This window comes from Arachis hypogaea, chromosome 14 (genome assembly GCF_003086295.3).
Source record: "Arachis hypogaea cultivar Tifrunner chromosome 14, arahy.Tifrunner.gnm2.J5K5, whole genome shotgun sequence".
In the NCBI taxonomy this organism is placed as follows: domain Eukaryota; kingdom Viridiplantae; phylum Streptophyta; class Magnoliopsida; order Fabales; family Fabaceae; genus Arachis; species Arachis hypogaea.
Genome location: NC_092049.1, coordinates 141,525,011 through 141,591,385, shown reverse-complemented (window position 1 = coordinate 141,591,385; position 66,375 = coordinate 141,525,011). Strand labels below are relative to the sequence as shown.

General features: G+C 30.4%; 11 protein-coding genes across 19 annotated transcripts in view; 3 read left to right on the top strand and 8 right to left on the bottom strand.

Moving 5' to 3' along the window:
* Positions 1–5,817: 5,817 nt before the first annotated feature.
* Positions 5,818–7,409, top strand: LOC112798129 (small nuclear ribonucleoprotein SmD1a). Its single transcript, XM_025841312.2, has 4 exons — positions 5,818–6,070; positions 6,169–6,245; positions 6,672–6,863; positions 6,976–7,409. The coding sequence occupies exons 1-4, from the start codon at positions 6,057–6,059 to the stop codon at positions 7,035–7,037; spliced, it is 345 nt and encodes a 114-aa protein (XP_025697097.1). The 5' UTR covers positions 5,818–6,056; the 3' UTR covers positions 7,038–7,409.
* Positions 7,381–8,621, bottom strand: LOC112798128 (triphosphate tunnel metalloenzyme 3-like). The gene is made up of 2 exons (XM_025841311.3): positions 8,017–8,621; positions 7,381–7,903 (listed from the first exon to the last, which is right to left on the bottom strand). The coding sequence occupies exons 1-2, from the start codon at positions 8,234–8,236 to the stop codon at positions 7,515–7,517; spliced, it is 609 nt and encodes a 202-aa protein (XP_025697096.1). The 5' UTR covers positions 8,237–8,621; the 3' UTR covers positions 7,381–7,514.
* A 4,512-nt stretch (positions 8,622–13,133) lies between these two features.
* On the bottom strand, positions 13,134–13,609 carry LOC112794508 (putative glutaredoxin-C14). The gene has a single exon (XM_025836507.3). It carries the CDS (start codon positions 13,562–13,564, stop codon positions 13,163–13,165), a length of 402 nt encoding a protein of 133 aa, XP_025692292.1. The 5' UTR covers positions 13,565–13,609; the 3' UTR covers positions 13,134–13,162.
* A 7,834-nt stretch (positions 13,610–21,443) lies between these two features.
* Positions 21,444–22,907, top strand: LOC140178498 (uncharacterized). Its single transcript, XM_072215618.1, has one exon. The coding sequence runs from the start codon at positions 21,727–21,729 to the stop codon at positions 22,747–22,749; it is 1,023 nt and encodes a 340-aa protein (XP_072071719.1). The 5' UTR covers positions 21,444–21,726; the 3' UTR covers positions 22,750–22,907.
* Positions 22,908–23,134: 227 nt separating this feature from the next.
* LOC112798126 (uncharacterized) lies at positions 23,135–25,793 on the bottom strand. Its single transcript, XM_025841309.3, has 10 exons — positions 25,472–25,793; positions 25,152–25,220; positions 24,909–24,988; positions 24,688–24,787; positions 24,533–24,586; positions 24,228–24,305; positions 24,015–24,112; positions 23,870–23,927; positions 23,629–23,750; positions 23,135–23,504 (listed from the first exon to the last, which is right to left on the bottom strand). The coding sequence occupies exons 1-10, from the start codon at positions 25,670–25,672 to the stop codon at positions 23,351–23,353; spliced, it is 1,014 nt and encodes a 337-aa protein (XP_025697094.1). The 5' UTR covers positions 25,673–25,793; the 3' UTR covers positions 23,135–23,350.
* Positions 25,794–26,514: 721 nt separating this feature from the next.
* Positions 26,515–30,246, bottom strand: LOC112798125 (ACT domain-containing protein ACR4-like). 4 transcript variants are annotated; one of them, XM_025841306.3, is made up of 7 exons: positions 30,010–30,246; positions 29,873–29,918; positions 29,650–29,764; positions 29,493–29,560; positions 27,857–28,489; positions 27,196–27,300; positions 26,515–27,106 (listed from the first exon to the last, which is right to left on the bottom strand). In XM_025841306.3, the coding sequence occupies exons 1-7, from the start codon at positions 30,081–30,083 to the stop codon at positions 26,732–26,734; spliced, it is 1,416 nt and encodes a 471-aa protein (XP_025697091.1). In that variant the 5' UTR covers positions 30,084–30,246; the 3' UTR covers positions 26,515–26,731. The 4 variants fall into 4 exon arrangements, with proteins under 4 accessions (XP_025697091.1, XP_025697093.1, XP_025697092.1 ...); XM_025841308.3 differs by lacking the exon at positions 29,493–29,560 and having other exon boundaries at positions 27,857–28,473; XM_025841307.3 differs by lacking the exon at positions 29,493–29,560 and having other exon boundaries at positions 27,857–28,476; positions 30,010–30,245.
* A 1,221-nt stretch (positions 30,247–31,467) lies between these two features.
* Positions 31,468–35,542, bottom strand: LOC112798123 (glucose-6-phosphate 1-dehydrogenase 2, chloroplastic-like). Of its 3 annotated transcripts, none has more exons than XM_072215616.1 (10): positions 34,835–35,542; positions 34,183–34,694; positions 33,989–34,083; positions 33,751–33,865; positions 33,387–33,592; positions 33,153–33,302; positions 32,955–33,075; positions 32,636–32,865; positions 32,329–32,529; positions 31,468–32,047 (listed from the first exon to the last, which is right to left on the bottom strand). In XM_072215616.1, exons 2-10 carry the CDS (start codon positions 34,420–34,422, stop codon positions 31,792–31,794), a joined length of 1,614 nt encoding a protein of 537 aa, XP_072071717.1. In that variant the 5' UTR covers positions 34,423–34,694; positions 34,835–35,542; the 3' UTR covers positions 31,468–31,791. The 3 variants fall into 3 exon arrangements, with proteins under 3 accessions (XP_072071717.1, XP_025697089.1, XP_025697090.1); XM_025841304.3 differs by having other exon boundaries at positions 34,183–34,412; XM_025841305.3 differs by having other exon boundaries at positions 34,183–34,425; positions 34,835–35,308.
* A 770-nt stretch (positions 35,543–36,312) lies between these two features.
* On the bottom strand, positions 36,313–39,223 carry LOC112798122 (uncharacterized). The gene is made up of 4 exons (XM_025841303.3): positions 38,232–39,223; positions 37,676–37,916; positions 36,969–37,086; positions 36,313–36,848 (listed from the first exon to the last, which is right to left on the bottom strand). The coding sequence occupies exons 1-4, from the start codon at positions 38,900–38,902 to the stop codon at positions 36,757–36,759; spliced, it is 1,122 nt and encodes a 373-aa protein (XP_025697088.1). The 5' UTR covers positions 38,903–39,223; the 3' UTR covers positions 36,313–36,756.
* Positions 39,224–46,978: 7,755 nt separating this feature from the next.
* On the bottom strand, positions 46,979–51,795 carry LOC112798121 (protein LAZY 1-like). Of its 2 annotated transcripts, none has more exons than XM_025841301.3 (5): positions 51,632–51,795; positions 51,433–51,502; positions 49,827–50,707; positions 48,711–48,909; positions 46,979–47,340 (listed from the first exon to the last, which is right to left on the bottom strand). In XM_025841301.3, the coding sequence occupies exons 1-5, from the start codon at positions 51,635–51,637 to the stop codon at positions 47,321–47,323; spliced, it is 1,176 nt and encodes a 391-aa protein (XP_025697086.1). In that variant the 5' UTR covers positions 51,638–51,795; the 3' UTR covers positions 46,979–47,320. The 2 variants fall into 2 exon arrangements, with proteins under 2 accessions (XP_025697086.1, XP_025697087.1); XM_025841302.3 differs by having other exon boundaries at positions 49,827–50,683; positions 51,632–51,788.
* Positions 51,796–61,242: 9,447 nt separating this feature from the next.
* Positions 61,243–62,965, top strand: LOC112798120 (small ribosomal subunit protein eS19z). Its single transcript, XM_025841300.3, has 4 exons — positions 61,243–61,487; positions 62,133–62,223; positions 62,360–62,543; positions 62,660–62,965. The coding sequence occupies exons 1-4, from the start codon at positions 61,404–61,406 to the stop codon at positions 62,730–62,732; spliced, it is 432 nt and encodes a 143-aa protein (XP_025697085.1). The 5' UTR covers positions 61,243–61,403; the 3' UTR covers positions 62,733–62,965.
* Positions 62,966–64,245: 1,280 nt separating this feature from the next.
* LOC112798119 (sphingosine-1-phosphate lyase-like) overlaps positions 64,246–66,375 on the bottom strand; it is a 5,956-nt gene continuing 3,826 nt past the window's right edge. For 2 of the 3 annotated variants that reach the window (XM_025841299.3, XM_025841297.3), the window contains exons 9-15: positions 66,330–66,375; positions 65,882–65,897; positions 65,423–65,530; positions 65,262–65,316; positions 65,027–65,173; positions 64,799–64,877; positions 64,246–64,529 (exon numbers count right to left, since the gene is read on the bottom strand). The exon at positions 66,330–66,375 is cut by the window's right edge and continues 81 nt beyond it. In XM_025841299.3, coding sequence (XP_025697084.1) covers positions 64,407–64,529; positions 64,799–64,877; positions 65,027–65,173; positions 65,262–65,316; positions 65,423–65,530; positions 65,882–65,897; positions 66,330–66,375 — 574 coding nt within the window. In that variant the 3' untranslated portion in view covers positions 64,246–64,406. Of the gene's footprint in view, positions 64,530–64,798; positions 64,878–65,026; positions 65,174–65,261; positions 65,317–65,422; positions 65,531–65,881; positions 65,898–66,313 lie in introns of all 3 variants that reach the window. The other variant, XM_072215615.1, reaches the window with a different exon arrangement.

Genomic DNA, 66,375 nt, shown 5'->3' with positions numbered 1-66,375 from the left:
CTTACATAACACGTAACAGGAAAAATAAAATCAATAAACACTAACAATAACAAGATCGCTACTACTGGCCCCCCGTGTGAGACGGTCCTCCAAGCTGTGGGCAACTCCTGCGGGTGTGTCCGGGTTGGCGACAAAGGCCACACCTCTTTGGCCGATTCGGATCTGCCTCGTCCATATTCGTCCGTATCCTAGTGGATCTCGGACGACCCTCTCTTGCACGCCTCTTGGCGGGGTCCGGGATCACGGTTGGCCCGTCGTAAGGTGGCCAGAATCCCTCCGTTATCGGCGGTGTGAATCCCATCTGGTACACACGGAACACTGAACTAATCTGATACATGCTGTGAACATAAGAGGACCAGGTAACCCGTGAGTAGGCGCAGCATGCAAGTGCGTGCTGGCACGGGAAATGAAGTGCCTGGAAGTACCCGCAGTCACAGGTCCGGGACGCAAGCGATACTCTGTAGGTACCCAATGAGAAAGAGCCCGTCGGAGTGGTCTCGGCTACGGTGAACTCGGAGTTATGCCGGTCATACAAAGTCACCGTGAATCACCGCGAATTCTTCAAGTTGGCCTCTATACACTTCACCAAGTACTGACTGAATTGCTGTCCGGTTCCCATCTGGGCCTCAGCCTCTCTACCCTTGCGAACAAAGAGTTCCGCAAGCCTTCCATATGTTGCCTTCACCAAAGAGCATACAGGGAGGTTTCTGACACCCTTTAGGATTGAGTTCACACACTCCGAGATATTCGTCGTCATGTGACCGAATCTCCGTCCCTCATCACGATGCTGAGTCCATAAGGAATAATCAATCTGGTTCGCCCACTCACACATCGCCGGGTCTTCAGACCGAAGAATATCAAACCAGTAATCAAACTCAACCTCGGTCTTGGCATATGCGGCATTCACTAGAAGCCTACGTGCATCCTTGCCCTTGAAGGTAAGGGCAAAATTAGCCGCTACGTGTCGAATGCAGAATGCACGGTATGCAGATGGAGGTAACCAACCTCCGTCCGGAGCCTCAAGCGCAGCCTTTATGCCGTTATGCCTGTCCGATATAACCAGAAGACCGGGCTGCGGTGTCACGTGCTGTCTAAGGTGGGAGAGAAAGAATGACCAAGACTCTGCATTCTCACCTTCTACTAGTGCGAATGCAACGGGTAGAATGTTGGAGTTCCCGTCCTGTGCAATCGCGATGAGCAAAGTACCCCCGTACTTCCCATACAGATGGGTCCCGTCAATGCTAACTAAGGGCTTGCAATGGCGAAATGCCTGGATGAGCGGTGGAAACGTCCAGAAAAGTATGTGGAAAAAAGCTTGAGACTCGTCTACTTGTCCACTAACTCGAACGGGGCTCGTCCGTAGGATTGCAACAGTACCGGGCATCGTCAACTGGACTCCCAAAACCCACCTGGGGAGCTCGTTGTATGACTCATCCCAGTCACCGTATACGAGGGCAATTGCCTTCTGCTTCGCCATCCAGACCCTCCTGTAAGTCGGCCTAAACCCGAAGTGTGCTGCCGTGGCATTTAGAAGCACCTTGATGCTGACGGATGCATCAGCCCTAACCATTGGCATAACGAACGCGGAAATCACATGATAATCCAAGCTCCTGTGGTCACTCGAGATGGAGGTCGCAAGACAAGTGTGAGGTCCATTGTACCGCTTGACCTCCCAAATGCCCTTGCGCTTCCGCAGACTCAGTCGAATCAACCATGTGCACCCATTCCCAAACTCAGAACACTTGCCCACATAACGGCGATGATCAGACTCCACAACCTTGTACTGTACCCCTCGCCGGATGCTGTAAGTCTTCACACTTAACAGGGCCTCGTCTTTATCCTGAAATTGCTGACCAACCTGGAACTCTGTCAAACCAGCAGTCCCTTCAGCATCTCTAGCTCCGAATCCAACAGAGTGCCCTGAAACACCCTCTTGCCTCATGGCATCTAGGTCCAAAGAGGAAAAATGTGGTGGATACTGCTGTGTGCCAGAACTAGAACCACCGACTACCAATGCAGGCTCAGTCGCTCCAACCTCGTCGCCGCTGTCATCCTCAATCATATCCGGCTCGACGTCGTCCTCCTCTACATCACCCAACACTCCGTCTCCGACGCCAACCGGTGGAACTCCCTGTAAAGCGTTCGGCAGAATATCAACTGATCCTACCACGTCGCCTACTCCATCATTCAGATCAACAGCAAAAGACGGGGAGGCGACTGGTTCGACCGCTGGCTCGTACACAGGGACGGACGAAGAAGCAATGGCAGGCCTGGAACTCGAACCGGCTGCCGCTGCTTCAGTGGTGGCATTCCGGTTCGAACCCCCTGAGCTGGATACCACATCAACCAACTTTGCCAACAACTCTGGTGTCCTCACCTCGGGAAACTGCCTCCGACATAGAAACATGACTTGCAGGTCCTCATCACTACCAATCGTGAAGCAATCATACTTCACCGTATCCTGCAAGACAGTGATTGGAATGCGATAGAAAAACTTCTTCACTCGCTTCGCACTTTCCAGACCAAGTTTCATCAGCACAGATCTAACAAGATCATCATAGCTCGTCGTTGGTTTCACGACAATACAGAGAGGATTCTTATCTGTAAACTTCACACCGGAGCGAGTTTTCCTCTTAATGGATCCTCTATGGTGAACCAAAACCACAAAACTCTCCTCACTAGCCATATTACACCCTCTATGAGAGCAACTCACGTTTAGAACCATATATATACTGCACTGTCTACCACTAAATCGAACCGGACTGGTTCGAATTCAGTTTGTGTAATTCGAACCAGCCTGGTTCGAATTACTTGATGCAGCGTCTCCCCATATAATTCGAACCAGCTTGGTTCGAATTATGTGCTACGTTTTCCTCCCAAGTAATTCGAACCACCCTGGTTCGATTTACTTGAATGAATTTCTCTCTTAGTAATTCGAACCACCCTGGTTCGAATTACTCATGAATAGAGTTCGAACCACACTGGTTCGAATTATATAAATATAGGGTTTGGCTCATTGCAGAAACGAATTTCACTTTGGCTCATTTAGGTAATTTGCAACTTCCCTTGGTTTATTCTAGTTTTTTGCCCTCAATTAAAATTTGTTGATACTTGATAGTTAATAGATTGATATATACACAAAATAAAATTTAAAAATCTAATATTTATTTAAATGAAGGAATAAATTTATCACTCGATTAATTTAAATTAATTTGTAAAATAACTAATACAAATTAAGATACTTAAAAAAAATTAGGAATATAAAGCTCAGATGTCAATTATTAGTAGATATAATTGTCCAATAAGAAAAAGATTATCAAAATTATTTGATATTTAAAGAAAATCAGCTAAAAACAGTCATAATTTACCTTATTTAATATTTATTAATTATTATGACAATTAATTAATTGCTATTTTTTTTTGTCTAACCAGCATTACCCAAAGATTATATGGGTTATGAGAAGTAGTGGTGACCTTTCCTTCTTTTATAACATTACACTATGATTCAGATAATATTAAAAATTCATAGACATTTTGTTTCCCCATGTATTTGTCTTTACTTGGTTTATAAAACTACTCCGAATTGTATAATATATGCAACAATATTATATAGTTCCTTATGAATACTAATGACCCCAATCACTCCATTCAAATCCAAATTGGAATTCAAAGAAGTTCTAGGCATATATCCATGTTGATTAAGGCCAAAATTTTTTAGAAAGAAAAAAAAAATGGATCATATGCGTCTAAATCAATGTTATACATATGTAAGATTCAATGTCCCTCGTATATAATTACATATAATCTACTTAAAGAAAAGCAAGATTGATTAGATAACATAGACAAAAATATAGTAGCTATAAATGACCCATGAGTCCATGACATTTTCACTTGAATGGATGTTCTATTTAAAAGGAACAGGTAGAGAAGAACACTTTACTACTATACTTCCGATCCTTAATTATGTTAATTACATGATTTTGAATTTAATCAATTTGGATTAGTAGAGTTATCAGTTCATTTTCATTCGCTTAAGTAAATATTGGAGATATTGATTAGCAATAGATCCTTAAATAAAATTTAGATCTACGACAGATTAATTTTTGACTTGTCGAGTTAAGAGAGAGGATGAATAACTATTATTGTAAAGCCAGAATTTGTCTTATTTAACATTAATTAATTATCGCAACAATTAATGAATGCTAAATATGGCAAGTTATGACTGTTTTTGGCTGATTTTCTTTGGTTACCAAACATTTCCTATTGTAAAATAGCTAGTTCTATTAGCAATAAGATGGACATTTTTCAATAATTCCACTCCTTCCAATAATTCTTTAACTTTATAATGACCAATTTGATTGTGTTCTGTGTAAATGAAGTTTGAATTCAATTTATCCCTCTCATTATGGATCTTAATTATTAACATTCTAAGAATAATTAGTACTATGTGGGACCTTTTAAGAAATGGTGCATGCGAGGCCATTATATTATGTTGGATAATTAAAATATTAATTTTTTTTATTGAGTGTTTTATAAAAATATGTAGCCTGGATTTTTGTTTTTATTGTGATGTTCATTTCCTTCATAGTTCCTCCCTATTTCTTGGTAAGAAACGTACACATATATTTGTTTAATTTTATAGTCAGCATCAAACACCGACCGAAGTATGAAGCAATTAACTCATTAAGTTGATTTTTCTATGCTATCTTAAGATTGCAACATCTTCATGGAATATGGAATAATAATAGGACAAATCTATGCTCAATAATCACTATCATCTTAATAATTCCTTAAATAATTTTTGTGCCACCCTAAGAAATTAAAAAGCCTTCATATTTGACTATTATTTTCGGAAAATCCTTCAACATGTTGGTTGCCGTCCATTTATATTTGAGTTTTTATTTTCTCCTCACTTCAATTTAGTTTCGTGTCACTATTTTTCATCTTTTTTTCTTTTTTAGGAAAATAGACTTAATATTAATTGATAAAATAATTTAATTAGATATAAGCGAGAGATTATATAAATTAATAAATAAGAACATAAAGCAACAGCCCATTGCCACCACAAAAGTTATTTATTATAGTAGAGAAGTCTAAAATTTTATAAGACTTTTGTTTAGATTTTAATTCATATATATTCAGAGTCTCGCACTTATTTAAATGGATAAGTAAGTTAATTAGTGATTAATCTAAGTTAATTATTTTTTTGGTCGAATAAATTGGACAATTTTTAATTATAGACATTACACACTACATATTTAATGGTTATGTCTATTATTAGGCTACGGTCAAAATTCAAATTTTTTTTGTAATCAGTAGATTGGACAACTCCCAATTCTAGGTATCCCAATAAATTGGACAACTCTCAATCATAGGTACACAACACACCCACACACTTCTCATACTTTTTATCACATTTTTTTTTCAATTGCAATCTCTAGAGTTTGAATCCTAAACCTTTGAAGTAGGGAGGGAGAGATATGCCATATGAGTTAAGACTGATTGACCTACTCAACCAAAGCTTTAGTTGCGGTTGGTATTTTTTTTTTTTTGGACATGGCCATGGGCCAGAGATCTGGCCCTGCCAAACAACTAGAACCCAATTCGTCCCATAACCTGACCCCGTTGATGCCCGACCCTAATAGTCTTGCATACTTGGACTCTTGGAGCATGCTATTTTTTGGGGACAATTATACATGCTGTTTTAAAAAATTGCCAGCCCTCCAAAATAAAAAATTGGGCTTGGAACATAGTCTTGTATGAATTTCGGATCCAGTTATGTATTGTACAAAAAAAAAAAAAGCGTATTGTGAAGATAATGTATTAAGATTCAGACGAGAATACCCTGAATGAAATTAAAAAGACAATTGTATCCCTAAATCCAAAACCCAAATCGAAAAGAAGCCGCTTCTGAAGATTTCAATTTTTCGCAGTTTGCCCTAATCTCTCTGGTCGCCTCCCAAAAGCTGATTAGCTGAAAGGAAAACGCCGCGCCACTGCCTGCAACCACCGTTCTCCGGCCGCCGCCCCTCACCACTCCCTATCTCACCTTCATCATGAAGCTCGTCAGGTCTCTCTCTCTCTCTCTCTCTCTCTCTCTTTTTCTTTTTTAAATTTTGAATTTTGAATTTTAGGGTTTTAGAACTTAATATGATGTTATTTGAGCAGGTTTTTAATGAAGTTAAACAATGAAACTGTGTCAATTGAGCTCAAGAATGGTACCATTGTTCATGGCACCATTACAGGTTGGTTTTTTTTCCTTCTTCATATTTTTGTTACTGAAAAAAATTGTTATCTTAACCTAATTCAGTGATTGCCAAATTCTTATTATAATGCTTTCATTAAAAGGTTATCAAACTCGAGAGTTCATTTGAATTCGTGTAGCTTAGGTAAATTTGAATAGTAAATTTGAACTCTTGAACTCTTAGTATGCTGACCTTGCTTGCAATTAAAGTATTAGATTTGGAGTAGTAGGAAGATATTTGATTTCTTGAAACTTGGTTGATTATTGGAAAATCTCTAAGCTTTTTTAGAATATAAGTTCTCTAATTTATGCTAAAATTAAGCTTATTATTAATGATTAGTAATGCTTATTATTGCCTATTGGCCGGTGTCGAATCTACTTTCCAGTGTCTGGAAAATCATGTTAATGGTGGGACATTTTGCCACAGGTGTTGATATTAGTATGAACACACATTTGAAAACAGTTAAAATGACTCTGAAAGGGAAAAATCCGGTGACTCTGGATCATCTCAGTGTGAGGGGTAACAACATCCGTTACTATATTCTTCCCGACAGCTTGAATCTCGAGACTTTGCTTGTTGAGGAGACACCTAGGGTCAAACCCAAGAAGCCAACTGCCGGTACTCTATATAGCTTTTCTCCAGAGTTCTTCATTCATGCTCTTTCGGTTGTTCTAATGGTATCCCTGTCGTAGTGAGTTATGGACTTAAAAAGTTTTTATTGCATTTGCAGGGAAGCCTTTGGGGAGAGGACGGGGACGCGGGCGTGGACGTGGTCGTGGTCGCGGCCGTTGAGTTGTGGTTCATAATTTTTGTGACATGTGGTTTGAAGCTATGTTTGGGAGGATTTCTGAGGTGGTGTTAGACCTTTAGGAACATCTGAGAAGCAGAATTGTTAGTCTGTTCCAACTGTTTTCTTGCAGAAGCTGATTTCTCTGATGTATCCTTAATTATGATTAGCTTATAACTACCGACTTAAGTTTGACCCAACATTTTAGCAATATTGATGTACTGTCCATGACTTAGTGATGATACAAAACATAGTAAATAGGCCCAAGAGAAAGCCTAATGCTCTTGAACTATTTGTGAGATATTTCCTGATTATTCAGATTCTTATGTTTAATACATGCACGGCATATATTTAAGAATGTGTGCTTTATAAATCAATGTAGTAGTGAATTGTTCAGTGTGCTGCATATATGATTCACAGAACAATGTTGTGTTTTAAAAACACCCTAATCATATCATGCATTCAACATACTAATTACTACCTCATTGAGGCAACTTCCTGGACTGAAAAATGGCAAACTTAGAAACATTAGAATATGAATATTGCACTCCATTCTCTTTGAGGAAGTCCTCAAGCAATTCCTTGTGCTTTTCAGGGTCAGCACTCTCACATTCCAACTCATAGTTTGTACCAAAGTCATAGTTGGTCTCATCCAGCTCCAGCTTCAACCCTCTCCACTCATGCACAGCCCTCAAGTTCCTAAACCCTCCCAAGCACACAACCCCACTTGCACCAAAACCATATTCATCTCTCACCCTCCTCAGTACCTTCGAATTGTCGACTGATAAGAGCCTCCATGGCTCGGCAATGCATGCTCGACCGAGCACAGGGTCAAATGGCTCCTCATGCTCCTCCATGCGGCTCACCCCACCTAGTAGGAATTATTGTTAGTACACACAAGAGTTAACTGCATGAATAAGTCTTCAATATCTGAAACTATAATAGAAAGAGGAGTAGTAATTAGTGTTTTCTCATCACCACTACCTGAGATCATAGGCTTGGCTTTGAGGGAAAGAACACAATTTTGATCCATGTCGTAGAACCGGACTCGGAGAACCGCAAGGTTGGAGGTGAGCTCTGAGTTTGTTCCATCAAAGAAGATGTTTTCTTGTATTAAAGTTTTGGTGTGAAATTGAGAGAGCAACTTGGAAAGCTTCTGGTGAGATGCTGAATCTTGTAGCCGAAGCTTAATCTCTACTTCCATTTGTAATTATAACCTTCTTAATCAAGCTTGACAGAGAATGAGTTGTTTCAAGTTTCCCAAGTTTATTCTGTGCCTCTTGAAATGGATAAGATTCATGCTAAACAACAATTTCCGTGAGACAAAAGTATAGTTCAAAAAACAACAAAACCAAACCAGGAGGTATATGCTTTTGCCTAAGACTTTTTTTTTTTTTTTTTCTCAAAATTTTAATTGGCGTTAATTTTTCACTACAAAAGAATTGCAATTACATGAAGATTATGTAAATCAAAATTATGTATACTAACAAAAATCATTTTTTTAACTCTTTTTTTTTCATGACACAATAAGATAAAGAGATATAAATATATTGTTATTCTTGTATTGAATGAAACACTGAAACAAATACACTTATCTCAATGAGACTATAGTTATATATAAACGTTGACCAAAAACATTTTTTACCCAAATAAGAAAAATAAAATATATTAAAAAATAATCTTCTCATCTTTGGCTCAAACTTATCATAATATATATGTTTTATTATAAACTCTTAAACATATTGTCCAGCCACATTACTACAAAACAATATTATACAGGTAACTTCTCGCCATAGCCTTTGGTGATGAGATATAACTAAGTTTGCCCCCTTATTAGTTGAAAATAATTAACATTACACAAATTTCAAGAAAATTGAATTGATTTCATAAAAGCTTATAAACTCTTTGATTTTTCCTCTCTCAATTTGACTTCATTAGTATATAAAAAAAAATGGATGGAAGAGAGAAAGGTGCCATAGCAGCACTAATAATTTTAATTGGTGCAATATTAACTTTTGCATGCTTCCCTTTTTTGCTAAGAAAACATCATCAAATAGTTTCATGGGGTGCACATGGTGTTGCTCTATTCATAGTCTTATTCTTTGCTCTATTCTCTTGTTGTGTTACTTGTGTTCCTCATTTCATCAAAAGGTTCAATAATAGGGGCAAGATTGCACCATCTACTTCTTCTTCTGATACTATTGTTGCTCATCATCATCATCAACAACAACAACAACATCAGCTTGTAGCCATGGTTTGATCTTTGATGCTTCATATCATCATCATCATAATGCATATAATTGCTCAAACTTTAATATTATGAAGCTAAGACTCATTCATGGTGTTAGAATATAATTAGCATCAATTAGTGTTATTTAGTATATCTGAATATTTATTATAGAAGATTACGTCTTTATTATTACGATTCTCTTAGTACCTATAAATATCCTTGGTGGAAACTCGGGTGCAGTCGACTTCACGTGAAGTTGATAGTTGAGAGCCGTTAGATGAAAATTTAGTCAAATCAGTCAAATCATTTAACGACTCTCAGCTATCAACTTCACATGAAGTCGACTGCAGCCGAGTTTCCACCAATATCCTTTCATATTGTATCATTCCAGACAACTTGAATAAACAACCTGAATACACTCAATAATATACAAATCATTTCTCCAGTCTAGTCTCTTGTTTCCAACACATGGTTTGTGTATTTGACTATTTGTGACTGAATAAGCTAAGCCATATGTATTATATATTTATATATCGTTATTGCTAAGTTTACTTATTTTTATGATGTAATTTTAAAAAATATATCTATATAGTATAGAGTTTAATTATGATATATTTCAAAATTATCATATATAGTTCATGATATATATGAGTTTTTTTTTTTTTGGGTGTATTATTCTTATTTTGGCCTTGGAGGAGTTTTATTGTCTTACCTCGTGCATTATTTGAACAAATTTTTTTTTTGGGTAAGAAGGAGCATGCCCAACCACTTGAACACGTGACCCTAAAAAAAAAAACTTTACTCATATCACTTTAGAGATAGAATTCTATGAAAAGATTAAGAATAAACTATTTTGTAGTCAACAATTAATTAACATTTTTATTTTTCCTTCTTAATTAATATCTTGATTATCCACTACTTTATTGATGACGAATTGTATATAAGTTCATCATTATTAGTTATCCAATTATTTATACATAATAGCTAATAACTAATGCATAAGTGACTAAATTCATCGGTCTAAACATGGTATAATTTAACTTGAAGTAAGCCTCAAATTCAAACTGTAAAATAATTAAGTGAGCGACAACATTAAAATTTAGATAGAAAAATATATTTAACATTGCAGTAATTATCATCGATTCGGATATAGTTACTTTTATTAAAATAATTCATATAAAATATATACTAAAATATAAAAAAAATATATTAAAAATATATAAATAATATATATAAATATAAAAGTATATAATGACTGATTCTTATATATACTGTCATATAGATGTTAAAATTGAATCTGTGATCAAATCAATAAAAGTATAAAATAAAAATTTAAAATACATATCTTTACTAACATTTTAATAAAAATTAAATTTCAAATTCTAAAAATAATTAATACAAAAATAAACATAAAATTTGTCAGTATTATTACATTAATATCTTAATTTGACATAATAAAAATAACAATATATAAATTATATCTAAAGAATAATTTTAAAATTTTAGTATTTTTTTATTTGACAAATATAAAGTTACATCCTAATTGGTTTTATTTTTATTTGCATTTTTCACAGAATTATTATTAGATGGCTTAAAAGAAAACATGTCATGCATGTTAAATTTGGTATAAACAAATGTAGCACCTGTCTAACCTAAAAAATAGAGCACTTAAAAAAAGAAAATTAGTAGTCACTCAAATTAAGAGAATACAATTTGGTATCATATATAACTGGCCTAAACTGTGTCATTTCAACTCTATATACAAATATTATAAATATTATACTCAACTCTTTAATAGGATATCAAGCCACATATACATACATAAACTAGTACTAGTATAATATATACATAACTTTTCATCCAAACCTTTGGTGAAATGAAATACTAATATACTAATATACTTACCCCTCAATGGTAGCCAAAAGTTATATATAATAAAGATGTAATGTTATAGTTTTAATTGAACAAATCTTCATTAATTTAATTTTAATTTCACCAATCAACATTATAAAACATATATTATGAATGCAGTCCCAAGGTCACACACACACACAAACACATATTTATATAAACAGATATGTGTGTATTCTCATCATTTTCTGCCAAAGATAAGAACAACAATAATTTCTTCTCCATTCTTTTCCTTCTAGAGGGGAAAAAAAAAGAAAAAAAAAAAGAGAGAGAGAAAGAAGAGTAGTGATGTTGAATAGCAGAGGAAAATCAGCAATTCTAGCAGTGTTACTTTTCTTCAGTACGATCTTGTCATGTTTATGTCTAATCCTAGTGTTCCATTTCATAAAGGAATTGGTAGCTACAACAAAGAACAAAGCTAGCACTAGTACTAGTAATTATATTAATAATAGGAATCATAATAAGCAGCAACAAGAAATTCTTTGGGCAGGGTTTAGCTTTGCTTTGATCATAGTTTTTGCATTTACTTTTGTTGTGATTGCCATATTTTCTGGTTGTGGTATGATTCAAGAAATTGATACTTGTAACAACAAGATTGCACCTGCACCCATCACCGATCATGATCATCACCATCATCCACCCACTGTTTAGCATATATATAACACTTTATTTATGCAAATTATTATTATTATTATTATTAATTCATGGGCCTATTATCAAAATTCTTGTCATTCTTACTGATTCTACAATGCAGAATTAGTTATTTTGCTACTTATTTTTAATTTGTTGAACTTTTTTCTCCAAAATATGAGTAAATGAGGCTAAAAATTTTTTATATGGAAGCAAAATGAATAATATACTTTAACATGATAATTTTTGGTATTTTTTAAAATTATGGGAGTACTAAAAAGTTGAAAAAAATTTAGAATACACAAATCGCATGACTTGTGGTTGGACAAATATGAATTTCGGAAGCTAGAAAACGGACCCTCCGAGTTGTTTGTTGTTGTCAATTTTTTTATGAAATAGAATATCAAACGCAATTTGGACCGTCCGCTTTATTGATGGAGAACTCGCATGGTCCGAATTCTGTTTCACTGATACCACATGGCTGTAAAGCACCTGTATTCTCCAGTCCAACACCACTTTTACTTCCATATTCAAATTAAAAAGTGAGTAAACGAAGCTTGTTCTTATAGTATATATGAAACCTAATCTCTGACCCTGAGTTTCTCTAAATAATGTTGGTTGCACATATATATATTATATCACAAAATATGAGAATTGAAGAAACATTTAATTTATCATGAACTAACTAGTGATTTTAAGTACACATTCATCAAGTTTTTTTTTTTTTGGTAATGCATTTCATCATTTATGTTTTATACAAGTCCATTGGATTCATAAATAACACATCTATATATATTACAGATTTACAGTTTTTTTTTCCCTTTCTTGGATACATAGAGAAATATAGTTTCAATATGATATGAACAAAACTAACTTTCAATATTGGTGCAATTTTAGCCAATGAGTAATAACTCAAATGACATAGTCTCCCCATACTCAATTAAGAGGTTGCGGGTTCGAGTCTCATATCTTTGGTAAAAAAAAAAAAATATTGGTGCAATTTTATCCGTATATGTCCATTTAATAAAACTGTTCCAAATATATAAATTATGTATATGCAAAAGAAATTATTCTTTATTCAAATTGCTTGAAATTAAACCAAACTATAATTAAACCTTTCATTCTTGCATCCATGAAATTAAAATAGCAAGCAATGTATGAATAGAAAATAAAATAAAGAAAGAGTTAGTTTCAGTAATTGTTAAATAAAAGCTCATTAATTTTGATTTCCAAGTTTCGCATACATTAATTTTTTTTGCATGTTTATACAAGGCTAAGGCAAATTAAACTACAAAACAAAATCAAAGCATAATAATAATAAGGAAATTAAATTAATGAAAGATGATTAATTATTAATAATTAAAGCCACAAGGCACCAGCTTGTTTGAGAAGAGGAACAAGAGTGCCATTGATGTGAAAAGCCAAGACCCGATCCATGGACCCAACAAGCTTGCCGCCAATGAACACAACAGGGACGACGGCGCCGCCACTGATTCCGAGAAGAGACATCAAAGCACGCTCGATTTGTTTGCCGTTGGGGAGAAGGTCAAGGTCGTGGACCATAGGGTTGACTCCCATGCCGCAGAAGAGAGTTTTCATTGCATGGCACATGCAGCAGCTGCTTATGGTGAAGATCACCACCGCGCTCTCTGACGCCAGCCTCCCCACCCTCTCCATCGTCATCTCCTCCTCCGCCACACGGTGACGGTTACTTCTCATGCTCATGTAGTAGCTCCATGACGATGATTGTTGGTACTGCATTATCAAACTATAGCTCTCTGTGTTTTTCAGATTCTTGATGAGTAGTGTTCTTGTGCTGTGACAAATCGTGAAGCCAATGACATCATTTATATAAGGAAACTCTTCTGCCTACGTGGAATAATGTTACTTTTTTCTAAAGTTTGGAGTGAGAGACTTGGATACGAAAATTTTAGGTGAGGATGGAAAGATTATGTCATTTAAATTATAATTTATTAGCTATTTTGTTATAGGGTAAAGTATTAAATTGATCCTCTATGTTTGGACGTAATTCTATTTTAGTCCTTAAGGTTTAAAGTATTCTATTTGAATTCAAAAAAGTTTCATTTAGCATCAATTTAGTTCCACAATGAGGTCAAAGTTAAATAATTAACAAAATGTCCTACATAATAACAGTACAAGAACAAAATTGATAATCTGAAGAAAAGTACAAACTCTAGAGGCACAAAATCAACCGTGGATGCATTAATATATTTATTTATTATTTTTCTTATAATGTAAATAAAATATTTTTTATAGAACTAAAGAGAATGATAAATAAATATATTGATGCATCAACGGTTGATTTTGTGCCTCTAGAGTTTGTACTTGTTCTCCAGATTATCGATTTTGTTCTTGTACTGTTGTTATGTAGGACATTCCGTTTTTGACCTCACTATGGGACTAAATTGATACTAAATGAAACTTTTTTGGATTCAAATAGAACACTTTAAATCTTAAGGACAAAAACAGAATTACGCCCAAACATAGGGACCAATTTAGTACTTTACCCTTTTTTATATATCTTATTAATATGTAACATTGTATTTTCAACAGATAAAGAACTGAATTTCATTTAAAAGTTTGATGTTAGTTACTGTATGTATAAGATGAGATTTAAACTCTAAATACTTATTTAAATAGTTAAATAAATTGACTATTAGATCAACCTAAATTGATTACATAAATACAATGACTAATTCTTTAGGCGTGGTTTATTCATTATTTAAGGACAAACTATTAAGTAATGAATTAAAGATATTATATATATGTATATATTAAAATTGGCTATTAAAATTAGTTATTACGTATTTATGTATAAATATATATATTGTTTAATTAATTTTTAATATATATTTTATACTAATAATTAATTTTAGTTTATACTATTATAATCATTACTAAGTATTTATCTATTTAAAAAGAAATGATTAATTATTAATTTTTGTTTACTAGATTCAAACTCTATTTTTTAACTATCAATTACTTTATTTTTTATTTTTCCAATAGAAAAAATATATACTCCCAATAAATTGGAGGAATTCATTCACTATTTCTTTATTTTTTATTTTCTATCCTCTGAATAACAAAACTATATCTGCATAATTAAAATAGTAATGAAATGAAAATAAAAAAAGAGAGCTTAAAAGGGTAAGAGAGAGTGATGCAATTGATGGGGCTGAGAGGGGTGGCTTTTTTGTCTGTTGCTGTCGCAGCGCGTGTGATGATGATCTGACTTTTATGTTTTGTTGAGATTCATTGTTGTCACTCACTTGTCTCTCTTCTTCTCTTGTGCTCTGCCTTATTTACCTCCAGCTATTATGCTACATCCATGCAATTCCAACATCATCATAATTTACTTAACATTAGGATATTATAATAAAATAACAAAACTTTCTACTAGACATAAGTCAGATCATTTGTGAGCTATGCAACAGTAAAGCTGGTGCCAAAGAACCCGGGGAGTTTGTCCAACATAGAAGAAAAAAATAAAAAAGAAATTCATATTAAGTAGATAAAAAATATTAAAAAAAAAATTAACTATTAGAATTAATTATTATATATTTATGTATAAATATATTTGTTATTTAACTTATTTTAATATATATTTTATACTATAATGATTGATTATGATATACACATAGTATGGTTAAAAAATAATTTATACATATTAAAAATTAATATTTTTCGTTTGTATTTGTCTTGTACTTAATTTAGTATTAAATTACTAACCGATTTTGTTCACTAAAAATATTAATTCCCTAATATTTTTCTTCTGAAGTTACAATCTTAAGATTACACTGCTATTGCTTGCTGTTAGGTATATATAGTTAATAATTTTTAATAATTAATTTTGGTGGGAAAAGTGAAAAAATAGACGGACCTAGCTATAGGTACACTACATACATATAGAAGAGTTTCAAATATACCGAAAACACCGGTGTTTCAGTCGTTTTAATCGTTAATCTGAATTATAAAAAATATATATAGCATATATTAATTAAAATTAACAGTTAAAACAATTAGAACACCCATATTTTTCGGTACATTTGAAAATTTTTCTATACATACATACTCCATAGAAAAAGGGAGTGTGCGTCCTTTCTTGTCGATTAACCTCTCTTTTATGTCTTCTCACGTGACCCATGCATGCATATCCTCTTCTTTATTACTAAAACAACATTCATCATAAATAAATAAAATATATATAAATATATAGAGTAGTAATATCCTAAAACTAAGCATCTAACCAAATTTGATACCTGAAAGTGTTGTTGTTATGACTAATGAGATTAAGTAGTGTTCAATAATTAAATATATAAATAATATTTTCCTTGAAAAATGGAAGTGACGAGTCAAAGTTTTATTTCTTTAGTTTATTGAAATATGCTGCTCACATAGTCACACATGCATTATATATATATGTACCTTTTTATAATGATTATTATTAAATTTTTTTTGGTATTGTTATAATGATTATTTTTGTCTGGAATGATTACTATTGATGCATGCTATGTATGTGCGTACTTGTCCAAGTCCAAGTGTGTTAGATCACAATCTATCATCATTCATTCATCATATGCATATATAATCACACAAAAGTATGCTCACTTTGCAAAAGTAAACGCTTTATTATTACTTGAAAACGACTATACTCTAAGCTATATAAACACACATTGCGTTTGATTTTGAGAAGAAGAAGAGAAGATAAACCATAAAAAATAAAAATATAAAAATTAGTATTTTTATATTTTATTTATTAATAAATTAAATATAAAATAAAAATATAATTATAAAAAATTAAATAATAATAATAAAAAAATAAAATATAAATTGTGTTTTAGTTGCGTGTTTATATATTTTTAAAATATAAATTAAAATACATTAATTTAGTATTTTAAAATATAATATTATTATTTATATCTTATTTATTAAATATAATTTTGTGTTTTTATATTTATATTTTAGTATTTTATCCTTATAAATAAATGTAGCTGTATATTTTTTGGTTGTTTACGCTGTTCTTCGATTCGACAAGTGAAAGATTAATCCGTCACGAATTTGAGCTTTATTTAAGGGTTTAATGCAGGCCAATCAATTGCTACATGTATAGAGTGGAATTCAAACCTCCAACAGTTTAAGCCAATGAGTGAGTTGACCACTTGGCCAGCATAATTTAATTTACAAAAATATTTGGTAACCAAAGAAAATCAAGTAAAAGTAGTCATAACTTGCCTTATTTAGCATTCATTAATTGTTGCAACAATTAATTAATACTAAATAAGACAAATTCTGACCGTTTCTTTGATTTAAATGCAGCTGTATATACTAAAGTAACAATAACCACACTAATATAAGAATGAGGAAAAGAAAAAAGAGAAAAAGAATGAATAATAAAAAATGAAAATAGAAGAATGTATGTCTCACATGCAGGAAGCTGCTTTAAATTGTAATAGGCATTAGCCAATGGCAGTACAAAATAAAACTGCCAGCGTGCTTGCTGCTGCCAGAGTCGGCGTGATCAATTCTGGCTAATATAATATATAATTACTTTTAATTTAAATAAGATATTCTTTTTTTTACACTGAATATCCAGGTTTTACACATCACTTTGGAAAGAACATTATTAGTTCTGAGTTGTGACACATAGCACGTAGGTAAACTCAATGGATCCTGCTGGGGATGGACTTTGACTTCTTATTTTTGAATTTCTGTCTCTTCTTATTAACGTCTAATTAATCTACTTGTTATTCACATCACAAAATGTCCCTAACCCTAATAAATAGTTCTAAATTAGCCTACTCTTTTTGTGTGTCATAATTCTAATAGTTTTAAATTAGTCAATATCTAAATATTTTTTGTTTTTTACACATATGTTCCGCGAATTTTTTAATTTTAATATGGAGAGTAGGTTGGTGTATAGCAGAGTTACGAAGGTATATGATGTTTCACCAGGGTATGAGGACTGCGCAAGACAAATCGAACCGTCCGATTGGAGGTACTGAAAACCCTATGTCCGATTTGTGTATTGGCAGAAAATCTTAGGTCCGATTTCAGTATTCACGAAATTCTGCTTCACACAAATCGGATGGTCCAATTTGTGTGTCCCTCTCTCTCTGCAGTAAAATTGGACGGTCCGATTTCTTCCCACTAAAACAAAAAATTAAACGCCGTCACAACCGTGTATATCTTCTCAATACTCCATAACTCAGTATAACTCACACATGTCAACCTCATAACAAAAAAAATTAGCCATGTTCGGCTACTCACGACAAAAAATTATAAATTTATTAAATTTTAAAGATAAAAATATTTAATTTTTTTAATTATATTTGCAAAAACTCTTCTTAAAAAAGATATATCTAATTATTTTTATTATTTTTTAAATATTTTTATTAACAATATAATTTGTGTATATATTTTGATAATTTTTCCTATACAATAATATGAAATTAGGCTGTGAATCTAAGATAAAGAGTAATGGGATTGAAGTTGAATAAATGAAAGAAAGAGAAGAATTAATTGTTTGTATGGAATATAGGGGGTATAGGGATATAATATGTTCACCTAAAGAAGTGACAAAGTGGCAGTTCGATGTTGTCTAAATAAGAGAAACCGCGTGGTCTGCCCCCCTGTCTCTGCTGATATGGGCGGCGCAACCCTTCTTCACTACTTCATTATTTTCTTCCAAATTTTTCTATGCATTGGAAATCACAAGAAAGTAAAAAGCTACTAACACATACATCGTTCCATGCATGTCTTAACTCATCATATATTCCATCAACCCTCTCTCAATGCTAAATATATATAGGGGTGTCTCCTCTTCAAACCTTGCTCTATCTAATTTGTTGCTTTCCAAAAAGAAGAGAAAGACATGCTCTATCTTTTTATTATACTAATAGTCAAAAGAAAAAGAGTCAATCGTCAACAAATTTTTCTACCCCTATATATGTAGGCATTGCATGACTTTAGCATATGAGTGTATGTAAGGTTGCGTTTGTTTATAAGAATGGGACACTAAGATATGGATATAGAGACATAAAGTCGTGTTTGACAGATGAGATATGAATAAAGATATTGTGTTCAAAGATACTAAATTAGTATATTTTGTGTAATGATAGAAAGGTCATTGAGACACTAAGAAAAGACACAACTTATTTTTTGTTTTTGTTTTTTTTTTTTTGTTAATTTTTCATAATTATATTTTTTTATTATTATATTTTTTATGAACTTTTTTGAATAAAAAAAATGAGAATAAATTAGATTTCTATAATTTATTGTACTTTATTATCAAACAGAATACAAGAATACTAAATTTTATGTCTCTATCTTTTATGCCTTGTTCTCATGTCTTATCTTATCCTATTTTTAGAAATAAACACAGCCTAAATGTCTAGATATATTTTTGAATATCCAGTTAAATAAATATGGTGTAGATTTATGTGATAGTAACGCTATGTTTAATTATTATTTAATTATATTACGTGTATATTAAAAATTAATTATTTATATAAAAATATATTAAACATATATAAATAATATATAAATATACATAAATACATCATGATTAAATTTTAGTATGTACAAAATATTTTGTAATTATGTATGTCCAAATGCATGTTGAAACTTAAAACACAAGTGATTACTCTATTAATGTTAGCTTTACTATATTGACATGTGCTCGCCATTTGAAAAAAGTACAAAATTTAATTTATAAAGCTATTCTATGCAATTTTACATAAAACTAGAATAGACCAACAATAACGATAGTAAAAAAGTATTATTTTTTCATTGGATTGTAAAATGAAAATGACTTTGAATTGTAACGCTCACATATAAAAGAGGAATTGAGTCCTCTATATTTTTTTTGTGCATGACGACATTGTTCACAAGTAAGGCTGAGTTTGGTAAAGCTTTTTCAAGAGGTGCTTGTGCTTTTTAAAAGCACAAGCACGTTATTTTGCGTTTGGTAAATTAAAAAGTCCAAGTGCTTGTGCTTACGGCTTTTAAAAGTTTGGGGTGCTTTTGAAAGCACCTAAGAGGGAGCTTTTTAAAGCTGGCTTATGCTTACCAATTTTTTTTCATTTTTCCGCACATATTTCTCGCTATTATATTGCCATTGAAATCCTCATATATTTCTAACTTCTCATCCTAACCTTCACAAATTCTAACACAATCTTCATATATTTTTTATTTTTCAACCTAATCTTCATATATTTTTTATTTTTTATTTTTAGTGATGATATTTAGGATAAAATAAATTTTTATGATACTTATATAAAATTTTAAAGTTAAAAAATAAAAGAATTTATTTATTATATTTATGTTTATTATGAATTTTTTATTTTAACATTATTTTATTTTAAAATATTATATAAATTTTTAAAAAATTTGAAACAAATTTATTTTTTGTTATAAACATGTTTATTATAATTTTTTCAACTTTTAAAAGCTGTTTTACCAAACATAATTGTGGTGCTTGTACTTATTAAAAGCCATTTTTAATTTGATTTTACCAAACGCAAGTGCTGCAGCTTTTAAAAAGCTATCTTTTAAAAGACAGCTTTCATAAGCTACTTTTAAAAAGCAAAAGCTTTACCAAACTCAGCCTAAAAGTGGAGCTTTTTTTTTTTTGGGGTAACAAAAAGTGGAGCTATTTTGTACTTACGCACTATTGTTTTGGGTGGACTATTTATGCAATCTAAGCGGGCCAATTCACATCGCAATTTAAATGGGCCCAATGAATAGGATAATACCAACCAAAAACAGTTATGGGCTGATGATTTGTAGGCCCAACAATAAACAAGTTCGGAAACTTCCTTTCGTTTTTGTTTTCACATGGCAACACAGTTGAATTTAGCCCATCATAGTATTACAAATTTCATAGGACCAAAAAAAAAAAAAAACAACACATTTCTCAATTAAGAAAGATTTAGCTCATTTAAAATATAAATTACATTTAATTGAATAAAATTTAGATTACAAGAATAATAATTCACATCTTATATCTTAATCTTAGTGGACTTTTTTTTGTATGACTATCTTAGTAAATATTTGAAAACATTTATTTAGCGCAAATTTAAATTTTTAATTCTCATTTCAAAATGTGAATACTTGATATTCTCATATCAAGTGAACAAAAATTGACAAAAAAATTTATATTATGTTTTAGTTTTTATTGTTAAAAAAAACTCTTTTTTTATTCTTAAAGATATTTAAAAAATCCAAACAATTTATAATACAATATAAACAAATATTTAATACGAAAATGCTAATATCCAAATATAATATATTAAAAAACACAATTTTTTAGAATATATTTTTTAATCTAGTAACAGTCTTCCAAATTAAATTTCAAACCACAATAGTTAATCTACTAAAAAAAAGTCAAATATGTCAATAAGTTATAGTTTAAATGGCATAATCTTTCCATACTCATTTAAGAGTTTGCGTGTTTGAGAAATAAATAAAAAAAAGTCAAATATTTATATCGTTGACCAAAAAACAAAGTTAATAATAACTAACCTGGTGGAATACGTTATGAATATTTTTGGAAAGCTAGTCAGATTCTGAGATTCAAGAAGATTCGACAGTTATCTAGAACGAAGAGATATTATTGGCCACCCAGAACGTGTTTATTTTATTTAACTTAAAATATTTTATATTTTAATAAGCCACGTCAGCAAAGACATAACCCAGCTTCTATTCCTTTCTTTCTTCTTCTTCTTCGTTTTTCTCAGAGAAACCTCAAACTCTCCCGAAACTTCTCGAAACTTTTCACATTCTCCAATATAAATTCCTCCATAACCTTAAACCTTAAAATCATCACACTAAAAAAACAAACACACAAAAAAGAAAAAAGATATCTAAATTCAACTTCGCATCAAATCAGAAGCACACGAAGAATGATGAACATGAAGAACATCATCAACAACAACAACGTAGTACCCTCGTATAGACAGAGGACACCCTCTAAGGTTAGAACTATTCCCATTCACTTCGTGGGTTCAGAACGTAGTAGAGAGAACTCTGCCATCAAGATCCAGAAGGTTCTGAGAGGGTTTTTTGTGAGGAATGCGTTGAAGAGGATCATGGGGTTACGTGTTGAGTTGCAGAGTGTTGAGGCTAGGGTTTATGCTTCAATGGAGGTGATTAAGAGGGACCAGAGGGAGAGAGTGAGGCTCAGCGAGACCATCATGAACTTGCTTTTGAAGCTTGATTCGGTTAGGGTGCTGAGTTCTTGGTATGGGGTTAGGGAATGTAGGAAGAGTGTGATTAAGAAGGCTATTGCATTGCAAGAGATGGTTGAATCAGAATCTGCTTGTGTTGTTGAAGAAAATGATGCTATGGTGCAGGAAGAGGAGAAGGTGGTTGAAGTTTCTGAAGAGAAAGAGGAGGAGAAGATGGAGGTTATGGATGATGATTCTGGAGCAGATATTAAGTGTGTTTCAGAATCATGCATGAATTCTTCTGTAGAAGAGAAAGAAGAGGAGAAAATGGAAGATTCTGGAGTTGATATTCAATGTGTTTCAGAATCATACAAGATAGAAGAGAAAGAGGAGGGTGATGGGGAGAGAGAAGAGAGTGTAGGAACAAGTTTGGTTGAGGAGAATGAGAATAATTGTGTGGTGAAGAATGAAGAAGAGGAGGAGGAGGAGGAGGAGGAGGAAGAGGAAGAAGGGAATGGTGATGAAGAAAGAAGAGAAGGGAAGCATAGGGAGATGTTGGAGAAGATGATGGAGGATAATGAGAGAATGATGAAGATGATGGCCAAGTTATGTGAGAGGAATGAGATGCAGACTCAGCTTCTTACTTCTCTGTCTAAGAGAGTGGAGCAACTTGAAAGAGCATTTGCTTGTGACAAGATGAGGAGGAACAAGAGAAGAAATTGTAGTGATGCCAAACACAAACAAAATATGAACAAATAATGCTTCCATCTTAGTCAATTGGGAACCTCTTACTATTTCTTTTGTTTTTTAATTAATTTGTTTGGTCTTTGAAGTTTCATTTTTTCTGCAAATCTAATGTAATACTCCTTTCTTATTGATGTTCTACAATGAAGTGGCTTCCCAATGAGTTTTGGAAATATGTTGCCTCTCAATTCTTCTGAATCTCTCCTGGTTCTATAATGTTAGTACTTTTGGCGTGTACAACTTGCAATTCACTATTTTCTTGTGTGATTAAATTTTGGGTGACTATTTTTCGTAACAATTTAGTCAAATATATCAAATCAATCTATCGATTTTCACTTATAATCTTCGTATAAAGACGGCAACTATGATTACTTAAACTAACAATTTTGAAGCTTTTGGATTTTCAGCAAATAAATTTTGCAGAACACCATTGAACCTTATTACAAGTTAGCATACATAGTATTCAGAATAGGACTAGGTGATGATTAAGGAGGACATATGCTTGAATTGTTACAATTGTATATATTACATTCAACACAGAATTGTATATATTAAACTCCAAACCAGATGAAAAATTTTGCCAAGAAGCAACAATACTTTTCTATTATTCCAAGTTTTAAGATGCTGAGTGGCTTTGAAACAGTTGTGTGGCTGTTTTCCCCATGATCCACTCCAAATCAGATGGAGAAAGAGATGCCTTATTGGCAATTAGATTGACAGCTTCTTTGGCCTCTTTGTAACCACATTCAGGGACAACAAATGGAAAATCACTGCAGAAAGATGTGTGATTTGAGATTTGTCATATGATTTGGTTACATGAATAAAACCCCATCATGACTTTGCCAATCCTAGTTGGTGTTTTTTACAAAGTTCAATGGTTTTAAGGTAGTTTACCTGCCCCACATTACACGGTTAGCACCAAAGCTAGAGACAATTTGAGACAAGAGAGTTGACAAATCCAGATAAGGATGTTTCTCTCTTGAAACTCTGAAAAGGGCACTAAATTTCACATACATCTGTTCAAAATAAAAGGATTAGAAGATTCATTTCCAAAATCTTATATTGTCAATATTTAATTTCTTCTTATGTAAAAGGTTTGGGGATTATGTTCATGAAGAAACTATCAGGCACTTACTTGAGGGAATCTAGATAGATTTAAGAGCCTAGAAAAGATAAGCTGTTCTTGATCAGTTCTGCAATGTGATATTCACTAAATTCATAAATAAGATTCCATTTTCTCTGTCATTGCAAGAGTGATTATACTATATTAAATATCTCACAGTGGTGGTTTGCAGAAGGCCAAGTGATCAAGTATCACAATTGTTGAGGGAAATTCTGTGCACAGTTGTTCAATTTCTGAAATATGCAAATCAAGCCCCTGAAGTTGTTGAACCATAGTCTTTTAGTTTCATCAAATTAATCATTGGTCACAACTGGAAATACTTTTAGATTATAGTTTTGTGTCAATGATACAAGGAAATAGTGAAACACACCTTCATACACATGATGCTGACTGGTACTTTGAGTTCTCCAGCCTTTTGAAACATTGCTTTTCCAACTTCATTTGTCATCTATACTAACATCATTCAAATAAAAGAAAATTCATTCTTAGTTTTGATGCAATACAGCATATGATCTTAACATATTAACATCTTTTCTTTCTTGATCTGCATATTGATCTACTTTTCATTTCCCTTTCCTGCTTTACTTTATACTGCATGTTTGTGTGCGTGCGCGCGCGCCTATGCACTTATACATGTATGATTTCCTTAAAAGAAATAAAAAAGGGGTTGCCTACCTTCTTGCCAGATGGCCACAAATAAGGGTTAAACCGCACGACGCGATAACCATCCTACCATGAACAAAGAGAAAACTTCATTTGCTACGTCTGAATAAATAAAAGAAAAGAAAATAAACCATATGAATGATATAAAGAAGAAATATCCATTAGACCTTCAAAACAAGATCTTCAAACTGCTTAAGCCCACTGCCATCATCAGCTGGATTAGCAAGGCAGCACCCAACAAATTTGGTTGGATATTTCTTCAAAACACTGACCAATAAACAAGAATAAGTATATGGTAACAGCTATCAGATCAAGCATAGCTCAGAAATTCATGAAATCAAACATGTTGAACATAATATTTAAGAAAATGTTTGATCTTTGATTTTACCTTGTGACATAATTATGATCAAATTTATGATTAATTGGCTGCACAATGAGTGCACTATCTACTCCTGCTTCCTCCATACACTGAGCATCTCAGAATGTGTGCACAAACACAAATCCAGTCACCATCATCAGTTCCCATGTAACTAACATGAAGCAGTTACAAATTTCTTGAAATATCACCAACTATATAAACATGAAAAGAGAGATAACAGAAGAAATTAAATTGAAGCATATATATATATACCTGAAGTAAAAAATCAGCATGTCCTGCTAAAGTGGGCTCTTGTCCAGGATGGTAAGGGAATGTAGCAGCCTTCATTTCAAAGTTAACAATAAATAAATAAATAAAATAAAAAGTTTGCATGTAATATATAAAATCAGTGATACATGGTATGAACAAGTTTATCAAAAGATAGGGCAAAATTACATGACTTCTGCTGAAGTTCAGTGAAATTCAACTTGATTCCTTTCTATAAGTATGCATTAATTTCCTCTAAGATTTAAGAGTCACCAAAACATGTATGATGTTTATTTATTTTTCCTAATTATAAATTTAACAAAAACCTCATGAGGGGAAGCCCACACATGGAGATGAGAATCCAAGATGACTTTGGAAGCTGAAGCAGTTTCAGCTTCAGTTTCAGTGATTGATGCCATTCTGATTCTGAAGGGTAACCTTGGTTTCCTCGAATAATAACAATAATGTCTTGTTGGACATAAACCTGAAAGTGAAACCAGGGTGTTAAGCCTCAACAGTGCCACCATTTTCGTGTGCAAGTGCAATTTCTTATTTTATTATTATTTTTTAATTTCTTATTGTTATTGACTTATTGCTTTGTGCAGCTTCCAAAATATTGCCACGTGTATAGATAAAACTCTTAACCTTATTGCATGAATTCTTCAATGAGTTAAATAAATTAGGATACCGTTTGTTTTTGAGGTACTGTGAGAGAGAGAGATTGAGAGACTGAAATTTAGTATTGTATTTGTTGATTTAGAGATTGGTATTAAAATTTTTGTCTTTGTCTCCAAAATTTCAGTATTTTATAGTACCTCTAAGAAGTAGGAACACAGAGGACTAAAATTTTTAGAGATAGAAATTAAAACTTTAATAACATTTTATACATAAAATACTCTCATTTCAATTAATTAATTCTAATTTTACCTTTTGTACAAATTAAATTAGAGTTTTATTTTTGTTTTAATTTCTATCTCTCATTTTGCACCAAACAAAATATTAAAATTTATTTCAATCTCTGTCTCTTAGTCTCTGTCTCTCAGTTTCAGTCTTTCCGTTTCTGTCTCTCCATCAAATGTTACCTAATTGTAATAAAAATTAACTCTTTAGGTATAAAATATGTGTTAAAATATGATATATATATACAAAAAATAATCACTAAATTTCTGTACAAATATATATTATTAATTTATTTTTAATATGTATTCTGTATTTTAATATATAATTTATATAAATGACAATTTTTATGATTAATTTTTTAATATATATATAACATGATCGAAAATAATTAAAAAAAAAAAGAAAATGAGAGATTTATTAAATATGCTACAAATAAATATGCCTACTACATACACCAAGCTCTATAATCTGACAAATTGATTACAATTTTATACTAAAAAAGATCCAAAGAGATCAACCATAAATCATTACAATAACAAATTGAACAGAATCAATTTACTATTTCCTATTTTCTTTCTTTTTTTTCCCCCCAAGTGTACATAAAATACTCACCAGAAAAGTGAATATCACACACACACACACACACACCTCTTATGAAATTACAACATATAATAATATGAAATAGTTCAAGAAAAAGACCCCATAAAGCTTTTGCAGAAGAACTTGACAGACCTCATTTTAAAAAGATTAGACAAAGAAAATCTTCCACTCTCTTGGGGTGTTGTATCCTTTGATGATGAGAATACATTCATTACATTGTTATTGTTATCATTATTCTTGACATGAAGTATGGTGAAGCCAATTTCTTTTCTAACAGCTTCAATTGTTTCAGTCTTAACAGGAGCACCATATGCATCAGCAACATAGAACACATTCATGGCTTTACAATCTCTTGTTGTAACTTCAGCACGAATTACTGAAAATCCATTCTCTCTGAATATTCGAGTTACATCTGAGAGAAGCCCAACTCTATCTTCACAACAAAATTCTAGTTGTATGCCCTGTAATAATTAATCAAGTATTAATTAATTAATATGTATCAATTATAACAAACAGGTTATATTAGAAAATTTAGAATCCATTATAGTACTTCAGAAGTTCTTCTTTTAATAGCAGCTTCCAAGCAATGAATCACTCTTTGCCTTTCTGCTTCAGAGCTGATTGGATATCCATCTATATGCCTTATATAATATTCCTGTTACAAAGGAAGAAAAAAAACTACTAAAGTGAATGTTGGTAATTGGTATTGATCCGTTCGTTGCCTATAATTCGGCTAAGCAAAACTATAAATCGGAATCCGGTTAAAACTAAATACACATGTGCAGGAGTACGTGCTTTGCTCTCCTAACGAACTTATCCTATACAATCAAATAACTACGTGCCAACTCAGATGGCACAAGAATCTCTCCGCAAATCTCTCTAAAAAAGCTCACTAAAGAGCAGTTATCACATAATTAGACCCACTAAGTAACAACTCCACAATATCAGAGTAATCCTACCATAACAATTCTATAAATATATCCATTCCTGACATGAAAGAGGTACGTTATTCATTCTGAATAACTCATATTTATCTTCTACTTTTACTAACTTGAGCGTTGGAGTCCCTTTGCAGGTACCCAACGGCAAACACTAACAAAACATGCTATACCTCGGAGTCTATTTTCACACAGGAACAGGTATGATAGAATTAGCAGGGACAAAACTACTAAAAGTATTTATCAATTACATATAAATATGAATTCAGAAACCTGATATGCCTCTGGTCCTTCAGCAATGGCAGTTCCATGGTAAACAACATACTGCATATCAGTGAGAGTGCAAACAGCATCAAAGAGCAACTTTGGCCTATCAAGGCACCTCAAGTTCACAACCGTGTAAACTTTATCAGCACAATAATCAACAGTCACAATTGGTTTCTTCTTGTTACTCTCATCACTTGTTGATCCATTACAATCCTCATCACACGTGTCGTAATCTCGATTAGCATACATCATCTGGTGCAGCCTCCTTTCCTTGTGAGTTGATCCAACAGAGACAACAGCAGTGTTGGCATCAACACCACCACTCTTGTTTTCTATGTCCCCTCTAAGAACATAGAACAAGAGCTGCTTGATCTTTGCAAGATGTTCAGGATTGTTGATTGGCAACTTTGTTGCCTCATCAGTTATGTAAAGAACTGATGCCATTCTTGAATTGTGTGTCCATACTTCTGCTGCTAACACATTGCATTTAAGGTCTGCCAGGATGGCGAAAATCTCCGAGAGTAGTCCCGGCCGGTCTTTTCCGGTTAATTCGATTGTTGTGTGTTCTAAAACGGATTCAACTTCAACTCCAATGGATCTCCTAAGAGCTTGGAAACCAAAGGCTGCTGGACCAAGTGACTAAGATGAGTCAAGAGGGGAAACAAAGATATCAGTATATGACTTATGGTTTTAAATTGTGATTAGAGTTCTAAATAGTATACAGTTTATGCAGTCTAAAACTATTTAGCTAATTCAAGTATGAGAACTAATTACTAAAGTGGAAACTCATATGCAATTATCTTCATGTAAAGTTGTTAGTTGAGATCGTTAGATAATAATTTAGCCAAACATATCAAATCATCTAACGATTCTTAATTAACAACTTCATATGAAGACAACTACACATGAATTTTCACTGATTACTAATTAGTGCTTCTTGTATTGTTGGGTTCATTTTCAATATATTTGTGATCTAATATGATACAAATTGTTCATAAACAGAACCATATCCTTTTTCCCTTGTATCCCATTTCTCATTTTGTATAAAAGACAAAGATTAGGAGCTTAATGGTAGGACTAGGAGGTATTCAATGTATTGCATCCATGTTCCATGTTCCATGATGATGATGATGATGATACACACATATTATATGTACACCAAATATTAACTAACAATTAGTCAATATGTATCTTTTTCCAAAGATAGGAAGACTCAAATCCGCGATCTCTAGATGAGTATGGAGAGACTATGTCATTTGAGCTATAACTCGTCCACTATAGAAATATATATTTGATATCTAATCATTTTCTTTTAATTATATTATTGTAAACAAGTTTGATTATTTTAGTAGCTAATTATTTAGTTGTAAAAATATGCAAATCACAAAACATGTAACATATATTTGATAAAGGTCTTATAAAACACAATAGTATAGTTTTTGCTCATCATAAAAGAAAACCAATAAAATTAGATATTAACAAAATAAGAACAAAAAACTATAGATAAGCAAAATAAGAAAATAATTAGATGGGCTCACGGCCCAAGCCTGCCCAAACCCGAAACACCATCTTTTAACAGTTTGGTGGGTCAAGTGTGGCCCAGTTTTCTATCTCAACAAAAAAGTTGGTTATTCAAATGTACCTGTTGAATTCTGTCGGCTAAATTATCTTCAAGAAGCTTATTCCCATTTTGATCCGTACAATGAAACACTGGATTTTGCATAGTGGTAGTTGAAGCCCAAAAAAAAAGGACAAAAAATATATAAAAAAAAATTGGAGAGAATTTAGAAGCTTATTACCATCCATAAACCATTCTCCATCAGAGGAAATGTAAGCTCTATTTATAATGATGTTCATATCAATCAGAGTTTGAACCATCTTCAATAATATCCCACACCTATTTGCACCATCAACCTACAAAAAATTCAGAATTTCAATTAAATTCAGTGTTTTTTGATGACCCTTTTGCAATGCTAAAAGGATAAACCCAAAATTTTCAAACAAGCTTTCAAAATTTGAAACCTTTATCAATGTGGCTGTTTTGCTAGAACTGTTGTCCACAGTTACTCTGGAAAAAAAAAAAGAAGAAGAAAAGCTCAGATTAAAGAACAAGAATATAAACTAAGGAAAATCTTAAAACAATGGTGTTTTATTTTGACCTTGGAGGATTCATCCGAATGAGAAGCTTCTCAAATTCATCGTCCGTAGGCATAGAAAAGTACCGAAAATCCATTTTGGGGTATGGCTACGGAACAGAGCACAACAGAAGTACAGAACAGAACACAGTACGAGGTGTGTTGTGTTGTGATAACGATAACAGAGAGAGAGAGAGAGAGAGAGAGAGAGAGAGAGAGGTATACTGATATACTCTGTTTATTTTGTGTCTTTTTCTTTTTTTTTTCTTTGGTTTTGTGTGTGTATTTATATTTGCTGTTTGGCTTTTGAGATTATTATTTATATATTAGCAGAAATTATGAAAAAGTTCATATCATAATGAGTAATTATATGTATATAAAAAGACTATATATGTTGATAATTTTTTTATGATTTTTATTGGTTGATATTATAAAATAACTTTATAACATATTTGATTACATTTGATAATTAAATAAGAGTATTTAGTTGGATGATGAAGTGGTGGCTGTCTCCTAAGTAAATTTTATTATTATATTTATCTTAAATTGATGTGATGTTAAAAGAGAAAGTTATTAATTCAGTCAAATATTTGTTATGAGAATTAAGTTGAGTGGAATTCAAAATTTTTTTATTTCATTTTCTTGAAAAAAAATGAATAATAACACTATGGCAACAAAAAATAAAGGAAAGACTTGTAAAATGAATATGACGTTATGAATAGTCCAATGTGGCATTTAATATTTCTGTGGTATATTTGGTAAATTTCTAATAACATTTCTAGAAGAAAAAACTTAGGATGTGTGGTTGGAACCCAATTTCTCTAACATGTTTTTTGTCAAAAGATTATGAAACAACGTAGGATGAGTTGGCATACATTACAAATATATTAATGCAAATGCAAATATGGAATGGATATGATTTTCTCGTGTCCTTCTTAATCCTCTCGTGCCCTTGAATTCCTGTCACAACTCACAAGTAATTCATAATATTTGTAATGCATAAGAAGCATTACATAATATATGTAATTCATAATATCACATGTTATATTACTTATAATTATTTCACATTAGCGGTTATTTCTCAAATGAAAAATAACTTGCTATTAATTGTATGAAATAATTGTGTTTGCAAATCTACCAAAATTCTCTTGAAATGTAACACATTTTGAAGTTGTCTATAAGAGGAGATTCAAAACTAATTAATTAGTTGTTGTATATAAACCAAAAGGACAAATAGTGAATTATACTATTGAACAAATATTATAATATGCCATAAGATATTAGTTTGGTTGAACATTATTTGTTCTCTAATATTATTATATTAAGTAGATTTTTATAATGAGTTTGATTTTAGTACGTTATAAACATGTTATTTTTATTTAAAAGCGTTACTATTTCTTTTAAACTGTTATTTTCTCTCATAAATCACGCTTTTAAAATGTAGTTAAACAAATATTCTGATAAAAAAATATTTTTGACATCTTTACTAAAGTAGGCACCTACATTAAATAGCTAAAATTGATTGGGAACTACATCTGCATGAAACATCTTTGAACTCCTATTTCTTGCACCCTAAAAAACAGATAATAAAAAAAAAAAGAATTTAAAATCTAAACGTTTTATTCTTCTGCTTTGATGCTTTACATGAATTCATGTATGCCTCAAACCTATCTTCTAGGGAAGCAACAATGATAATAATAGTATGAGACAAGCTGCACTTCAAGAAGAAACCACAAACCAGACATTTGCATTATAGCTAACATCCGAGGCTGATCGCGACTGCGACAGACGAAAAAAATGTCACGATCATTGATCCATGTCTATCCCAAGGTCACCCCACCGGACATTGTATCGGGCGGCAAGATAGTGAGCGCCAACCGGACCCCGACTACCATAAGGATAGTACTCTGGAACTACCCGTTTCTCTTCTAGCTCCTTCAATACAGGTGTAAAGAGTGACCATGCAGCATCGAGCTCATCGCTGCGTATAAAGAGTCTTCTTTCTCCTTCGATGGCATCCAGAAGTAGCCTCTCATATGCATCTGGAATCTCCTTCGAATATCTGAAATAAATAAAAAGAAAAGGTCGGCTTAAATGATCAAAGAAAATGACCATTACAAATAGAGTCTGAATTTTCACAAGTGAGGCAACAAATAAGTTGGAAATCATAGAATCATGAATAGTGTGTAAAACATTAATGTTGACATTAGATCAATGTGACATTAAAATTTTTCCATGACAATGTAAGATGGTAACATTAATAAGGTGTCCAGGTATAATATAAACACGGATGAACTTCAGGGGTCACAAACTAATTTTTTTTTTCAAGTAAAAAGAAAATACCTTGCTGCATAGTGCAGATTCAGATGACTGCGGTCCAATTTCATTCCTAGACCTGGAACTTTGTTGTTGATCTTCAAATAAATAGCTTCATCAGGCTGTACTCTTATAACAAGTTCATTCGTGGCCCGATCAAGATCAGTCCCAAAAGTCCGATTGTACAAGTTGCCTGGCACATGCCTGAACTGTACCCGTATCTCAGCTCTGAACCCAAGACAAAAAATTACTTAAATATTTTTAAAGAAAAAAAAATATAATCAAAGAATAGAGGTGGCATCGAACAAACACAAGATCTATTTCTTCCACTAACCCCTTTTTGTGTAATGCTTTCCCAGCCTTCATCAGAAAAGGCACTCCGTCCCATCTTGCGTTATCTATGAAAAGGGCAGCTGCAGCAAATGTTGGAGTTAAGCTGTCCTTCGGTACAGTTTTGTCATCCGTGTATGCTGGATATGTAACACCTCCTTTGGTGTGACTCTTGTACTGCCCTATAACCATAGTCCCAAGTTCCAATGGTCTCATTGAACGAAGAACTTTAACCTGACATCCATTAACCAGTTGAAACACTGGTGATGAGAAAATTTAACATTGTTTTAAACAACTCAAAGCAAGATGTATAACGATGAGACCTTTTCATTTCTAATATCCTCTGCATCCAAACTAACAGGGGTTTCCATTGCAAAGAGGGCTAGTATTTGAAGTAAGTGATTCTGCATAATATCTCTTATGATACCATAATTGTCAAAGTACCTGCACAGATAAGTAAACAAATGAGAATCCCTTCTATAGATTAGAAAGTGTGAATGAAGCTAAGGAAGAAACAATACCCTCCACGCCCTTCAGTGCCAAAATCTTCTGAGAATATGAACTGTACATTTCTTATGTACTGCCTTGACCATAATGGTTCAAAAATGAGATTTGAAAATCTGAGAACAGATAGATTTTCCACAAGCTCTTTCCCCAGGTAGTGGTCAATCCTGTATATGATTCTCCATGATTTTAAGTAGTGAAACTTACAGTCTGTAAAGTAGTAGATTACATAATCGGTTTAGGTAGAAAACCTGAAAATTTGATCCTCACGAAGATACTGCTTGAGCGATTTTGTTAAAGCAGCTGAAGATTCTGAATCTCGACCAAAAGGCTTCTCAACAATGACTCTTGTCCAACCATTACCAGAAGATGCTGATGAACTGGCACATTTTACAGCATCTATGAATATGTTTGGAGGAATTGATAGATAGAACAGGCGATTAGAAGCTTTCCCATTCTACAAAAGCAAAAACCAGATGGCTAAATTAAGATCAGAAAGAAAAGCTTAGAAGAGCATACATAGAATGCAAAGAAAAGGATAAGTTCATGCATCCTTCATATGTTGATCTTGAGTTCTTGACACAAATTAAAATGATGCGCCATAATTAAAATTACCTCATGTTCCTTAAGCTTCTTGTCCAGCGCTGCAAAGTTTTCCTGAGAGTCATACTGACCAGAATGGTAGAAGCATCTCTTAAGAAACTCATCCATCTTTTCACCGCAGTTCTCTCTGAAAATCAATAGAATAAATTTTCATACATTAAACATGTTTCTTAAGCATGACAAATAAGGAAATTAAGTTAAATAATACCAGCGTAAATGACTATAAACAATTGGTAGGTATAATGTCTACCTCTTATCAATTCTACAAGTGAGAGTCTTGCTAACCATGGTTCTCAGTTCAGCATCAGTCATCTTACTTCGAGCATAACCAAAGATGGTGAAGTGCTATCATAACCATAAATCGAACATTTACTTCTCAACCATGCAAATAGAACCAAATATTTCAAAAACTACGTCAGAAGCCATGATAAAAAAAATTCCAACCTTAGGAAGACAATCCTCATAGTAAAGTGCAAAGAGGGCCGGAAATATCTTCTTCTTAGCAAGGTCTCCAGAGGCTCCAACGACAGTAATACTAACAGACTCGTTCCCATTGTTGTAAGAGCTGGCTTCAGCTCGAGACTCCTCCGCCGAGGTAAATGACAATAATTCAGAATTCAAAAGCTTCTGAGTAGTGTCAATATCAACAGGGACTGCGGCAGCTGTGGCAGCACCTACATTCATGTGCTATTTGCATATTAAGACTAAGGATTCTCCAAACCACATAACACAACTAAAATCACAAATTCCCAACCTATCATGTATCATCTCATGAAATTGTTGCTATTAGTATTTCGTCTAAGTTTCTTAGAATCATTGCATTACCGTGTTCAATTTGGATATGAATACACACTCCTAACTTAACCATCTAGGTTAAAAACGTAACTTCAGGGGAGAAAACTAATTAAGTAAATAAACATTCAGCTAAGAGAGATCATGAAAAGCGTTGTGGCATGCTGAAAAAAGAAACAAACAGCAAAGATTCGAAATCGGAATCAACAAACAAAAGGGTATCAGAAAATGACAAACTTTCAAGAATACAAGCTAAGTCAAAGGAAATTGCAGTAGATAGCGTCAAAACCGATGAGGAACGAACCATCGCTTTGTTGTGGCTGGTGGGTGTGAACGGCAACCTCGTTGGAATCTGACTGAGATTTCAGGGACACCTTAGCTGCAAGGAACCGCTTCGATGCGGAAGACGACAGGGTCACGTGCTGCGGCACGTGACCGAGCTTAGACGATGGCGAAGAAACAGGTTGCAGCGAAGGGTATGAGCGGCAATGCGTCGAACAGATGGTAGCCATGAAATAGCGTTGAGCTGTTGCGTGCTTTCGAAGAAGTGTTTGTGTTTGCGTCAAAGGTTAAGAGAGAGAGAGAGAGTTAATAAGAAGGCTTCGGAGAAAACGAGGGACACCGAAGGAGGGGAAAGTGTGTGAGGGAAGGGGTTAAGGATTAAGGAAGGTTAAGATTAAGGTTAAGGCCCTTGAGATCTCCGAAAGGGTGCTTTCAGCGTTGTCCCTTTTGCAGAGTTGGAAGAGAACAATGCGCTTTTTTGTTCCTCTGATTCGGTAGTTAGGTTGGCCCAAACCAAAAGGAGCCACCATAAATAGATGTTTTTAATTTTTATTGAGGTTTGCAATTTGCTATCTCTACCACCCTTCAAAGATCAAACATCAATTTGATTTGTCAATGGTCTCAACTTTTGTGATTTTGTTGACCCTGAACTTTTCTTCAAGTGATTTCTGGTCAATTAGAAAAAAAAAAAAAAGTGTTATGTATTACATAGGTTGGTTTTGCCCCCCCCCCCCCCTTTTTTTTTTATCTTTTATGTAGTTATATATTTGTTTTATGCTTGTTATTATCATCTAATAGTATTATATTTACACTAGTTTAGGAGTTAACTGCATGGCATAATTTTGTTTAGACTATTATCTAATTATATATTGTCATATTAGCGACTATAGTTGACTATCTTGTCTTATTTAGAATGGATTGGTTTAATTTAAACTTTTCACCTATTATTTGTTGTTTTTATCAAAAACTTAAATTGCATCAATTAGCTATGAAGCCATCAACTTTTGTTTTCATTCAGGTACGCCAACATTACTATTTATTTGTGTAGTCCTTTTCGCAGGTTTATATGTACAATTGACAATAGTGCACTATTCGGGAGAAAAAAGAATTAAGGCTTTTATGGTATTGAGTTGTACCACAATATTTTGTTCTTTTCTTTCCTGAGAACTAAATTTAATGGGTCTAACCAATCAGTGCTTCCAAAGATCAAGAAAGAAATTATTCTGGACAATAAGGACCAAGACTTTCAGAGTATTCAATGAATTACTCTAAGAACCATTCTTTCTACTCCTTAATCAGTGCTTCAATGGCACAACTCCTTTATTCCTGAAGTAATAAGAAATGACTATGTTGTCAAAATGCACTTCCCTTGGTTTGTGACACAAACATCACCATCAATTGCTGGCGCTTTTGATTTCATTCAATTCAAGAAATCCACTCGGATGTGACATTCTCTGCTGGATTGAAACTTTGAACTAAAAAGTTAAAAAATGACTATGATGGCCAGAAAAGAAGCCACTTCATTAAAATTGGTGAAAATATAAAAAAAAACTGAGATACAATTCTTCCGTTTTGAACAACACACTACCTAGAAGGTACACCTCTAATCCACTGAACTCAACAACATGAACAGCAAAAAAACAGAAGCCGGTGAAAAACTAGGGAAAATTACTCTAGGGGGTAGTAGCTCAAACTCTGCAGGGCAAAACCTGCTAACTCAACAAATGTCACAAGAGTCAAAGATGATTGATTCTAAATGTCAGCAACAAAATGATGAATGCCTAGGCAAAATGAGATCCTCCTTGAGGCCAGGAATAGTACTATCAGGAGAACCAGAGAGATGGCAGGCCAAACATTTTTCAAGAGGCGCCATAATAAATAGGGCGAAGGAATTCTACTTCTAAACTCATTTGTCTACTCCACAAAATTGCAGGCCCTGAAGCCTCACAGTACAACAGCAACCTTTTCTTGCGAAACAAAGGCAGATGGATGTGCAATAAGGGGCTCATAATGGTCAGCTCCAGCGCCACACCAACCTGCAATAAGGGGAATGGAATTACTTAGAAATTTCATTAGGAAACAAACACCATGGGAAGAAAAACATGAAAGGGAAAGCATGAGCAAAAATAGTTATGTACAATCTTGTTCTGCATTACCTGTTCCTTTCATGAAAAGGAAGAAGGGAAGCTCTGTAATTTGGCTCCTTGGACGGTGGGGAAGGAAGAAAACACAATTTTCTTCATCAACCATGGCATCAGAACCATGTGCTTGCACCTGAAGATGATAACAAATTCAGATGGAGAGTTTGATGATGGATAACCACTCACAAACATGTACATAAAGTTATATTCCTGTTCATATAATTGATCCTTCGGTATATGTCTATATCATTTGTTACAATATCAGGAGCATGCAACAAATACACGATGACAAAAGTGGGAAAATAAGAAATTAGGATCTCCACAAATACACCATTATAAGGGTCGTTAAGCAATGATATCAGGTCACAATCAAACCTGTAAAGAGGAGAAGTATAAAATTCAACAAGCAACAAATGCGTGATATTACAATTTGCAAATAAAAGCATCACTTCAACATCCGGAAAAGAAACAAATAATTGGATGTGTTACATTTTACACAGGTCTAACACAATAATATCCACAGTAGCAGGCCAAGACTCCAGTTACATACTATTAAATTCAACTATGCAGTGATTCATCAAATTATAATACTATAAAAAATAATGCAACAACTTGCATCAACAAAATAGTTAGAAACAACACACATATTCACATAAGAACCTCTAAAACATGGCAACATCTCTGTGGAATATCAATCCAAAAGCTCCCCATATTTTTCTTACCACATAAATCTCACGCTTGAACTCAGTTGCAAGGCACTCAATAGCAATATCATCACCGAAAGCTGCAGCATGACCTTCTCTGTTCTCATCTACAGATAACAAACCTTCCTCAGTATATTGCAAAGTGATGATATCATATTCATCATCAGCAGAACCAGAGATCAACATGTATTTGGCCCAACTTGGACCATCATTCACCGGAATACACCTCTCTTTGTAAATAGACTCTGCCGCCATTTCTCTTCAATCATAAAACCAAAAAACACCACAAAATAAAAATCACACAATGGAAAAAAAAAAAAAAATCCACCACAATTGAAATTTATAATTAAACAATCTTCAAAACAAAATATTCGGAAACGATTTCATTTCTTATTTTCAAGCTCAAAAAATAAAATGTAACAACAGAGATTGTCAAAGTAGTTTCACCTATGCAAAATCGAGAGTAGGCTTTTTTTTCTTATTTATTCAATGTGTTTTTCTACAGATTTTTCTTCAGCTATTCGAAATCGATTTCCAAGAACGAGCGAATCGTTAAGAAAGAAAGAAGCGATACCTTTGCATGCCGAGGTGAACGAGCTCTTCGATGGCCGAATCGAGGGCGAACCTGTCCTCTTTCTTGGCCAACAACTTCACCTCTTGAACGACGTGAATCCCCCAACCGTTCTTCAGATCCGGCGAGTACATGTGCCGGATCGCGTCGTCTATCGCTTCTCTCTCCTCAAATCCCGCAGATCCAAGATCCTCCAGAAACCTTGCTACCGTCCTCCGCCGCAGCTCCCGCACGTCGAATCCGCCGTCGTCGTCGCCTCCTAACATCGCTTTCCGCGACGCCGTGAAGAGGCAGTTACCGTCGGAGGAGACCTCGCCGCCGTGAGAGAGGCGGAAGACGACGGATCTGAGAGAAGATGACGACGGCGAGGAGGAGGAAGACGAAGAAGAATCGTCATCGTCTTCCTCATCCTCCGGCGGTGGCTTCCATAGTACGCCTTTAGCGTGCAGCCTCTGTAAGTGGCGCCGCTGCTGGTCCTCCAGACCTATAACGTCCTCCCAACCGCCGCCGACGCCTCCAACGGCGGCAACGTTGGTCGGAGCGACGAGATCTACAGTTCCGATGGCGTCCATCGGCGCCGTAGATTTCTGATCCCGCCAAGGAAGAGCCGCTGACGGCGAACCTTGGAACGGTTCGGCGGCGACGGTGGTGGAATCGCAGAGAAGCTTCCCCATTGTTGCAGAGATTCAATGTGTGTGGAATAACGGTTTTTCTTTTTGTCTTTTTTTTTTTCTTTTTCGAATTTTTTTCGGTTTTCTTGGTTTGTGTGGTTTCAAAGGTGGGAAGAGTTGCAGAAGAGAGAGAGAGAGAGAGGAAGAGAGAGAGTTAGGGTTAACGGATAGATGGACGGAGCGGGAGAATGAGACACGTGGATAAATCTGAACGTTAACGTTATTCTGTCCTTTCTGACTGTTCCTCCTCACTCCGAATATTCTATTTATATTTTTTTCTTAATTACCGTTACCATTATTATTATTAATATAACATAAGATAAATTATTATTATTATTGTTACAAAAAATCTATTATTATTGTTACAAAAAAATCTATAAAATCCCTAATGAAAAGTTTTTGTCTAAATATACTTATTATTAGTTCTCCACCAAAAAAAAAAATTATCATTAGTTATAGTTATTACTTTATAATAAAATTGTGAAAGAATAGAAAAAGAAAATAGGAAAAAATTTTATTAATCGTTAATTGATTGAATTATGAAGATAAAATTAAATATATTGATTGAATTATGAAGATAAAATTAAATTATGAGTTGTAAAATTTTTTTATTGTTGTCATAAATTAAGGTGAAAGAATGGTTTAATAGTTTATGTTTAGTTGTTTTTTTTCTTACTAAAATTATTAGTTAAATGTTGACCATGATACTAACTAAAAAAGAAAAATCTAAAAAAAAAAATAATAAATTGCCTATGAAAGAAAATAATGGGTGAAAAATAATTTAAAATTCTAAAAATGGTGATACAAATTATTAAGTTGAAACTCTTAATTATGCTGATATTCAAATAATTAATTTTGAATTATGATACCTTTTTAAATATATTTTATTATTATAATAAATGTAAAAAAATTAAACTATTTTATGTATATATTAAACTTAGTTATTAAATATATAGTGATTAATTAATTTGATAGCTGGTACATAAACATTTTTTTAAAAAATTATTAAGTTCAGTTAACAAAACAGTGGTATGAAAGATGAGGCTGAAAAATACAGAATAATATTAATATGAAATAAGTAGTCATATTTTGAAAATAGTTGGGTTATAATATTGGCCACGAAACGTGGTTGTTGGGGTGGCATATTCTCAATGCTTCATTGGTGGACCAACGATGATTGGAGGCTGCAACACCATCAACCATACCCCATATGTTTTTATTATATTGCATTTCGACAACTCATTTTTCTCATGCTTCATCATACTCCCACTCTGTTTCCTTCAACCTCAACGAGAAAAGGAGCTATTAATAAATGGATAATATTAAAAAAACAAAAAAAGTCAAAATTTATTTTATTTAATTTTTATTAATTACTACAATAATAGAATAAGATAGTCATTCGTTTTTTATGGGGTACAAGATGGTTGAAAATAGGTGTAATTTAACTTTGTGATCATTTTTTACGAAAAATGTATCTATAGAACCGAAATAAATCAATTTGATCAAAGGGAAATGATTAGGCAAATAATATATATATAAGTCAAACTCAAGATCTGAATCATATCTATTATTATCATGGAAGGCGTTACTTGTGACGTGAAAATTTACATTCATTTGTTTTTTTTTTTTTAACGTAAATTTAATAATTAAGAACTATTAAATGGTAATTTAATCAAATTTATTAAATTATCTAATAATTTTTGAATATTAATTTCATATAAAAATAGCTGGTCCTTCAATTCATAAGATTTTAATTGAGTTAAATTTTAAAGTAGTTCCTAAACTTATACTCAAAGTTCAAAGTGATCTCTGAAGTTAATAATTATTTAAATTTGTCTCTGAAATTGTCTTCTGAGACTCATAATAGTCTCTAAACTAATTTTTGTCCATCATTATCATTGAAAAGGATTGAAACGATGTCATTTTGTACTTAAAAAAACTCGTTTGAGTCCTCCCTCTCTAACCCTACTATTTCACGCTCAACACTCAACACTACTTTCTCACTCACAACGGCAGAGGCAAACTTTCTTCAACCCTCTCTATTGCCGTTTCTCGCTGGCCTCCGTCTCGATGCTGTGCCGCTCGCCTCCCAACCTAGTCTTTTACACTCCTCAATATTCTTCTTCTCACCACCACGAAGATCGAAGTGCTTTCTGACTACGCCGTCCAGATTTCGCACTTTCTCATTGTTTTCAAGCGCTCAGTCAACCGCTCCCATTCCTCTGTCGTCACCGTCATCGCTCTCAAGCGCGCTACACTTGCCGGCAACTCCAAGGCCCACCAACAGCTCCACAATAGCGGCAGCTTTCCATTCCTCTCTACTCGTAGCCGTCTACACTCTTCTCTTGTCTCCTCTCTGTGTTCCTCTACATCCTTTTTTTTCTCAGCGGACAAGGTGAGCCCTTTTTTTTTAATTTTTTTTAGTTATTTAATTATTATTGTTTAATGTTTTGGGTGATTATTGCTACTGCTGATTCTGTTTTAATGTAGCTACAATGGTTATTTTTTTGTTATTTGTTATTCTGTAATTATTGCTATTTTTTTGTGATTGTCGCTATTTAGGTTGATTGATGCTTTTTATTTAGGTTAATTGATATTTTTTATTGTTGTTGATTTTTTGTGTGATTTTTTGTGATGGTTGATTTTTTTAACTCTGTAATTTTTGCTGGTTATGATAATGATGTTGTTATTATGAAGTTGAAGAAGAAGAAGAACACTATCAAGAGAAGATAATTGGTGAAGATAATTGAGGATTATATTTTTTTTTATAAATACAAAACGACGCCGTCTTAGGAATTAGAATTTTTTTTATATAAATACAAAATGACGTTGTTTCAATCCAATTCAGCTCTCCAATGACAATGATAAATGGAAATTATTTTGGGGACTACTATGAGTTTTAGAGGACAATTTTAAGAATAAATTTGAGTAATTATTAACTTCAAAAATCACTTTAATGCTCAAGTACAAATTTAAAAACTACTTTAAGATTTAACCCGGTTTCGATTGGTTATTATTTTATGTAGGTATCTCCATGAGTTATGGATAAAATTCCATCATTTTTTTTACATGAAATTTCATCTTCTGTATGCAAATATAAATAAATTAGTTTTGATATAATCACATGTGCGTATTGATAAGTTTGCAAAAAATTCCTTAAAAAAAGTTTACAAAAAGTTGATTGGGCCACAACTTAGCTCACAGTCTAATAATCTTTTTGGATTAGGCCCAAATGTGTATTTAAATAGTAAAACATAATTAAATGAATACATTGCTAATTAAAGGGGAAAAAAACAACAACAACAAAAAATGGACATAATTCTTTGTAGGAGAAATTGCTAAAAAAACTTTTAGTAATTTAACTTCTTGAACGTCTTAAATATTATATTTTATATCAATGTAAATATAGTTGCACAATCTAGTATTCTTATATTTGGATGTAGCCCTCCATTTTAATGCTTAAACATTAAACATTTTATTTTCGTCAATTTCTTTAAGATTTTAATAAGGTTCATTTTTTAAATAGTTCTTATAAGATCGAATATTGTATTCTTTAGTAATTATTAGACAAAATTTTAACTCTCTATTTTGTTATATTTTATCTAAATTGTTAAGATTTAAAATGATAACTTGTTAAACAAGTTAACCATATTTAAAAAAAAATTAAATGAACTACATATTATTTAAAAAACAAAAATAAAGCCTATGATATGCCATTTATTTAGTATCTCTAATTGCAAGTTACTATCTAAGAATTACTTACAATCACTCTTATATGTTCAATTATCATAGTTATATCAAGAATCCATAAATATTATCATTTTTTATAATCCTAAACTATAGAATCTAATACTAAAGTAAAACATATGAAAAATAATATGAAATAAAAATGTATGGTTAGAATGTAGAAACCTCTTTATGAAAAGAAAACACATATCTAGACGCATACAGAATCTAACACAGTACATAAAATTCTTTAGACCACAAAATTATATCCTTTGTGTAAAGCATCTGCAAAATAATTTAACATGTTTGTGTCTCCTGAGGTATAAGAACATGTTACATAGTATACGAACATTACACTTATACTTAGAACTTAGAAGGATTTTTTCTTGTCAGTGGTTGCCTAGGAAACTTGTGTGTATTATTATGTGACAAAGGTCAAGGGAAACACACTATGCCTAGGAATCTATCAAGTATCTTTAGGGTGTGTGTGGTTCAAGTATTATTTTGTTACAAAGATTCCATTCCCATGGAAATCAAAGATACCCAAAGGAAATGTGGGAATTGAAATGATGGTATTCTAATTCGTTGGAATCAAACTTGTTTAGGAATAATTTTTCAAACTTTGAACCAAATATGGGAATATGATATTCTCATCTTAAAATTTCTAAAAATTATTTATAATTTCTCCGACCACACACATCCTTACAGTAATTGTATTAAGATTTTTTTTTTCTAAAAAAAAGAAATATCTCTTTGAAGGAAAATTATTATGGAACATAAACTTTGAATGAGAAGACAAAAGCATAAACAAGCAAAACATTTTTATTTTAATGTAAAATGCATCTAATTTTTTATTCAATCTAATAAGAGTTTAATTTTAATACACTAACAGTGTAAAAAATTTATACAATAATTTAATAATTGGACTCATAAATTTATTTGGATTACTTTTAAAATAATGAATTTAAAAATTAATTATTTTTACAAATATGATAATATATAACTAGTTATCTTGAATTTGTAGAATTCTTTTACACTGAGTGTATGTATAAAAATTAAATTTAGCAAATAGTACTAAAAACATATAAATACAGAGAAAAGCATAATTTTTCTTATTTTTATCTCAATAATTCTGTAAGATCCTCTGAAAATACTTACTAGATGGTAAATACTATTTAGGGTTTAAAGTAGTCTTTTAAGATTTTTATTTTAATTTTTAGGAGCATTATTATTGTATTGAATGGTTGGTTCTTGTGTAAAAGCTAAGCATGTAATATTAAAAGGATTTAAGTGCTTACCCCTAAATAGCGTTGATGTTAAATCAATTGTAACTTTCTAACAACCGGTTTGTCACATTATGGACATTTTTCAGAATAGTGCTCTTATTGTCATTGGTACGATTATTTTTATTGGTCAATCATTTTTAGATATAATTGAAATAATAATAGAGATTGAATCAAAATCAAAATACATTACACTTCTAAATTAATCATCTAAATCTTAATATTAGAATAATTATTCGTACATCTAGTGAAATAAACATTCAATATATCAATTATTCACATTATTTAGTATTTTCATTGTCTGTCTATATTTTTCTTTTTAAAAATAAAGTCTTTTACATAACCAAATTTAATAGTTACAGTAAATATGCATTTTTTTGTTCGTCTTCGTATCCTTTCTTTTTTTTTCTTTCCTCTTCATACATTTTTTTTTCTTTTTTAATTGTTTTTTTCCTCCTCTTATTTCATCATTATTATTATCACCGTCATCATCATCAATATCGTTTTTTTTTCTTATACGTTTTTTCTTATTCTTATTTATTTATTTATTTATTTATTTGTATAACTTTTAAAATTTTACAAAGGAAAAAAATAAAAACAAAATACAAAAAATTATAATCAGTGACGGATTCAGAAAATTTTGGTAGTAGGGCAAAATTTATATAACATCATAATAATTTTTATAATAAAAATAATATGTGTATATAAAAAATTAAATATTAAATTATCTATTAACCATTATATATATGTGTATAAATATATGTATTGTTTAACTTATTTTTAATATGTATTTTATATTTTAATATATATTTTATACAAATAATTATTTTTTATGTACATATAACATGATTATTGTTATGATTATATTTTATTATTGTAAAATATAATTAGCTTTCAAAATATCTAATATATAAATTATAATACTAAAATAGTAATTTAAATAATAATATATAATTTAAAATTCTATTGTTTTAGGTTTTCTATTTTAAAAAATTAAATAATTTTTCTCTTAACACTACTATCAAAATTTCTCTCTTTTTATATATATTACTAAATAATTATATAGAAATCCACTTCCCAACGCAATTAGAAGTCGACTCTTATTGATATTTATAGTTAAAAAAGTTCTTTCAATTAATATAGTTGCTATGCAAAAATTAAAGCTAATTTAAAAAGAAGATAAATAATATTCTTTTGAGTTGATTTTTAAAATGGAACACTAATTTCGTTTAAATTTGAGAATTAATTATTCTAACGAATTTCTAATATAAAATTTTTAAATTGACGATTAAGTACCAAAAACATAGTAAAAAATTATTGTGGGGTCAAATTTAATAATCTAATGGGGGCAAATAAATATTATTATCATATACTACTCAAAAAAATTTTAAATCGTAGTGGGGGCGCTTGCTCCCACACCATTGTACATAGAACCGTCCCTGATTATAATGATAATGATGATAACGACGGCGATAAAAAAAATAATATTACAATTTTTTTATATAAAACACAGAAATAAAATAAAAATGAAAAAGAAGAAGATATGTTAGGATCGGAAAAATTTCAGTACTATGGTTAAAAATTTTCAATGATATTTTTAAAAAATTTCGATGCTATTTGATTTTAATAACTTTTAATTTGTTAAGAAATTTTCTGTGTCACTATTAAAAAATTTAACTATCAAAATTCAAAAATTTTTTGTGTTAAGTTTAAAAAATTTTGATATTATTTTTCATCATTGTCATCATCTTCTTATTCTTCATCATTGTCGTTATCTTTTTCTTTTTTTTCTTCATATTCTCCTTTTTATTTCACTTTTTCATATTTTTTTTTGTTTTCTCCTCTTAAAAAAATAAAAACAAGAAAAAAATCAAACAAAAAAAAAAAAACTACAATAATATTAAAAGGAGTAGAAACAGAAATAAAAAGATGCATCAACAACATCAGCAATAGAAAAAAGACGAGAAAGAGAAAATATTAAAAAAATAAAAAAATACAAAGAAGTGTGTAATTCACGCACATTTTATGTCAATAATTTTTGTTGGGTTAAACCAATTTAATTAGACTTAATTAATAAAAATACTTGACTGTTTAGCGAAACTCAAAAATATATAATAAATTGTACGTGTATTAATAATAATGAGTATTTTGGTTAAAGTACACGAAAAATTAGCTATCATATTAGCTATTGGCATAACCAAAAAATAAAATATTAAAACTAAGTAATAATTTTGTATTTATACATAAATATATAATTATTGGTTTAATAGTTAATTTTTTATGTGTACGTAATTTGTTCGTACTCATTATATATACAACATTATTATATTTTAATTTTTATTAATAAAAGGGTAAACTATTATTTTAGTCTTCGAAGTTTAGGCTAAATCCTAATTTGGTAGCTAATGTTTTAAACATCTTATTTTAGCTAATCTTCAAAGTTTCACACAGAGTCATTATTATTCCACTTTTAAATTTGATATGACTGAGTGACGTGAACATTAACAATAATTTTAGTTAACTCATTTTTTTTTAGATGTTAGAGAAACATAACCAAAATTTTTTTTATAATACTTTATCTTTTCATTCTTCTTTTCGTATATAACCTCAAATCCTAATAATTAAATATCAACACTCCAAAATAAAATAAAAAATCATTTATTGTAGTAACTGCTAGAGGATCGATTTAATTTTACTTACGTACTGAAATTGAATATTATCGCATCTTAAATACGTTAAATGTTCGTGTCAGATTTAATAATAAAAAAATATTAAACTCATTTAAAATTGTTTGAGATTAAAATAAAATATTTGAAATATTACAACCACACAAATAAAAAAATGTGAAAAAAAAAGAGATAAAAAAAAAAGATATGTATGTATAAGTCAAATTATCATCAACCATGTTTTAATTTAGGTAGATCATTGAAATAAATAAAAAATAATGTCATATCACCGTCTCTCAAATGAATATAATTATAATTGAGTTCTAAATCTAATTAAAGTTAAATTCCAAATCATTAATTGGTTCCAAATCAAGAAATTAAACTTGAGATATTTAGTGAATATATAACTCAATAATTTCTTCATGGTATCCAAACATCATGTGATTGTATAGATAAATTCATGATTACAAGAGAAATCCTTACAGTTTCACATTGACCACCACTATGAGGTAGACAATGAAGATGCATGATCATGACTACCTCAATTATTAACTTAATCATCCCAATTAAGTTGCTTAGCTTCTTCTTCTATATATGATAATAACAACAACAATAACAAATAAATAAGTTCAATAATGTATGTTACAACTTATTACAAGCACTGATCATGATAAATAAATAATCATAGTAATAAGAACATACATATATAACATCTTAGAAACCAGCTCAAATTCCACCTTTCCCTTTCAGAGCTCTAGAACTAAGTCTGCATTGCACACAAAAGTAAATTAAAAAATTTAAAAATAAAAATTATATGCTACATATATATTCATTATTATTATAGTAAAAATTAAGAGTGTGTTTGGTTTTTATTTTTTATTTTTTATTTTTAATTATATTATCTTTTATTTCTAAAATTTTGTAAATAAAAATTAAATATTATTTTTTTTTATCTTTTTTTTTATGTAAAATTTTCTAAAAGCATAAAATATTAAAAATAAAAACAGACTCTAATTTTTTAAACCAACAATTCACTAGAAAAATAGTAAATGAATAAAGATTTAAGAGAAGCAATTAAGAGAAATGCTAGTTGTTATTTAATTTTCAGTCTTTATTCAACATTTTTAAGGATTTATTATTGTTTTAATTAATTTAAATATCTACTTTTATGTATTAATTATTTAAAATATCAGAAGAATTACTTCTTTTTTATTTTCTATTTTTTCTAAAGACTGAATAAAGAACAATATTTAAATGATATTTAATTGCACTGAACAATTAATAGCAAAATAAAAATGAATTAATAGAGAATGATATTCGAGTTAGGTTCGAATTTCAATAGTGTGAAAAATGAAGTGTTGGGAGAGTTTTGAACCCTAGTGTTTGACCAGACTTGATCTCCAAATATTAGTGGTTGATATGAAAGTGGGGATCGAAAAAGAACAATTGACTAACCAACAAAATTATTTAAGACTTTAAGATTGCAATGATGAAGTTTCGGTTTTTTACCACATGGTTGCACATCCAATAATGTTTCAACTTGAAACAACAAAAAATTAAAAGTCATGTTGTAAAATCATGTTAAGGAGTGCATGTGACTCAGAAGGTTAAACCAATAGCTACCTTACAAATTAAACTTATGGTGTTCTTTTTTTTTTACAAAAAATAAAAAAATTCAAACTTACGACGTCTAAATGAATATAGAAAGATTATGTCATTTGAGTTATATTTTTTTTTACTAAAGATATGAGACTCGAACCCACAACCTCTTGATTGAGTATGGGGAGACTATGTCATTTGAGCTATTACTCATTGGCCATTTGAATTATAATTTATTGACTTAAACTTATGGTGTTTTCATCTATTAGAATACTGTAAATTAATTTGTACCAAAACTATCAATAATATTTAAAAAATAATAAAAAAATTTCATCCGTACAGTTTTAAATTCTCTTATTTAATATTTATTAGTTATTACTAAAAATAAATGTGATATCAAATGTTATATGTATAAAATAATTTTAAATATTATTTCTTTAATATTACCGAAATATATTTATTTATGAAAGTACTAAAAAAATTAGAGTGATAATTATTTCGAAATGAAGAGAATAGTGTATTAAATTTGATACTTACAATCTGCATCTGTTTTGATCCAGTGCTCCCTGTTGATGAATGAATCTTCATTTTCATCATAATCTGGATGAACTATTTCACTACCTTTGATGTCACTCATAATCTTCTTCTTGTTCTCATTTTTTCGGTGTTGTTTAGAATATTTATGTGCAGCTGTTGAGCTTTCTGGATGAACTTTCTTGCGAAACATATGCAGAATCTACATATACATGCCAGAGTTATAGTTAAAAAAAAATTATAAAATCTATTATAAAAGGTAAATAGTATATACTCTTACATTAAAAAGATGTCATAAAAAATTATTATAATTTACTAAAATTTGTAAAATAGTAAATTCCTTAATAAAAACTCCTTTAAAATTGACTAATATTATACATAATAATTATAATATCTCTTGATGACTTATTATATATACAATAAAATTGTCAATTATATAATATATTATAATAATACAAAATACAAGAATAAGGTCAAAAAGCATGCAACATATTCCTTCTAATAATAAAGATATCATTATTTGTTACTATCTTAATACAATATAATAATAATAAAAGTACATATGATAGGATATATGATAAGTTATAGAACATGAATAATAAGGAGAATTTTATGGTGCCTATTAATTGTTGTCTAATTTTTGCATAATTTATTTTTTGTAGTAAGTTTTGAGTTTTTAAAAATAATTTATTTTTATATTTTTTAAATTAAATATTATTTTTTAACCCTTTTTAGTAAATAAACACCACTTTTTAAACACCATAGCATTCACCTAATAATAAAAGAGACTAAGTACACACTATAATGTCTATATATATTTACTTAATTTACTAAAAAAAAGGTTAAAATTAATATTTAATTTAAAAAATATATAAATAAATAATTTTTAAATATTTAAAATTTACTACAAAACATAAATTCGACAATTTCGACACGAATCTTATAAGGTGAAAACTCAGGTGAAGTCGATATCTGAGAGCCGTTAGATGAAAATTTAGTCAAATCAGTCAAATTATCTAACGGCTCTCAAGTATTAACTTCACGTGAAGTTTACTGCACCTGAGTTTCCACCATCTTATAAACATTAAAGAAATTGCTATAATAATAATGTGCATGTACCTTATTGAGTTTTGTCTCAGCAGCAGAGGAAGAAGAATCATTCATTGATGTGGAGTTCCTTGAAGAAGCATGATGAAGGATCCTTTTCTTCAGCTTCTCTTTCACCAAATTCATGGCAGACTTATCACCTTCCCTTTTCTCTTCCTTATTTTCATTATTATTCTTTGCGCACTCTTCAGCCAACTTGCTTCTCTGAAACAATTCCCCAAGTGAAGTTCTGTGCTCTTTCTTTGTCGTCGCCGTCGCCGTCGCTGCTGCTGTCATAGTCGAAGAAGAAGAAGAAGAGGTTCTTGTTGTCTCCGACAACTCAATCGCTGTTCCAAAGAGATAACCCTGGAGTGGACAAACAGAACCACCATTATTGTTGTTGTGAGTTTCTGTTATTGGTTTTCCACTAAGAGTGATTATGCTGACGTGGCTACTCCGTCCAGTGCTGACGTGGCTGTTCCGTCCAGTGCTCACGTGGCTGTTCCTTCCAGAAGAATAATAATCAATGCTAACGTCATCAGCCCCGAGAACTTTTTCAAGCTCATCGTTAATGAGCTTGAGATCGTTCTCGGTGACTTCGTCTTCTTTCTCCGTGATACTTTCGACAGAAATGGCGAAAGTCGGAGTGGATGTCGGGTCGGAAACAACCTGATCCGAGGAAGATCCAAGTGTTCCAATTGCTAAGAACCCAGGGAAGAGATCATCATCACACATAGAAGATGGTTCAATATAATAGTCTTCATGTTCTTTTGTTGAATCTATGCCTGCAAAGGATTTTCTCATAACCTTTTGGTTCATGTTCTTGAAAAGCTTGACACCATGGTTGTTTGGTTTGAGATAGTTTTGTTCATCATCAAGTGGTGATTGCCCTGAAAGACAATTGCAAGAGTTCCCTGTGACACAATAACAATAGGGTAATGCTAGGTAAACAAAAAAAAACAGTCAGAATTTGCCTTATTTAGCATTAATTAATTGTCACGACAATTAATTAATACTAAATAAAGCAAATTAGGACTGTTTTTGGTTGATTTTTTTTGTTACCAAACATTTCCGTAGCAAAAACAAATGTATATATGGGAACAACATGGGATATGTAATGTTTTAATTTGTGAATTTGACTTATTTTTCTTATAGTAATAATCCTAAAATTTTTCTTTTTAAATTAAATTTATTGAAACTATTTAGCTTTTTTATATTAATTTCTAATTCAAACTATTTAGCTTGAAGTATAGTTCATACTGTTTGAGTTAGATCTTCTACTATTGCAATGCATGCAAAGTAATTAAGTTTTCAGAAAAACACTCAGATATAGATTAAAATAGAACATAAAATACAAAAAAATATCCATTATAAAAAAATTAAAGAAAAAAAAAATTCGTCAGAAATCCAAATTTTAAACTAAATTTCTTTCTCTGTTTAGCACGAAAAATGATATTTGTATTATTTTTTTATACGTCTTTTTTATATATTATTTATGGTATAAAAAATAAATATTTTATCTTCTCTTATTTGTTACTTCTTATCTAAAATTAAAAATGTATAAGAAAAAAATAAAAAGAAAAATGCATATAACATTCATCTTAGAAGAAAAATATATATATATATAATATCTTATTACCTATGACCAAGTCTTTGAATGGTTCACTACTATTATTCTGGCGAAATTTCCTATGCATCCAGCCAAGTAACTGTATATACAGCAAAGAAATATAATGTAGAAACCAACTTAGAAAAAAGGGTATAGATTAAACTTGAATTTGCTTCTACTATAGGCAAAAAATTGATGAGAATAATAATATATTATATATAGATCTTACCTTCATCTTTTGGTGATGATGGTATTCAAGAGAAAAATCTTTGCTTCAATTCGCTAACTTGTATGTGAGGATTATTAGTTGAAGAAAGAAACTACTCTTTTTATCAAAGCTTAATATGATTGTAGTTTATAATAATAGATCAGAATATATAAGAAGAAATTGATGAAGAGTAGTGGTGATGTCTTATACATTATATTTGAGAAAAAAACATAGAGATACTTACAAATATTGTTTGCTGTTATTTCTCAACATTAAGTCAGCAAGTGGGTCCTAAACATTGCCATGCAAAGGTCCAATTCATAGTATAAGGCTTATAATTTTTTTTTTATGCATATGTTGTATGTGAAATTATATTTAATTTATTTGTTAATTCTGGAGTCCATATATAATAATTATTTTTTAATTTGTCATATACACAAGTTGTCTCATATCTTATGTGTTATATATATTTCAGCAAGCATATTGTTCAGTATTGGGAAAATATATAAATTAATTAGATTTATTTTATTTGTTATTATATATTAATAAATTAATCTTCAAAAAAAAAAACTCTAACACTTAAGTCAAAAAAAGTTCTGAAAATTTTAAAATTAGAGATATATATATAAGAATAGGTACATGTTAATGTTACAAATGTGAGGAGTGTTAAAGTTAGTCTCACATCAAAGAAAACAAGAAAGAGTGATGAGTTTATAAGATGATAGACCCATTAACTTGCTGTCTTAAGGTTTTGAGTTGGATGTGATGTCTTCTCATTTTATGTTATCTCACTTGATTCCTCTATTTAGATTTGTTGTCTCTAAAAAAAAAGTGATAAATTTAGTTAATATTTTTTATATTTTTAAAAAGGTTTAGATAAGATAATATACCTCTTTAAATATAAAAATATAATTCAAATATAAAGATATAAACTCATATTTAATTTAGAGTGTTACAAAAAATACAACACTTTTTAATGTATTGTATGCAAAACTGTATAATGCAGATCTAATTCATTGAAACGATATCACTACAGATCTTTGGTATTCTCTTTATGTCTAGCTCATTTGGTTCTTTTCCATTATGAGGAAACATTAGATATATGTAACAATATCTCACACATAAACAATTATCTCTCTTTAATAATGCACATACATTTTAATTTTATTATTCTTCCTTAACATAAAGATAGTATGTCCTAATGGTCCCTCTGTCTTATAATATTCATTACATCCCCAATTTGGAAAAACATAGTATGTAGTGTACTATGAAGTAATAGACTAAGCTTTTTTTTTTTCATATGAAAAAGAAAAAAAAAAGTCTATGTTTCAAAGTCGTTAATAATTTAATATTTATAATGCTTTAATAATATTTTCTCTCTTTAAATTTTTTTTATAATTTTTAAAATATCTCTAATCATTATTTTAATTTTTGATATTTAATATAATTTTATTTTAGTTCTAATATTAATTTTAAAATAATATTTATACTCTAAAATCAGTTATTATGTATTTATTGTGTATAAATATATACATATATAATTTATTTTTAATGTATATTTTATATTTTAATATATATTTTATTTTGATGACTGATTTTTATATAACTAATACCACCCCTCACCAACAATGTCCTTCGTTTGTTCTAACTAATAGGCTGTGTTTATTTTTGAGAATAGGATAAAATAAAACACTGAGAACAAGACATAAAAGACAGAGATATAAAATTTTATGTTCTTGTATTATGTTTAGTGATAAACTAGAATAAATTATGAGAAGATAATTTATTTCCATTTTTTTCATCTAAAAAGTTTGAGAAAAAAAATATAATAGTAAAAAAATATAGTTATAAAAAATTAATAAGAATAATAAAAAAAAATAACAAATAAATTGTGTTTTTTTGTTAGTGTCTCTGTGCATTTTCTATCAGAATAGATATAAAATACACTAATTTAATATCTTTAGATACAATATTTCTATTCATATTTCATTTGTCAAATAAAATTTTGTATTTCTATATTCCTGTCTTAACGTCCTGTACCTGGAAACATAACAAAGTTAATACTTTTGCTCTTAATTCATGAAAGTAAATTATTTTCCAAATGTGATTCTGCATAATCTAGGAGCCTCATATATAATGAAAAGGTATAAGAACTGTTAATGTCTTGATGGTTAGTATTTCTATTCTTGATTGCCTTATTGCATTAGTTTCTTCTATTGTGCCATGGATAAGAAATTAGTAAGACTAATACTTGAAAAAAATCCCAAAGACATATATAACATTTGAAAAATAGCTTTTATAAAGTCTAAACGTTAACTCTTAAAAAAAATGCTATATTATGAATCTCGTATGACTAATACCTAAAAAAAAGTCATATAAAATAAACATCTGAAAAATCTATTTTATAATGAATTATTATTCTTCCGTGATAATTTATAATAGTTAATTTTTATTGTGATGATTCTCCTAAAATAAATCATTTGAACAGGAGCAAGAAAGAGAAGGAGAGCAGTGATAATAATAATAATGATATAATGTTGTGCTGGTGTATTATTGACAATCATGAATTCATGATAATAAAGAATAATAATGTCTTGAAAAAATAAATTGAAAAAAAAAATTAGCTAATTGGTTCACTATAAAACAAAGAACTTAACAAATAGAATTAACACGATTCAAATATGAGAAACACAATAATTTAATCAAAGCAAACTTTAATAAGATGGAATAATATTTAAAAATTTTAGGGACAAAAATATCTAATAATATGCTGTCATGCATCATACGTAGAATTCGTGGTACATTTTCTATTAATTAACTTGTCAAACATTATTATTATTCCATTATTGAAAGTAATTATATAAAGATAGCAACAAGAAATGACTTATATATAGTGATTAATATGGTGTCATGTCATCATGTATGTGTGTAGAATTCGTGGGACGTTCTATTAATAAACTTCTCAACATTCGATTATTGAAGCTAAATTAAAGGTAGCAAGAAATGACTTATAACTTACAACTTACAAGACATAAAGTGTTTAATAATTAAGTGATTAATCTAGTATATATATCTAATAAGAGCACAATAATGCCCTTTGTTGTGCCACGTAGAATATATGCAAACCTTTAAAAACATGCTGGAGAGTTCAGGGTTTAGTGATGTTCAGCCATTGATGATTGGATAATAAAAATTAAATAATTGAGACAATAGGAGTATATATATATATATAGGGTAATAATGCTAGATAATTAATAATTTTTTTGAATAACATAAACAATCACTAATTAAATTAAAATACACTATATTTTTAAATTATTTATTTAAATTTTAATATTAGAATAATCATTCACACACATAGTAAAATAAACATATGATATATTTATTATTTACATTATTATTTAATATTTTTATTCTCTACCTATACTTTTCCATATATATATATGTTAACATGTTAAAATATAATTCACAATTTCATTATAGGAGGAGGCAAAAACATACTATTAAAATGAAAAATAACATTGTTTAAAGACTTTTTAATTACCGTACCTTTTTTATTAACCTAAATTAATTATGTTCTTAATAATAAAATATTTAATTATTCTATTGGTCTATATAATTTTATTAAATTTGTAATTAGATTCTTATATTTTTTTAATTGGATCCTTATATTATTTTTAGTGTTGTAATTATATATTTTTTATGTCAAAAATATTAGTAACAGAATATTTTTTTAAAAATATGTAGTTAAAAATATAATTATTATGTTCTTAATTATAAATACTTTCTATAAAAAAATATTTAATTATCTCTATATTTTTTTATGCTAAAAAGAATTTAATTAAAAAAGTTAAAATAAGTGTAAGAATCAAATTAAGAAAAAAATTATAAAAATTTAAATATAAATTTAATAAAATTATAGAGATTATCATATAATTAAACCATAATAAAATTCAAATAATAAATTCATAATCAATTGTATGTATATGTGTGTAAAAAAGAAACAACATTCTTATATCTATATCTATAAATTCTAAATGATTGTAAACAAAAAAAAATATAGTCATATTTAAAAATATATAGTGATACCTTTAAAAAAAATAATTGAAGTAAATTAAATAGTAGTATATCTTATCTTAAAATCTAATTTGATTACTATTTGTACGTATATGATGAACCATATTTTTCATGAAGAAGGCAGGAAGTCAGAGTAGTCAACATCATATAGTTGAATCCAATAGCACCATGCATGAGGCCACTAATTCCTAGTTCCTAGTGATTCATCATTCATCAATGCCCAATTTGCATTGCAACTTGTGCTTTTGAAGCTATGTGCTTCTCATCTGGTATTCTAACTCCTAACAAAGCTTTCACAAGTAGCGATCAGGGATGTTTGCGCTGCCGTTTGAATAATAAAAAATAGGAGTGTTAGGGGTGAGTAGAATTTGTGATATTAGCCGTCAATTAGTTATTATTAATATTTTTAATGGTGTAAGATGAAATTTAATAGTGTAGGATTAATTATTTTTCTTTTGATGGTTAAGTACTAGCCAAATTTCAATAAAAGTGTCGACTCTCTAGACTTATCCATAAAAAATACATTTAATTTAAATACTAATTTTTTTTTTACCAAAGATATGAGACTCGAATCCGCAACTTCTTAATTTAGTATATGGAGACTATGCCATTTAAGCTATTACTCATTAGCTAAATACTAATTTTATTTATAATATAATTTAGAGTGGATGATATATTTTTTTTAATTTGAGTTAATTCGATCTAATTTTAAACAATTTAAATTGAATTTGATTTACGATTTTATAAATTAAAAATTAAATATATATAACAAATTTTAATATTAAATTTTAAATAACTGATACAAATCTCAATAATATCTTAAAAAATTAATAATAAAAATAAAATTATAAGTTAGTTAAAATAAATAAATAAATAATATTTTAAATATAAAATATGTATTGAATAATAATAATAATACATAAATAATATAAAAATATATAATAAATTATACATATTATAAATATAATTATAAATATAATAATAAAATAATAATATTATATCATATTGTGCAGCTTGAATTTGATTGGTTACGAAGATAAATTTAAAATATATTTCGATTTAACAGTTTATAAAAAAATAAATTTAATTAAATTTAAATTAATACAATTTTAATCGATTTTTAGTTTAAATTTGATTAGATGAGTGGATTTTACCCGAAACGAATTTTTTTAACGATCGATTAATCGGTTTAGATAAGATCTATTTATTTTTTTTATCCTATTATCTATTTTGATTACGTTTTAAGTTTATTAAAAAATTAATATATTTAGATAATCTATCGTCTGTATATGTTGATATTATTTAAATACATTAATTTTTTAATAAATTTAAAAATAGAGAAATTAAATTTATTTTAAAATTGAAGAAGGATCGTACTGGTGTAATGGTGTTTATCCTAATAGTTGATTTGATCTTCGTACGAATGAAATTCCAAATTTGTTCTTTGTACTGTAAACATTATTAATTATTTCATGATTTGAGATCTTATCCGATCCGTTGTTACTATGAGATAATGTGAGTTCATTATAAATTAAGAGATAATATTACTTACAAATTGGGTTTTTTTTTATATATTATATGTTGTATTGGTGTAAATGATTATTTAATTTATTAAAAAATATTTTGAGTATTTACTTAACATTTTATATATCGTTTTATTAGTTTAATTTTTCCAGAAAAATAAATTTATCTTGGTACAAATTATTGCGTATTTTTTAATATACAAAAATAAAAACAAAATACAATTTATCAAATAATTATAGTTCAAATGACATAATCAGATTCAACATCTCATCTTTAAGTTAAAAAAAAAAATACAGTTCTCTTCGTTCTTAAGCAACATCTTTTTAGTGGAAACAAATTTATCCAAAAAATTTATTCTGCAAATCAAAATTATTTTCATTTAAAAAATTTATGAAAAAACATGATAATAAAAATTATAATCATAAAAAATTAATAAAAATAATAAAATAAGTTATATATTTTTTAATATTTTAATATTTTTTTTGTTAAAATAAATATAAAATATACTAATTCAATATTACTAGACATAATATTTTTATTTATATTTTATCTATTAAAAATAATTTTATATCTTTTTGTATTTCTATCTCTGTAAACAAAGATAGCTTATGCCAAGAAGCAATAGCTCAAATGACACAGTCTTTCCATACTCAATTAAGAGGTTGCAGGGATTCGAGTCTCCATATCTTCGGTTAAAAAAAAAACAAAAAAACAAAGATAGCTTATAATGTGAGGTCTATATTTATTGTATATGATTATTTCTTTGATGAAAATGAAGAAAAACAAGTTCATAATCAATGAACAGCACATTATGTGTGGCAAGTAATAGAAGAACATGTATCAACTAACATTGGCGCATTGCAATGTGTTTTTTCTTGCACTGTTGTTATGACGAAGCCTCTTCATGTATCCATATCCATATGCATATGCAACTTAAGGAGACCCCTACCCTACTTTATGGAACTTGCAATGTGTACCTTAATGTATGACGTCAGCAATGTTGTTGTTACCATGTGGGATGTGGCCTTTAATTATTTGCACCTTCATTACTTACTATGGATTATTATATTCTTCTCTTTTCTATCAAAAGGAACCAATAACTTGTATTTGTGAACCAACTTTCATATTTCATACTTTATGTCAAATGGTTTTTGTGATGATGCATTATTGATGAAGCCAACACATCTTTTCTTAGCTTAGATAGGAGTAACAGTGTTTCAAAATAATCAAGCCTAGATGAATAATTCTTTTTATACGTGTCATTAAATTATTTATTTTAATTTTTTTAAGCTAATAAGAGTCAAATTGTACATGCCAATGAGTTATAGTTCAAATGACATAGATTACCTATAATCAATTAAGAGGTTGTGGGTTCGAGTCTTTTATCTTTCCAACAAATTTGCCAAGAAGTAATAGCTCAAATGGCATAGTCTCCCCATACTCAATTAAAAGGTTGCAGGTTCGAATCTCCATATCTTTGTTAAAAAAAAAAAAAAAGTCAAATTGTACACTTTTTTCATAGAAGTTTGGATAATATATATCATAAAATTATTTACCTACAAAATTAATTTACTTAATATTATTAAAAAGTATAATTTAAATATTTATAAAAATATTTATATATTATTTATTAAAATAAAAAATTAATTTTAATATACTGGCAGTATAAATAATTTTATACGATTATTTAAATAGATTCATAATAAGTTTAGACATCTTTTTAAATAAAATGAATTTAAAAGTTAGTTATTTTTTATTGTTGTGTTAACACATGAATAATTGTCTACATAAAATTCTGTTATGCTAATCGTATATGGAAATTAAAATCCGTAAATTAATAGTAAAAATTGATTTTAGTATTAATTCATATCATATTCTTATTATTTTCTTTAAAATAATCATATCTAAATATTTTTTATTTGCATATGATCACATAATATAATAATTTAAATAAATTAATTACTTTCATAAAAATATTTTTATATAAAAATGATACCATAACGTATTAAATAATTTAATAAAATATATTTAATAAAATATATTAAGCTATTTAATTATTTACACTAGTAGAAATTCAGCTGCATTTAATTTTATGGCTAATTGATAGTTAAAAATCATTAAATAACAATTTAGTTAAATCTATCAAATTATTTAATAATTTTTAGGTTAAATTACACAGTTAGTCCCTACACTTTCAGTGAAATTACAAATTGGTCCCTATACTTTAAAAGTTTGTAATTGGATCTCTAAAGAGAATTAAAATTTGTAATTTAGTCCCTGCCGGTCAAAAAGTGTTGATTTAACAGAATATTCTCAGAATATGCTGAAAATATTCTGTTAAAATAAAGAATATACTAAGAATATTCTGTTAAATCAAACACTTTTTGAACGACGGGGACTAAATTACAAATTTTAATTATCTTTAGGAACCCAATTACAAACTTTTAAAGTATAGGGACCAATTTACAATTTCACTGAAAGTATAGAGACCAACTGTGTAATTTAACCTAATTTTTAATTATCAACTTCAAATAAAATTCACTGAATCTGACGTGAGTTTCTATTCGGCGAACTTGCTTAAATGTAAAAAAAAAAATCGTATTTAAAGAATTAAAGTTTAAAAATGATGTTTGAGAAAATAATAATTTTTTTTATTTTATTATAGAAAAAAAAAAATCCTTGATTCATTTCACACGAAGATGCGATCCTTAAAGGAACCACCTTTGAACAAATCCTATGGGAAAGATGCAAATGGTAGATGTGATTGCGAAGCACTACCCTATATATAGGAGAACAGTGTCCACGTTGGCACATTCATCTGTCAAAGATTTTGTTGGCAGCAAAAGTTGACATTTCTCTGTCTATTGTCTAACACACGCTTGGAACAATCGGAGATATATATATGCCTTTATGTGTGTTTGTGATAACTACATTTGCATAAACCAACCTTCAAATTTGTCAAACATGTTACATTCAATGAATCAGATTCAACTACCAATACTTGTGTCAAAAACAATAGTAGAGTTTAAATCTAATTAAGACTTTATGCATACCATCATCAAGTCATGTTATTGTTAGATTAATTATAGTAATTTAATAGATAGATAGAAAAAGGTAGTTTAACAATTAGAGATAAATGATGAATACTTAGAAGATATTTTTGTTGTAGCCTAATGTGGCTTGGCTTCTATGAAAATTTTTGTTCTTTCTTTAGGAATGTTGGGGGTCAAATTTTTTTTGCTTTTATGTGTAATAATTATTTATCTCCTTTTTCGTAATTATAGGTTTTGAACAAAATATTATGACATTATAGCATGAAAATTTCATTACTTTTATTTCTAATTATATGGAATCTAATTAAACCCTTAAATTCTAATTATACTAAAAGAGATATGTAATATTTTTTCTTTGAAAAATATATATGTCATTGTCATCTATTTAAACTCTCTTTTTTATTTTAGAAAGATCAAATTAATTTCATATTTAATTTTCTCACCAATAAATTATTGTAAAATAATATTATTGAGACTAAAGTGAAGACTCACATATAGTTGTCTATACGTGAAGTTGATAGTTGAGAATTGTTAGACAGTAATTTAGTCAAACTTCTCAAATCATCTAACGATTTTTAAATATTAACTTCACTACGAAGACAATCAGCATGTGAGTTTCTACATGAGACTAATATCATAAACTAAATTAATAATATAAAAAATCTTGGTGAAAATTTAAGGTGCGTTTGATTTACGTTTTTATTTTCTATTTTCATGTTTAGTGTTTTCTGTTTTTAGATTTTGTGAAGAAAAGAATAAAACAGGAGGTGAAAATAAAAAATAGAATTTTATTATTTTTATTATTTATTTATTTTTTTCACAAAATCCAGCAAACAGAAATAGAAAGTTTTTTTCATAAAATCCAGAAAATAAAAATGCGAATCAAATGCATCTTATTTTAGTCGCAAAAAAAAATTCATCTTATTTTTTGTAGGAAATTTTTTTTTTATGGGTAGTGCCACCAACTCTTTCAAACAGAAGAGAGAGGCCCAATAGAATCGGGTCGGGCAAAAATATAAAAATGAAAACCCGGAACGAAGCAAAAACCCTAATTTCATATCTGAGGCGCAGATTCTCCATCCTCTCTTGCGAGAAATTCGGAGCTGAGGTTAGCATTGTCTGTGCTTCGAACTTCAGCCATGGCAACTTCAAGGACCGTCAAGGATGTTTCGCCTCATGAATTCGTCAAGGCTTATGCCTCCCACCTCAAGCGTTCTGGAAAGGTTCGATTTTTCCACCTTAATCATCACTATTCTCTATCTGGATTTCTCTGATTTCACAAGTTCCTTCATTTCAATGCTCAAGTTCATTTGGGGCTTCGTAGTTCGTCTTGCTTTAGGTTATGTTATATGTCTCTATTGTTTGGGTTATTTTGATGATGTGAGGTTGGAGTGTTCTTAGGTTTTGTTTTCATTTTTGTTCAAAATATATGGTAATGAATAGTCTTAATGTGGATAAGTAGAAATTAAGCAAGCTCTTGCTTTGGATTTAGTTGAAGTTCAACGAGGTCATCTATGTGGAAGAAAATTTGGATGAAGTAGAGAGTGACAACTTGTTGGTCTTTAATGGCTTTGGTCTCACACTCTAGAGCACATAATGATAGCTGCTAATGCTTCTGTTTCTGTTTCAGTATTTGGTCAAAGTATTTCAGTTATAATGCTGCCAAGAGATAGCAATGAACTCTCTCTGTATTTAATTGAATGAAATGTTGTCCAGTACTTCCATTCCTTTTTATTTGTTACTGAAAATTTGGTGCTTCTTTGAGTCAATGTAGAAATTTGTATGTAGAATGTAATAAAATTTCAGTGATGGATTAGGGGAATGAAGTTTGTACATGCTAATTTATTGACTCTTTAATTGCTAAACAGATGGAGTTGCCTGAGTGGACAGACATTGTGAAAACTGCAAAGTTTAAGGAATTGGCTCCTTATGATCCTGACTGGTATTATATTAGAGCTGGTGAGTTTATTCTTTTAACTATTAGGGTGGAACTTTGTTGTACATTAACATGGTTGCATACTCTCTATATGATTCATTCTGTTGGTAAATGTTAAGGTTTGCTGTTAAGACTGATGGGATTCTGTAATTGTTGTAGCCTCCATGGCAAGGAAGGTTTATCTGAGAGGTGGCCTTGGTGTTGGTGCTTTTAGGAGGATCTATGGTGGAAGCAAGAGAAATGGAAGCCGTCCCCCGCATTTTTGCAAGAGCAGTGGCGGTATAGCCAGGCACATTCTGCAACAGTTGCAAAAAGTGAACATTATTGAGCTCGATACAAAGGGGTAAGGCTTTAATGAAAGTTATGAACCCCGTAAATCCCAAAACATTAAACAAAAAAGTTCCATTACCTAATATAATATCTATGGCATAAACTTGATGTTGTTTCTATGGGTTGTAGGGGAAGAAGATTGACTTCTAATGGTCGTAGGGATCTCGATCAAGTTGCCGGCCGCATTGTGATTGCTCCTTGATTGGTTTTTACTGAGAACTAAAGCTGCATTTGCATGTGCTCATAGGAATCAAATTTGGTTATTATTAGTAGATGGCATTAAGGAAAATATTAAGTTGAACAGCTTTATTTGCTGAGCGTTTTGCAATTTGTATCTTTTATTTCAAAGTTTATCCTTTTACATTAGTTTGGAGTTTTTGTTTAGTAAGATTTTGATTTGAATTATCAATACATTATCATTTTCAACGTTTTTAATGGTATGGAATAGTTGGGAACGTTAGTGATGCTTCCCCTCATATTGAGAGCCTATTTTTCACCAGAGAAACAATCTATTTGCTCTTTCGAAAGAAGCATGCAGCATGAAAATCCGAGAGCCTCAGACAAACAATTCACTTTATCTTCACATTCTAGCGTCTTCATTCTATTTCAAGACCAGATATTTAGATGTATGGTAATAATAATAAAATTTGTGACGTTATAAAATTTTAGTTCAAATAAATTATTTTTGATTATTTTGGACTTAGCAATTAAATAATGTATTTTCCTTTGTTTTGAAATGATATTCTATTACATGTACATTTTGCTGGTTTAGCAAAGAGAGGTAAATAAACGGCAACCTCATGACATTGAGAATCTAAAGGACAACCCGATTTTCTCTTCACCAAAGTTCTTCAATTCAATGTATAATGAAATCGTTATCATCCAGAGGAATTCATGTAAAGTTAGGCACAATTTAGTCTAAGGGACCATGGGTTTAGTGTCTATTGTCTAATATCTTTTGTGTGTCTAGTAATGGTTATGAAAAATTGTGTCTTAAGGAACCATGAGTTTAGGATCTAGTATACTAGAGTTCAATTTGATGTATTAGTAGATCACCATCATCTAGACAAATTCAAGTAATGTTAGGCACAAATTTGGTTTCAAGGGACTATAAATCTCTCTCTAGTCTCTACTAGAATTGATAATAAATTAAAATACACTAAGCAAAAACGAAAACAAACAATAAAAGATCATAATTTTGACTCTTGATATGAACTAACGATTTCTGTAATTTTCGTATTTTTTTTATAATTACATAATTTAGTGTAAAAAATTATGATATTAATGCAAAATTAGCTAGATAAATGTTATTCTCCATCATGCGATAACTGCTATCCTTTATATTGTTACAAAATATATTTAACATGACAAATTTACAGAAAACTTGAAATTTTAAATGTTATTAGATTCATTATATTATTACTTTAGTCTCTCTTTCTGTATATTATCTTTTTCAAGTATATATAATAAAAATATGAGAAAGATTTGGTTAGCAATCTTTTTTTTTTTCTCTTTAAAATATTATTCATTATGTATAATCTATAAAATATATTGTTATTTGTAAGACTTAAACTTAAAATCCTTTACATAGAATATAAGAGTTTTACTATCTTGATTAACCTCACATTATTATTATAACACGTTTAAATTATAAAAAAAAGGATTAACAAGTACTTTAGAGCACCTATTAATACACACTAAGTAGATAATAGATGGAACCCAAAACAATAAACAGACATTGGCTTTATTGTTTACCATCCGAGTCCCCAAAGCATGAAAGAATGCAGAGTATAATCGAATATCATTTGAGAAGTATCAATTACAGTACATGTCAGAAAAATCTGGTAAAGGATGTCTTAGTATTTGATGAGAGCCACTAGCAGGTACCGTCCATATAATCCACCAGCAAGTCCTGGACCATGCCTCTATCTGGCATCTTCCCTGCGGCACCATATATCGGTGCTAGGCCTCCACTTATAGGACCAGGATTTTCCTTCACCTTAAATTGGACAAAGAAACATTGAATGGTTGGCGAAACAGAAAATACAAAGTAAATACAGACAATTGCTCTGAATTAAGCTAATTGTCACATCAACTGTCTCAACTACAACCACCCTGCTAGTGACCCGGAAAAACACTATCGCAAATTGCATGCATGACGTAATTTGCGATCCAATCATAGTAACTATGATACCATGCATGGCAGAATTAGTGATCCAATATTCCAATCAGAATAACTATGATACCAAATCAAGTAAAAAAACTTACAGTTTCAACGGATTCCTTCAAATCAGTGAGGAAGTCTTCAACAACTGGCACATGCTGCAGTGTCACGCAGATATGGATGCTGACGGAAAACCAGAATGCAAAAGAGTAAATATCTTCAGTTCCTTAAAAAGATGAGCCATAATAATCTATCAAGTTGTATAATCATGAAATGTGTAGAAATAATTCTAATACTAGCTCAGTGAGCTAGCTCCCCCATCCCAGTCCAACCTGTTGGGTCTCTGCAAAGCATTCAAATGCCACCCTTTGGATGTCATCAAATCATTGACTTCAAATATGTCCAGGACATTAGATCCAAAAGCCACAATGGTCATGTCGGGTCTTCCAACAACATACAACTCAGAAATTTCTTCTATGCTGCACATGGCAAAACAATTACTTTGAAAATTTTTTGTAAGGTGAAGGCAAAACGCCATAGATGGATCAAGGAACATAGTATATGTACCCTTTCTGTATTCTTTTTGTTGCTTCCATAATTGTTTTCGTGTTTTCCAAGTAACCTGTAGAACAAAATGACCATTGATTTGCCATATACCATGAATTAAGAACTAGAACAGGCAGAAAAGGAAAGCAAATCATTGGAAGGCCACTGAGATAGGCAGTTACCTTCTTTCCCTAGAGATATCATTGCTGCCCATGCCCCTGCAATTAGACCCCCAGGCCTGCTTCCAGCTATGGTTGGAGACACATACAACCCACCACTCCACTCGGTAACTGTGAAAATGTAGAATTTGGAAATTAATTTTTAAAACCAAAAGAACTAATCCTAATAACGAACAAAGCAATGCAAACAGATGCATCACTCTCCATTGTCTAAAACTTAGGCTAGCTCTTATTTTATCTCAGCACCTATATTGTTTCCTCTTCTTTTCAGGTTGCTCGTTCTGGGAAGTTTTCAATTACTTGAATATAGAGCACTAGTAAGCTTCCCATATTATAATATTGTTTAAGCAGGATCATACATTTACTAGCACACACACGTGGGTATTTCTATGCACAGTGTACACTCTACAGTATAAATAATTTCAAGACACAATATTTGTCAGAAAGAAATGGTAGACTTACCCGCAACAAATTGATGCTGCAGAACCCAGATGGCAGAAAGAAAATAAGTACATTAGTAATCAGCTGCAAATGGGTCAACAAACAATATTCCAATAACAGGAAGAGAAATTGCAGAGAACTTAATCCATAAAATAGAAGGAACAAAATAAAGGTGATAAGGGGAATATAAATGGAAGAGAACTGGGTTGTAATAAAAAGAATTTGTCATTTCGTTATAGAACATGGAATCTGACAAGAAAAAAGATTACAATAGGGTCACAAGCTATTCTGCAAAACAAAACAAATCCTGATTCAACAAGATATTCTGTAGGTGCTTCAAAAATGCTGGAAAAAGTTAAGTGCAAACATATTCAGTAACCAATGTTTGGATGCAAGTGTAAACTTTTCAAAAAAGGAATTGCATCACCTGTCACTACCCTAATACTTTATGACCAGGCCAATGACTTACCTTTCTGATTTCATGGTCTCTATACAGGACTATACTTGTTCCTTTG

Coding starts and splice junctions, on each gene's coding strand:
- LOC112798129 (XM_025841312.2), top strand. Junction 6,246..6,671: donor TGTTCATGGCACCATTACAG/GTTGGTTTTTTT, acceptor ATTTTGCCACAG/GTGTTGATATTAGTATGAAC. Junction 6,864..6,975: donor ACCCAAGAAGCCAACTGCCG/GTACTCTATATA, acceptor TTGCATTTGCAG/GGAAGCCTTTGGGGAGAGGA.
- LOC112798128 (XM_025841311.3), bottom strand. CDS start 8,236: ATGGAAGTAGAGATTAAGCTTCGGCTACAAGATTCAGCATCTCACCAG. Junction 7,904..8,016: donor AGCCAAGCCTATGATCTCAG/GTAGTGGTGATG, acceptor AATTCCTACTAG/GTGGGGTGAGCCGCATGGAG.
- LOC112794508 (XM_025836507.3), bottom strand. CDS start 13,564: ATGCAGTACCAACAATCATCGTCATGGAGCTACTACATGAGCATGAGA.
- LOC140178498 (XM_072215618.1), top strand. CDS start 21,727: ATGATGAACATGAAGAACATCATCAACAACAACAACGTAGTACCCTCG.
- LOC112798126 (XM_025841309.3), bottom strand. CDS start 25,672: ATGGTGGCACTGTTGAGGCTTAACACCCTGGTTTCACTTTCAGGTTTA. Junction 24,113..24,227: donor TCAGCATCATGTGTATGAAG/GTGTGTTTCACT, acceptor CAACAACTTCAG/GGGCTTGATTTGCATATTTC. Junction 23,751..23,869: donor ATCTATCTAGATTCCCTCAA/GTAAGTGCCTGA, acceptor TATTTTGAACAG/ATGTATGTGAAATTTAGTGC.
- LOC112798125 (XM_025841306.3), bottom strand. CDS start 30,083: ATGGATTTTCGGTACTTTTCTATGCCTACGGACGATGAATTTGAGAAG. Junction 29,765..29,872: donor AAACAGCCACATTGATAAAG/GTTTCAAATTTT, acceptor AATTTTTTGTAG/GTTGATGGTGCAAATAGGTG. Junction 29,561..29,649: donor TGGAGAATGGTTTATGGATG/GTAATAAGCTTC, acceptor TGCAAAATCCAG/TGTTTCATTGTACGGATCAA.
- LOC112798123 (XM_025841304.3), bottom strand. CDS start 35,042: ATGGCTACCATCTGTTCGACGCATTGCCGCTCATACCCTTCGCTGCAA. Junction 32,866..32,954: donor AGGATATTAGAAATGAAAAG/GTCTCATCGTTA, acceptor AATGGATGTCAG/GTTAAAGTTCTTCGTTCAAT. Junction 32,530..32,635: donor AAAGCATTACACAAAAAGGG/GTTAGTGGAAGA, acceptor TCTTGGGTTCAG/AGCTGAGATACGGGTACAGT.
- LOC112798122 (XM_025841303.3), bottom strand. CDS start 38,902: ATGGGGAAGCTTCTCTGCGATTCCACCACCGTCGCCGCCGAACCGTTC. Junction 37,917..38,231: donor GTTCACCTCGGCATGCAAAG/GTATCGCTTCTT, acceptor TTATGATTGAAG/AGAAATGGCGGCAGAGTCTA. Junction 36,849..36,968: donor CCTTTTCATGAAAGGAACAG/GTAATGCAGAAC, acceptor CCCTTATTGCAG/GTTGGTGTGGCGCTGGAGCT.
- LOC112798121 (XM_025841301.3), bottom strand. Junction 50,708..51,432: donor ATTCAAAGACTTGGTCATAG/GTAATAAGATAT, acceptor ATTGTGTCACAG/GGAACTCTTGCAATTGTCTT. Junction 47,341..48,710: donor GATCAAAACAGATGCAGATT/GTAAGTATCAAA, acceptor TGTGCAATGCAG/ACTTAGTTCTAGAGCTCTGA.
- LOC112798120 (XM_025841300.3), top strand. CDS start 61,404: ATGGCAACTTCAAGGACCGTCAAGGATGTTTCGCCTCATGAATTCGTC. Junction 61,488..62,132: donor ACCTCAAGCGTTCTGGAAAG/GTTCGATTTTTC, acceptor ATTGCTAAACAG/ATGGAGTTGCCTGAGTGGAC. Junction 62,224..62,359: donor CTGGTATTATATTAGAGCTG/GTGAGTTTATTC, acceptor TAATTGTTGTAG/CCTCCATGGCAAGGAAGGTT.